The 70944-nt window shown below is 44.2% G+C and overlaps 2 protein-coding genes across 9 annotated transcripts; one reads left to right on the top strand and one right to left on the bottom strand.

The window, feature by feature from the left end:
• The first annotated feature begins 15535 nt into the window (after positions 1–15535).
• Positions 15536–41075, top strand: Nfe2l2 (NFE2 like bZIP transcription factor 2). 6 transcript variants are annotated; one of them, XM_052724322.1, is made up of 6 exons: positions 15540–15765; positions 27289–27379; positions 37392–37658; positions 38282–38371; positions 38884–39072; positions 39398–41075. In XM_052724322.1, the coding sequence occupies exons 3-6, from the start codon at positions 37395–37397 to the stop codon at positions 40619–40621; spliced, it is 1767 nt and encodes a 588-aa protein (XP_052580282.1). In that variant the 5' UTR covers positions 15540–15765; positions 27289–27379; positions 37392–37394; the 3' UTR covers positions 40622–41075. The 6 variants fall into 6 exon arrangements, with proteins under 6 accessions (XP_052580283.1, XP_052580282.1, XP_052580278.1 ...); XM_052724321.1 differs by lacking the exon at positions 15540–15765 and adding an exon at positions 16289–16830; XM_052724318.1 differs by lacking the exon at positions 27289–27379 and having other exon boundaries at positions 15541–15765.
• A 6550-nt stretch (positions 41076–47625) lies between these two features.
• On the bottom strand, positions 47626–58342 carry Hnrnpa3 (heterogeneous nuclear ribonucleoprotein A3). Of its 3 annotated transcripts, none has more exons than XM_052724556.1 (11): positions 58243–58342; positions 55890–56012; positions 55657–55803; positions 55367–55577; positions 54861–54950; positions 54681–54776; positions 54511–54591; positions 53376–53519; positions 51969–52091; positions 51811–51884; positions 47626–51716 (listed from the first exon to the last, which is right to left on the bottom strand). In XM_052724556.1, the coding sequence occupies exons 1-10, from the start codon at positions 58246–58248 to the stop codon at positions 51832–51834; spliced, it is 1074 nt and encodes a 357-aa protein (XP_052580516.1). In that variant the 5' UTR covers positions 58249–58342; the 3' UTR covers positions 47626–51716; positions 51811–51831. The 3 variants fall into 3 exon arrangements, with proteins under 3 accessions (XP_052580516.1, XP_052580514.1, XP_052580515.1); XM_052724554.1 differs by having other exon boundaries at positions 58177–58310; XM_052724555.1 differs by having other exon boundaries at positions 47626–49103; positions 58177–58310.
• Positions 58343–70944: the final 12602 nt, after the last annotated feature.

The following is a 70944-nucleotide window of genomic DNA, read 5'->3' as shown; positions in this document are numbered from 1 at the left end:
GCTATATCTCCACTTACAACAGACTCTTTTTCCTTTTCTGCTCAAACCCTCCAAGAAACAGTCTGTCCTTTTCTCTTTCTTTTTTTTTTCCTCTGTGTTTGTTTATCCATTCATTTTTGAGACAAGGCCTTATTATTTAGGCCAAGGAGGCCTGGAATGTGTCATCCACTCTTGCCTTAGCCCACTGAGCTCTGAGATTACAGGCAAGTGCCACCACACCTAGCCAAGGCATTAGCTCTTTGGTGAATTACCAATTCATAGTACACTCAGAACAGATGTAAATATGATATTTCAGATAAGAAATTGATCCTTAGCAAAAGAGATAGTTGGAGCAAAGTGCCATAATCCAATCTGGTATTGACTGGAGGTTGGCTTTGAGGACTTTGGACCATGGACTCAGACTGTGAAGTTGGAATCAAGTTCCTTTGAGTGATATTCTTCAAATTCACCCATGAACTACTAACAATCAGATACAGGGTTTTAGAGGCCCTTATAATTTCCTTTTATGTGTTTACAGATTTGGTCAATGGCAGAGACTGACAAGCAGCATCAAGGCAGGGGTATAGGAAGCAAGACCCTTAGGCTCTCCCAGGATGGCTTCTTTTGCTTCCCTGATGGAGTTCCCCTTACTATGCCCACTACAAAAATAAATTAATAAATAAATGCCTACAGAGAAAAAGAAAAGGAAATAAAAGTAAATTTATGAGGATCTTAATTTGAATTTCAATATGAAAAACACAGCTATTATAGCTTTATTACACCCAACAGTGTAGAATTATGTTTCACCCTTCAAATTATGCCACGTACTAAAGGGTCAGGGGCAAAATTATGGTATAGATCATGAGCTCTATGGTGTTTAATTATTCACAAAGCATTGGGGAGGTATTTCACGGCCTAGCCTGATCCCATGAAAAGAGCAAAGGCTTTTGGAACAAGCTAACCTAGGATTGCACAGGAGCTGTGCCTTGGAACTTCAGCTGAGTGACTGAATCACAGAACTATGTGGCCTTGGCCAAGTTCCCTGATCAAACCGAACCAGGCTTTATCACCTGGAAACGGTCATTGTGAAGATTACTAAAGGCAGCAGGAAGCAGAGCTTTCTTCACAGTGCTCAAGGGAGCCAAGTCTCCTCGGACCCTTCCCACCATAAACACAACTTGATGGAGTCAAATTGAGTTTGAGAAGATCTGCTGTTTGTATCTGACCTGCCAACTGCAGTGGGCAACCGAAAAGACATATTTACTGCTGCTCATAATTCAAGCTCCTCAATCGCCTGGAGTGGGTGAACTTCAGAAATGCCTCCCTAATGTTCCCTTTTAGAAGAATCAAAAGCAAAGCAAAACAAAAACAGCCGAAGAAAACATCTACCTTATCACTCAATATTGTCACAAGACATAAAGCCTTTCGTTGCTGATTGCTGTGGTCGGAACAGCGTCTCACTTGGTCCCCAGGTGGGCCTCCGACCTGCCATCATCCTGGCTCAGCCTCCCAGGTCCTGAAACACAGATACAGAACAGCAAGCCGGGCTCACAAAACATCTACCCATCTAGTCAACATTTAAAGCCTTTCAAGAAGATACAGCTGGGCCTGCTAGATGGCTCAGCACGTAAAGGTGCTTGCCACCAAGCCTGATGACCTGAGCTCGATCCTCAGAAGGAGAGAAGTGACCCCCGAAAGTTGTCATCTGGTCTCATGCGCTGTCGTGGCATGCATGTGAAAACATGCATGTGAACACACACACACACACACACACACACACACACACACACACACACACACACACTAAATAAATACAAAGTAGAAAGGATAACACTGAAGTGATAGTGCAGGGTACTTAGCAGATAATTTGAACCAATCTGATAAAAATTGTTTACTGTAAGAACGAAGAGTTCAGGAGGGACTAGATAGGAAAGAAATAGATAATAGGAGGAGCTTTTAAAAAAAATACAGTTCAGGGGGCTAGAGAGATGGCTCCGAGGTTATGAGTACTGGCTGCTCTTCCAGAAGAGCCAGGTTTGATTCCCAGCACCCATATGATGGTTAACTACTGTCTGTAACTCCAGTTCCAGGGAATCGACACCCTCTTCTTGGAACTGGAGTTACAGTCAGCTGCGAGCTGCCACATGTATCCTGTGCTGGGAACTGAACCTGGGTCCTCCGGAAGAGCCACAAGTGCTCTAAACTGCTGAGCCATCTCTCCAGCCCCAACAGTGGTTTGTTTGTTTTGCTTTTGAGGCAAGGTCTCACTATGTAGTCCTGGTTGGCTTGTAACTATGTAGACCAGGCTGGTCTTGAACTCATAGAGATCCACCTGTCTTTACCTCCTGAATGCTAGGATCCCTTTAGTTTTTCGAGACAGGGTTTCTCTGTGTACTTTTGGTGCTTGTCCTGGATCTCGCTCTGTAGACCAGGCTGGTCTCGAACTCACAGAGATTTGTCTGCCTCTGCCTCCCAAGTGCTAGCATTAAAGGTGTGCGCCACCACCGCCTAGCCGAGTGCTAGGATTTTTAAAGGCATATACCACCATGCTCAGGTCCCCAACAGCGGTTTTTGATAATGAAATTTATTGTAGGGATATAGCCCTTCCTCTCAGTCAATATACAGAAAACATTACATTATACACTAAAACTGTTGTACCATGAAAAGATAGCCAACATCTTGGGAAATTAAAACCATAATTATGAGTATATATAGATACATGTATAATGTTTGAGTATATATACTTTAAAATGGCTACACCAGGTAGTCTTTTTAAGGGTGGAGAGGACTTTGAACTGCAATACTTTGATGGTAGAAATATAAATTGGGACAGCATGGAAAAATGTCTGATACATTCTTCCAGAGTCAAAAATAGTCATATCATCTAGGTATTTACCCCAATCAAATGTCATGTTTGTTCATGTAAAGACTTGTACATGAATGTTTTATATAGAATCTGAAGCTTTACTCGTAATTTACTCCAAACATATGGAAATAACACAATGTCTGTCAACAGATAAGCAGATAAACACACACGGACACACTCACACAGTGGAGTACATGGAAAAAAGAGTTCACTATTGATATACGTAGTAGCATAGCTGAATCTCCATGATGTGGTCAAAGAACGCTGATTAAAGAGAGGCCATATTAGAGGATGCTGCTTGTGGTATTCTAGAATATCAAGATAAACACAGTCACCTAAAGTAGACCAGTAGATACCTGGGGAGGAAAATAGGCAGGAAGAAGCAGGATTCAAACTGAGCCCAAGGCAAATGTCCTACCCTGGAGGTAGTGCTGTAGTAGAGTTCTTGCCCAGCAGTTATGACACCCTGAGTTCTGTCCCCAGCAATACAAAAAGAGCACACCTCTGGGATGCCGGATGACTTATTGTCTTGATTGTGGTAATGGCCTAATTAGTGTGTGTAGGTGTGTATGTGTACTTACCAAATTATGTTCTTCAAATGGGTGTCATTTATTGTATGTCAGATATCCCTCAATAAAACCTTTTTATTTTGAAAGAAAAGTACCTTGCAATGGTAAGGCCCTGAGTTCAATTCCTAGAACCACCCAAAAAGAAAGGAAGAAAGGAAGGGAGGGAGGGAGGGAGGAAGGAAGAAAGGAAAGAAGGAAATTATATCAGTTTTGTGTAAAATTAAAAAAAAAAAAAGCCCCAGCCCATTGTCACGAGAATGAATATTCATAACTTCCTTACTATAGGCAATTGTGATGTTTTACTTCTGGATTGTTGGGCCTTAAAAGTAAAATCTGTACTTAACTCAAGTCCCTCAAACTCTACCCTGAACCAACCAGCAGGCTACTTACTACTCACTAAATGTTTGACTTGTTTTTTTTTTAATGAATAAAAAATTATCTAGATACCTTTTTGGTAAAACATACAAAAAAAATTAAAACAGTGCTAGACAGTTTTCCACTTTCACCTTGCAATTGTTTGAAATGTCCATGGTTCGGTCATCATGACACTTAAGAACATTAGTGGGACATGTTGTCCCAGGCCTGTAATCCCAGCACCTGGGAGGCAGAGACAGGAGGATCATTGCAAATAGAGGCCAGCCTGGGCTACAAAGTCAGACTCTGTCTCAGAGACAAAAACAGACAAGAAGTGAAAGGCAATGCTAAGCTACTTACTTCCTGAGCATGGGGGGAAAAATACATTTTCTGTAGGCCTCAGTTTCCTTAGTTCTAAAAAAAAAGATGTATTGTGTGTGTGTGTGTGTGTGTGTGTGTGTGTGTGTGTGTGTGCGCGCGTGCGCGTGCCACAGTGCTTGTGTGGAACTTTCAGGAGTTAATTCTTCCAACATGTGAGTCCTGGGAATTGAACTCAGGTTGTCAGGGTTAGCAGCAAGCACCTTCACCCTCTGAGCCCTCTCATTCACCCCTCCTCAATTGTTAAGAGGGGTAATAATATACCATGTCTCTTTTCCTCCCTTTTTGAGTGTCTCAGAATGAACCAATTCATACAAAGCACTTGATCCCCAGTGATCAAGAAATATTTCTTTTTATTTTAGGTTATTATTACTATTCATAGGTCCATAGGTCCAGTGTGGGGTTTTTTTTTTTTTTTTTTTGCTTTTTTGTTTTTTTTTTTGGTTATTTCCTTCCTTCCTCCCTTCCTTCCTTCCTTCCTTCCTTCCTTCCTTCCTTCCTTCCTTCCTTCCTTCCTTCCTTCCTTTCTTTCTCTCTTTCTTTCCTGTTTGTTGTTCAAGACAGGGTTTCTCTGTGTAGCCCTGGCTGTCCTGGAGCTCACTCTGTAGACCAGGCTGGCCTTGAACTCAGAGAGATCCACCTGCCTCTGCCTTCCAAGTGTTGGGACGAAAGGCATGAGTCACCACTGCCCGACAGGTCCAGTATGTTATAAAGAAAGAATCCTTAAAAAAATGTAACTGTTCTAAAAACCTGTCAGCATACACAGCAAACATTCAACGGATGCTAGAAGAGAGAAACCCCTGTCCTCATATTCAGTTGCAAGTGAATTAACACATCTCTAACACAAACATTTTAGTTTATGAACTCTGCAGACAGACATAGCCCGTCTTTCATTAGGAGAGGGAAAACATGAATGACGGTGACCTGAGCCTTCCCCGGAGGAAGGAACCATTCCAAGCTGATATTGAAGTTCATCTGAAGGTTAGGCTTTCCAGAAGCATGCAACTAGAGGAATTTAATTTATTAGAACAATTGCACGAGGCGCCGTAGCTTATGGTCTTGTCAACATATTTTATACCTTGTCCTCAGACCTCTTCATGGGGAGAAAAATGAAAATCCTGCTGTTGACTTTCTCTCTGCCCTCCAGTTTGAAGTTCTTATGTGTGGAAATCCTCTTCTCAGATTTGTTTGCAGGTTTTCTCCGGTGAACAACACTATGTGGTTCTGTCCTCAGAGAACTAATTAAACAGAATGTGGAGAAGTGGAATCTTCAGGGAGCTCTGCTGTGAGTGAGCTCAGTAAATACAGAGTGAGCCAAGAGACTCCAGAGTCCCCACCTCCCGTGGACTAAGCCTGGGCTTTGAAACCAACTGTTTTCAGTATCAATTTTTCTTGAGCTTTCTGAGTTACTTAAAAATAGTCTGTCATTGTCTAATCTGTATTAGGTCCAATCACACCTCCTGAATTTTTAGGGAACATTTATAAAATATATACAATAACTACTATCCTTAGTAAACTAGGTTATTAATCCCCCTCAATATCCAAGATTTGATATGTGAATAGTATTTACATCTGACCATTTAAGTATGGTTCAGTACAGCTCATGTAAGTATGGCCTTCAAACTCAATTTGTTTGTGGGAGATAAATAGAAGACCAGTAGTTGAGAAATGTCATTCTATTTCTGATTCTGTCTGTAGCAGGTGGGTGGTCGCTGGTAACCAGTTGACCCCTCAGTCTCCTCAAATACAAAAGCAAAAACTTGACCAGGATAAATACCTAATAAATGCTACTAGTCCTATCATTTTTATGCCGTTGCAGACATTAATAATCAATCACTGGCCTTTTATACCAGATTAGGAAGCTAGAAAGTAGAGTGCAGTATAGACAGCTAATACAGCTAATATAGATACAGTGAATCTCTGGTGTGTGTGACGCTCTGGATTGATTCTAACACAGGGGTAATGGGGTTGAGAGGGCTTCACAAAAGGAATGTTGGATAGCTAGCTGCTTCCAAACACTCGACAAAGTATTGTAGGCAGCCATTGTGTAACAGACTTGAGCTGACAATCTAAACGAAACCCACTTTCTTTGGTATACTGGTGCCCACCTATCATCCCAGGACCGGTGAGGCTAATGAAGAAGATTATGTGAGTTCAGGGATAGCCTGGGCTACATAGCAAGAGCCTGTCACAAAAATCTAAAAGAAAGAAGAAAGGAAAGAGAAGGAGAGACAGAGGGAAGGGAGACAGGAAAAAGGAACAAAGACCAAAAAAAAAAAAAAAAAAAAAAATACTAGTCATTCCTGAGATGCAAGATGTCTAAGATTTCTTTTAATTTTAATATCCAAAGAGCAAAGCCAGCCAGGCAGTAGTGGCACACACCTTTAATCTCAGCACTTGGGAGGAAGAGGCAGGCAGATCTCTATGATTTTGAGGCCAGACTGATCTACAGAGTAAGTTCAAGGACAGCCAGGGCTACACAGTGAAACCCTGTCTCCAAATAAATAAATAAATAATGAAAAATAAATAAAAAACAAACAAAAAGGGCAAAGCCGAAGTCAAACTCCGTGGGGTAAAACCACTGACAGAGGACAGCTCCCCACAGCTGTGATTTCCCATTACACCTTTGCCCATGCTGAATCCTCTCTGCAGGGCCTGGTCACCCGGACACGCTGCTCTCAGTCCCTGCCTTCCAACTTCTATGTGTCCAAAATGAAAGCCATTTAATTACTTTCCCCTTTGTTCTAAAATTATTTTCTGTAAAAATCTGAACATAGAAAAATATAAAAATCAAGGCCAGCCAGATACCTCGTCCTTTAAAGGTGTTGTCACCATCCCCGAGGACTCGAGTTCTATCCCTGAGTGGAAGGAGAGAACTGGTTCCCACAAGTTGTCCTTTGACCTCCACACATGGCATGTACATGCCTGCACACAAAATAAATAAATGTTGGCTTGAAAAATGTAAGAAGAGAACTATGAAAATGGAAAGTATCTGGTTTTCTACCCCATTACTGATGCCTGCAGAGCATCAAGGCAGACGGAGGTTCGCTTTCTCCACACAGCAGTGTAATACGTGGGATGTTCTGCACCTCGCTCTGAAGATTCAGTCCTTTGTCTCTGCTCATAAACCACCATCTTTGGCTGGGAACTTCTATTCTGCTGCACAAAACTTTGCAAACACAGCAATATATTGAAAGAGGAAAGTCTCTTTAGACCCTCAAAATATAAACACAGTTCAAGAAATAATCCATTCTCTGGGCTCTATGCAAGTAAATACAGATTGAATGCATTTGCAAAGTCTGTGATTTAAATCTAGTTTGAAAATAAAATAGACCCAGCAGCTTGGGAAAAAAGGGAGCATTACCCTTCTCTCCTCTGCGTCTGAGCCCCCAACCACCTCCCCATGCTTCTTTTCTTATGAAAGTAATTTACTCAGGAAACTATAAACAGGCAAAAAAAAAAAAAAAAAAAAAAGAAGAAGAAGAAGAAAAAAATCATGTCTCCAGCCGACACGATTAATCGGTGGACATTTTGGAAAGTATTGATTCAGTCCCTTTTCCGTCCGTGTATATTTTTAGGTCAACAGGCGCAATTCTAAGAACTCTTTCAAACTTCTGCTCCCTTTCATTCCTCACTGCTCCTCCTGCAGGGCTCTGTTTCTACTGGGAACAGGAAACTACACTGGTTGGAACCGGCTTTGTAGACTTACAGCTCTTTGTACCGGCAGTTTGCAGAGTGAAGTGTCTTAAGTCCAAGAACCAAGGTTATGGGTGTGTCTGGAAGCTAACACCCCAATTATTTCGATCCCTGCCATGCCGGAGTTTAGTTTATCTGCTGGGGAGGCGGCTCCTCAAGTTCAGATTTCCTTAGTCGCTGTTCACAAGCATCTTATATAACAGGTATAAATGAGGTCAGGCAGGAACAGTTCCTTGATATACGTTTACATCACCATCTACTTACTAAGCTGATGGAGTCCATGCTCTGTAAGTGCGTTTTAATGAGGGTATCTCGCCAGCATCTGACTATTGGACAGAAACTAATGCCTGGTGTCATGAGGTCGTTTACTCTGTTGGTAGCAGCAGGTATATATTTATGGGGAAAATATTTTCCTCCTTCTCAGAGAGGTTAATTCTTTTCGGAGGGTCTGAGACTCTGTAAAGCAATCGCTAAGATCAGTCCCTATGCATGCTCTCAGTGGCAGTTAATAAACAAGGCACCCAGGAGACAGGCTGCCGCCGAGGTTCACCATATGCTCTTCTAATCACCTACTGTTATGAAGCAAACCGCCTCATACTTAGGAGTGGGAAGTAATTTATGTAATCTGCCACAGGTTGACTGGGCCCAAACAGGTAGGCTTCTGTTACGAGGCAGCAGTCTGATTATGCCTAGGGCTGGAATCCTCCAGGAACTGGAGATAGTAGGCATGGAAGGAGGGCCCAAGGTCCACGGCAATTTCTTCCCTTTTTTTTTTTTTTGTTTGTTTGTTTGTTTTGTTTTTCGAGACAGGGTTTCTCTGTGTAGTTTTGTGCCTCTCCTGGAGCTCACTTGGTAGCCCAGGCTGGCCTCGAACTCACAGAGATCCGCCTGGCTCTGCCTCCCGAGTGCTGGGATTAAAGGCGTGCGCCACCACCGCCCGGCCCCCTTTTTTTTTTTTTAATATAAAAAATACATTCCATTTTATTTAGTGTGTGTGTGTGTGTGTGTGTGTGTGTGTGTGTGTGTGTTTAGCATGCTGCCCACAGAACAAGTGTAGAGGTCAGAGGTCAGAAGACAACTTGCAGGACACCTCTGAGCCATCATCTGCCTCATTTCTTCCTTCCTTCCCCCTCCCCCCACCCCACCCCATTTTTGGGGGGCGGGGTTGGTTTGTTTCTTTTGTTGTTTTTGGGTTTGAGGCAAGGTCTCCTGTGAGGATCTGGCAGGTCAGGACCTTAGATAGACCAGGTTAGCCTCAAACAGACGCCAACACTCCTGCCTCTTGATTGCTGGGATAACCTTCCATGATGCTTTCTTCATTCACATCAAGTCTAGCTGACACAGCCTCCCTACTCAGATTCATCCTTCACGGCTTCTCTTTCCCCCTAGTTAGTCAGACGTCTAACAAGATGGCTGACTTCCAAGAATCTAATACTGAAAGTTATCAAGCCTTTCTCAGGCTTAGGCTGGGATGTGGCATAGTGGTGTTTCTAGCCTTCTTCAGTAAATGAGCCTTCAAAGCCAGCCTTGATTCAACATGTGAGGGATGGGGGCACATGCACCTTGATATTAGGAGGGCTTTTCATTGGCTGTTATTCGCAGACTTGCTACTCAGCATACTGGACCAAAGAGCGTTTCCATTGTAGTTCCAAAAGGGTCTGAAGATTTTCCAGCTCCAACACAACAGAATTGAGAGTAATTCTTCAAGCCTTGAAGCGTTGGCGGAGTATGAACCAGTCCTGACATTCCTCGGGCCTTGAAACTTGGTGGATTAGAGCAAGTGAAGGGGGAACGATGGGCCAGTGCACCGCCAGCATCTGACCTCGGTGTCCTCGGAAGCCTTCTTTGATGACGCTTCCTGGGACCCCATGGACCGAGGTACAGCAGTGCTGGCACATCTGGAGCGTGCCTGGAGACCTGATACTTCAACTCAACAGGGAGTTCAGACATCAGTGTAACGTGCAAGGACCAGCAGAATCAAGCTAACTGGGGCCAGTTTGGTGAGGATGAAACAGTAGGACTAGGGCTATAGTTCAGTGACAGAGCACTTGCCTAGCATGCCCAAGGCCCTGGGCTGGATCCCAGCACTGCACCCGCAAGCCCCTTTAAAAAAAAAAAAAGTAGTGCCAGAACACGGGGTGAAAGCAGCAAATCCTCTTTCCCGTTCCCCTGGTGCTTCCCAATAAGCAGCATTAGTGCTCTCACAGTACAGTGTGCAGCACTGGTACTCCCACAGCACGGTGTGCAGCATTGGTGCTCCCACAGCATGGTGTGCAGCATTGGTGCTCCCACAGCACAGTGAGCAGCATTGGTGCTCCCTCAGCATGGTGTGCAGCCTTGGTGCTCCCGTACACATCTTTGGTGCTCCCACAGCACAGTGTGGAGCACTGGTGCTTCCTCAGCACGGCGTGCAGCGTTGATGTTCCCACAGCATAGCGTGCAGCATTGGTGCTCCCACAGCACAGTGTGCAGCACTGGTGCTTCCTCAGCACGGCGTGCAGCGTTGATGCTCCCACAGCACAGCGTGCAGCATTGGTGCTCCCACAGCACGGTGTGCAGCCTTGGTGCTCCCACAGCACGGTGTGCAGTGTTACAGGACAAGGAGAGAGCCTGGGCTTTCCTGTGAAGATAACTGCATTTCTCTGTTCGCAAAGATTGGGAAGCTCCTTGCCTTGGGTGGTCTGAGACCGAGGTTTCATTTTCTTAAGCTGTGTTTGGCTTTCTTTCTTTAACTTGTTAAGGCTCTCATCACAAGCTCTCCTCTCTTTGAAAGTGTGTACTCTGCAGTTGCCTGAATAATACAAACCCAGTAAATTTATTTTGTGGAAGCAATGGTTATTTCCTTCAGCCCAAGCTCAGTGGAAATACTGCTTAACAAGGAAATGAAAATACCTTGAAAATTCCTTCAGGGCAGTAGCTATGTCACCCATGACTTTGGTAGCCTACCTCCTGGGCTCACTGTCCACCTTTCCACCAGCAGCAGCTTTAATAAGTAACCTGAACCGTTAACATTATGCACTTACCTCTTTCTTTGATGCAGAAACGTCATTTCATTATTACATCGCTCCCTCTTTTGTGTCGCGGTCTTTGCAAACAATTTCTCCCAAGCTTGTTTTCACTGTGCAGAACATGTTGCAGGCTTTTTATCTAACAGATGAAAGGTTTAATTCAAGTCGGAGAAGCTCGCTTCAATTACAAGTAATGAATTTAGGCTCCATTTATCTCAAGGAGTATTTGAACATAAAGTTTACAAAGAAATCGTGGGAGTGCCAAATTATGCAACTAAGAGGAAGTACGTTTGTAGTTTTTTGAGAGTTGATCTGCTACAGTCAGTGTGCATACTCTGTCGGGTTTTTTAATGAGACAGTAAAATGACCAGCTTCAGTTGTTTTTTAATAGTTCCAAGAAGTAAAAAAAACTCTAAGTCACATTAAAGAGTTAGATTGTTAAAACTTATAAGAAAACATGAAACCCATCCTTTTAAAAGAATTTATGAACTCAAATTATGTTTTGAAATTCTTGGTGTTTGCTATAGGCAATGATTTCTTTTCCCTTTTAGACAGGGCCTCACAGTGTAGCCCTGGCTAAAAAGGAACTCATTATATAGACCAGGCTGATTCGAACTCACAGAATCCACCTGCCTCTGCCTTCCAAATTCCAGGTGTTGTGGTATTTACAGGGTGTTTAAGCTCCGGTCCATAGAACTGCCATGTGATTTTTTCCTCCCCACCCCCTAAATCACCCGGGAGTGTTTTGCTCAGATTAAACCTGGTCCTTTACCTTTTAATTTGGCTTGATTTGGCTTACTGTCTCAGTGGAGAAACCTGGTACCAGGGATTCAAAATACTTACCATGCCCCAATGCCTGAACCCTGAACCCTTGGCCTTTGACTAGCATTTCAACCTTCATGGGTCCTGATAATGACATCCTAATCTCAGCTGAAAAGCAGTTACAGAAGAGAATAGGTTACCCCTTATCCTCAACCAAAGGCTGGAATGTTAGGTCTAAAGGAACCTGGGACCACACTGGAAGGGACTATGCCTTGTCATCCTTACCACCCTCACCGCTGTCACAGTAGACCACATCCCAGCACTTGGATACATACATCACTTGCTACAGAAAAGTGGACCATCACCACGGTCCACATCACCATGAGAAGATCCACTAAAGATAAGACTGATGCAGGTTGTAAATTAATAGTGTTTTGTCTGACTATGTTCCACCGGCTCTTTCATGGGGTGTATGTCTAGATGCCCCTTTAAGAGCAAATGCAAACTTTCCATAAAAGTCTCACAGCTCCTGGCCACACCTTGTCAGGTGGACATCCCTTCCTTCACCTCTGCCATTTGCATATGATGATGGATTACATCCCACTTAGCTTTTTGGCATACAGCATCAAGCCCCCCAAATTTTGTATCTTAGTGCTCCTGTTTCCCTGGATGTTTATATATGACAGTGTAGCATGGAGAGAGCACTTGTAGCCACACATCTTTGCAGCCCCCGGGGCAGAAAGAAACATGCAATTCCTCTTCTTACACTCTTCACAACCATTCTTGGGGCAAGAGGCACAGCAATGGCTGATGTCAAGAACAAAAACTTAGGACATCAAATAGCCCAGGATGTATTTGCATTAAGAAAGCCTACTGTAAAATTAGAACAGGTTGACTCAGTAGCTGAGGTAGCCTTAAAACATGGTAGGGTGTTGTGGGATATTTGTACACTGTGTGAAGATGTGTTGCTGTGACTGGTGTAATAAAAGGCTGAGTGGCCAATAGCTAGGCAGGAGAGACTAGGTGAGACTTCCGGGCTGAGAGACAAAATCAGAGGGATGAATGTAGGTTTACATGAGAGGCCAGCAGGATGTGGAACAAGTAGGACATACGGGACCGAGGAAAGGTAACCAAACCATGTTGTAGAGGGTTGATTCATAGAAACAGGTTAATGAAGTTGTAAGAGCTAGTTAGAAAAAAAAGCCACTGCCTCTCTGCAAACCACTCAGGAATTATTGGGATAATTTGGCCAAACTTCAAAAACACCTCACAGAGAGGGAGAAGGCCCTAGGAGGAGGAAGTAAATGGCTCCCATTTTCTTTCTCAGGTTCTTCCTGGCTAGTAACCGCTGTCAGCCATCCCAGGACCCTTAGCTCTGCTGCTCCTACCGATTACAGTTGGCCCCTGTATCATTAATGCTTTAACCAGATATTTAAATTCCCACTTAGGAGCTACTAAGCAGATGGTATTTCTAGTCCTAGTATGAACAGGTACCCACCACAGAGTCAAGGATTTGGCTCAGGGTATAACTTAAGGGGGGGGTGGGATGTGATGGCTAACACTATGTTTACAATTTTAAAATCTCTGTGCTTTCGAGAACTATAAAGCAAAATTAGATCTCCAAATGGAAAGGGCCGATAAGGGTTAAATTTTTTACTGCTATTCTACTTCTGTAAACAAGCTTTTTTTTTTTCAATTAGAGGACCTTCTGTTTGCAGAGAACAAATCATAACTTTGTATTCTTTGCTTTATAAACCCCTGACTGAGGTGGGGGGGCACTGCATTTGAGAATCCCCAGTCCAGGTGTGTAGGGGTGTAGACCTGGCACCACTGGCACCATTATCTGAATAAAAGCCTCTTGTTAAAATCTATTAATGGCCAGACTGGTAAATCTCTGAAGGACTCTAGACCCATAGCAGGGTAATGGTTTTGTTTTATTTATTCATTTGTTTGTTTATGTATTTTTGGTTTTTTGAGACAGAGTTTATGTAGCCCTGGCTGTCCCGGAACTCTGTAGATCAGACTGGCAGAGATCTGAACTCACAGAGATCTACCTGCCTCTGCCTCCCGAGTGCTGGGATCAAAGGCATGGGCCACCACCACCAGGTGGGTAATGGTTTTTAAATTACATTTCGAAAGAAGATATTCATTGTGGATTTCAAACATACTTTTAAACAACAAAGAGAAAGATGAAAATCCGCCGTGGGCTTTCAACTATTAACACACTAGTAAACATCCCTCGATTCTTTTTTCTAGGCCCTTACGAACTGTTTTATAGACTGAATTTTTTCAGGGGCTAGGAAGTATGTTTGTGAATGGACGTTGTAAAAATAATCACCACCGCCACCACCACCGGAACCTGTAGCATAGCCTATAATGGAGTGGTTCTCAACCAGTGGGTCGTGACCCCCGGGTCAACCGACTTTCATAGGGGTCGCATCTCAGATATCCTGCATATAAAATACTTACATTGCCGGGCGATGGTGGCGCAAGCCTTCAATCCCAGCACTCAGGAGGCAAAGGCAGGCGGATCTCTGTGAGTTCGAGGCTACTAGCCTGGTCTACAGAGCTAGTTCCAGGAAAGGCGCAAAGCTACACAGAGAAACCCTGTCTCGAAAAAACAAAACAAAACAAAACAAAAAATAAAAAAATTAATTATATTATGATTAATAACAGCAAAATTACAGTTATAAAGTAGCAACACAAATAATTTTATGGGTGGGAGGTCACAACAAGAGGAGCTATATTAAATGGTTGCAGCATTAGGAAGGGTGAGAACCACTGCTATAATACCAGCCCTTGGGAGGTGGAGGCAAGAGGATAAGGAGTTCCAAGCCACCTGGGCTTCATGAGACTCTCTCTCAAAATTCCAAAATAAAGTAGTAAAAAAGAGGGGAAACTATATCATGAGTACACGGGAAGGAAAGGTGTGGCGAAGGATGCTATTTCTTGCGTGCCTGCTTCGTGTCTGTTCTGGATGGGCGACCGGATGGGTCGCACACTCCTGCAGCCCGGGCCGCTAGCCGAGGGCACGTGGAAGCGCATGGGAGAAGTAGAGGGCGTTCGCTTAAGTGAGCACGAGTTTGCAGCATGGCCGCATCTCCCCGGGGCAGAGCTGTCCCGCACCAGCATGAGCGGGACCGGGGGCCAGAGAGCAGTTGGCTGCCTGCACAGCCCCAGTCCCAGCCCAGAGAGCCCCAACCCCCGCGCTGGCGCCACAGTCAGCCGGTGGGGCGAGATAAAGCGGGCAAGGTTCCGCCGATCCGAATCAGGGAGGCGCAGCTCCGATAGCAGCGCCGGGGCCGGGGCTCCCGGCGTGTTTGCTCCAACTGTTTAAACTGCTTCAAAGCGACAGAGCCCGAACGACCTTCAGCAAACAGCTGCTAATCTCTAGCAAGGGAGAGCTGTCCTAGGGAGGACTCCGGGAGCCGCGGGCCTCTCGCCCGCACTCCGCCCCCGGAGGACCTCAGCCCAATAGACCTCGCCACACCCAGACCGCTAGAGGAGGGTCAACCGCGGAGGCCGAGGGGAAAGCGGGAACTCTGGCCCGAAGCCCTCGGCCCTTGCCCCGCCCCCTGCCCCGCCCCCAGACTCTTGCTCCTCCCTCTGGCCCCGCCTTGTCCCCTCCCCTTACCCTTGCCCCGCCCTAGGCCTTTGCCTGGCCCGCGGGCCCTTGCACTCCAGGCTCTTGCCCCGCCCCCGGACTCTTGCTCCTCCCTCTGGCCCCGCCTTGTCCCCCCCTCATTCTTGCCCCGCCCTGGGCTTTGCCCCGCCCTCGGGCCCTTTGCCCTGCCCCGGGCCCCTTGCACGACTCCAGGCCCTTTGCCCCGCCCTCAGGCCCTTGCCCCGCCCCCAGGCCCTTGCCCCGCCTCTAGCCCTTGCCCCTTGCCCAAGCCCTCACTCCGCCCTTAAGCTCTCGTCCCTTCCCCAGGTCCTTGTTCCGCCCCCAGGGGGCGGGGGGCGGGGAGGAGTGAGGCTGGCCGGACACTCTAGCGAGCCGGCTGTCTGCTGGATCCCGGCAGCTCGGTCGAGTTACTGTCGCCGCCTCACCTCGGCAGCCAACACAGCCTCGCCGTCGAGGATCCCCAGAGCAGCGCCCGCCCTCAGCATGATGGACTTGGAGTTGCCGCCGCCAGGACTACAGTCCCAGCAGGTGCTGCCCCGGCCCTCGGGCCTCTGGGCTGTGCCAGGAGGCGGGCAGGAGCTCGAGGGGACAGTGGCCCCCGGGAGGGAGGGACGGTCTGAACCCGGACAGCGACGGCCGGGCCGGGGAGCTGCTCCGCCGGGTCGGAAGGGCAACGGGGTGGGGGGGCGGTGGGGCAGCGACGAGAGTCGGAACCGAGCCTGAGGTCCCCCACGGGGCGCCGGGGTTGGGGTGTGGAGGAAGCTCGTGCTTCGTGGGGCCAGGGGGCGACACCACCACCTCCGCTGGGTCGGATGCTCGGAGGCGGCGGGAGGGATGGACGCTGGCTGTCTTGGCCGGCGCCGCCCGGCCCTTTCCGGGCCTGCGTGGTTCCCCAGATTCGGTGCCGGTGAAAAAATGTGCCTAGTCACGGGGCCGCGCTCGGGGGAGCTGAGGTCTCCTCGGCGACCGCTCCGGAGCCCGTCCCCGCCCCTGGCCGCGACCTCCGGCGCGGTGCGCTAGCCCACTTGGCCGTCTGTGGCTTTCTCAGCCCGAGAGCTGGTCGTCTGTGGGCTCACCGCCCGTCCGGCTTGATCCAGAAAGTAGAAAAGCCCAGCCCTCCGGGGGCGGAAGAGAAAGTCAGCGGTGGCCCTCGCGCTCCAGCGCCCCGACGGGCGGCCGGCGGGCAGGGCTCCGCGCGCTCTCCCCCGGCCCGGGAGTCCCGGGTTGGCTGAGCTCCCGTCAGGCGAGGGCGTGAGGACCTGGGCGGGCTCAGAGGTCCGAGTCGGCCGCGCGCTGGGCTGCGTGTTCTGAGCGCCGTGACTCGCGGGGCCCCACGCTGCGTGCGTGCGTGCGTGGCGGTGGCCTCCGGGTGGGTGACAAGGGCCGGTTGGCAGTCACAGAGGCCCTCGGTTGGCCCTTTCCTGCTTTATAGCGTGCAAACCTTGCCGCTCTGGGGCCAAGGGACAAGTTGGAGCTGTTGATCTGTTGCGCAATTGTTATTTTCCCCTGGGCGGCTTTGTCTTTGGATTTAGCATTACAGAATTGGAATCCCAAAATGTGTAAAGCAGGATATTCTGTTCCTTGCCGTCAAGGGTAAGAGTTGTAGAGTAGAATTTGCTGCTTTTTATACTGTTGGTGAAGTTTTGCTTTTAGCCATTATCTCTCCCTTGTGTCTTTAATACATTTTCCTTTGCTGTGTGAGATTTTTGCCTCCTCGATTTCTTACGTGTTGCGCACTTTTATGAAGACAGAGAGGATGGGACGCTTGCGTTTCATAACCCTTTGTTGATAAGTTTTGAAGATTGTTATGTAAGGGAAAACCAGTTTCTGGTCATACTTCAGGCACTTTTAAAGAAGCAAATGCTTATGTTGCCAAAAATTGTGTCGTAATTGGATTTTTTAAAAAAGAAAACATTTAGCTCAAGGGACTACGTAACTTGGTACACAGTCAGTTAATTTAAATGTAAAATCTTAGGCTGACCCCGAAGGTCCTAATGTAAGCTTTTAGTTACTGACAATGCATTAATTCTACTCCCTCTCTTGAACTTTCCCCCAGAAATGATTGGGGTTGTAGCCTGGTTTTCATTAGGATGAATAAGTAAACTGTACTTTTTGATCTTCTGTTCTTCATTAGTAATCAAAAGGAATGCTTGTCCGGCCACAGGATACACGATGGAAACGAACTTTGATTTTAAAGTTTTCTTCTCTGCTGTGCAGCGTGTAGCATAACATTTCATGTACAGAAATGGCAGAGATACCCGCTTTCTCTTTCATGTGAAAGTTTTCGTTTGCCAACAACAATTCTTGTTATTTCCAGACATTGATTTAAATACTTGAAGACTTTGAAAAAAAGAACTAAAAATGATAATTTGTCTTAAAGTCATTGTTTGGTAGTCCAGAATGATTTGACTTGAATTGAACAAATGTTTGGGTAGTTGTAGGAGGATATGGTTTTTAACATGATCAATGATTCTTCATCTCAGGGAGAAAACCATCCATTACTCTGTCAGTAATGTCTTGGAAAGATAAAATACTTCTGAAGACAAGAGATGAAGTTGATATTGAACGAGACAGATGAGATTATTTTTAAAAGCCGAACAAAAAGAGAAAGTGGACAGGCCTTTCCTCCAGAGTGAATGTTAAGCAAGAACATCTTGACTTTTTAGATAGTGGAACATCTCTGAGACATTACAGCAGCCGAATGTAGGTTGATAAATGCATGACTACCTCAGTCTTTTCTGCCTTAAAAGTAACAAGGGCCATTTTGAAATTCCATTTGTATTAACTTGGGTCCTTAAAAACAATGCTGGGAACAACCCTCTTTTTTTAGGATTACCAGGGAGAGTTACAGATACATAGTTTTTCTTAATATTTATCTTTATTTAGGATGAGTTATGCTTAGCAAAGCAAGAGAAAGGAGCACTTGAGCAGGTACACTTATTTCTGGATAGTTCCTTCATCGAGATTGAGCGTATTTAAAAGAAGATATTCATAAATCCATCCTTCTTAGTTTTTCCTTGAACCAGGGTTAGCTTGAGGATGCAGGAAGAATTTGGAACTTAGATACTAGATAGTAGGTAAGCAAATAGACACTCCTTTGCAAGCCAAGAAAAATGGTAATTGCCTCGGATGTATAATTCCTCAGTAACCCCATGGGGATAACTTTTTATCTTCAGTTTTCAGGTGAGGAGAGAGGCATGCAGAGAGGCCAAGACTCCTCCAACTGTTTCATGTTAAGATAGAATTCAAGCTCAGCCTGACTCCTGGGGCTCTGAATCTCCACTTCCAAACTGGACCAAAGGGAACTGAAGCAGGACCACAGAGCCTCCCTTTTAAGTGGGTAGATTTAAAAAATAAAATTAAAAAACAAACAAACAGGGAGGAGAGGCTGGAAGAGTAAAGGCTGGTATCTGCACCTTCCCCTCTTACCAAGGAAGTTAATAACCATGTGAGAGCGAGCACATCCTTTCAGTGATCCTCCCAAACAGTGAGTAAACCGTAAACCGGCAGTGGGATAGTGCCTGTGGTCCTGTCCAGGAAGACACAGAAGCAGGCCTAGGCGGCTTTCAGTTGGAGAAGCAGGATGTTTTTTTCCTGTAATTATCATTTTTAAAACAGTGTCCGACAGTCTGCTTCACATTTTCCAATGACCATTTTCCCTTTTTCTTAATTAAATCTTTTAGCTGCCAGGATCTTCGCCTTTGTCTGCCTTGTTTTTGGCACCATCTCCTGTGTTTACTTGGGGATGGTGATCAAAATTACATTTAGTAAGTAAGGGTATGTTGTGCAGTGTGACCGACAAGGTTGAACCTGGTTGATGGAAAGTGGATTTGGGATTGGGGTGGGGTTGAAAACAGCTAACAGAAACCCGTTGGCTCAAACTGAACACGAATCCCCTGTCTTTGGTACCTGTTCATTGAAACCAGCATTAAGAGCTCAAGTCTAGCCAGGCGGTGGTGGCGCACGCCTTTAATCCCAGCACTCGGGAGACAGAGGCAGGCAGATCTCTGTGAGTTCGAGGCCAGCCTGGGCTACTGAGTGAGTTCCAGGAAAGGCACAAAGCTACACAGAGAAACGCTGTCTTGAAAAACAAAAAACAACAACAACAAAAGAGCTCTGGTGTGCCTGCAGCTTTGAGACTAGTACATTTAGAGATTAACTACTTGATTTCCTGGTCTTTATTGTTAAATCTTGTTAGGAATTATTATCTGATTTATCTGAATTAAATATGCTTCGGGACCTTCGGAAGGGTGTAGTTGGATGATTTACCTGAATTTCGTGTAGGTGAGCCCAGATATTTGAACTCTTTGGGTCACCCACTTCAGCACGTGCTGGACACTGGGGTGGAGACGACTTGCTAGAGGTAGTTAGTGGTTACCCTGCTTCACTCCATCTGTGGCTGAAAAAGGAACCGTTTCACTGTGACACGGAAACGAGTTTTTATTTTGACGATGTGATCTCCAGAAGGTACTGAAATTTCATTGCTGTTAGTGCCAACAACATTTTGCACAAAAGGGCTTTAAGGTACCACGCCAAGACTTGGACAAGTTAGCAATGATATGGTTTATAAACAGGAAAGCAAAAATGTGTTTAAATTTATGGAAAATACAAGTGCATTCTTATGAGAGTTTGTCCCTCAGAAAAACCAAAACAAAATCCTAAACTGGAGTCCAAAACCTTAAACAAAATCCTAAATTGGGCTTCTCTGTATATGCCTTGCTATAATAATATTAAGAATTTTGAGGGGCTGGAAAGATGGCTCAGCGGTTAAGAGCACTGGCTGCTCTTCCAGAGGACCCGGGTTCAATACCCAGCACACACATGGTAACTCAACTGTCTGTTACTTCAGTTCCAGGGGATCTGATGATATCTTCACACTAATGCACATAAAGTTAAATAAATTATTTTTAAAAATTTCGATAAATGCATCGGCTGGAAGTAGTACAATGCTAATATATCATTTTTCTAGCATGTGAACAGTAACACTGGCGTCACAAAGCCTTGTGTTAGAATTCTCTGTTCTGAGGGTGGATGGTTGGGGTGTTGGGGATCAGACCCAGGTCCTTGCATGTGCTAGGCACAAACGCCATGATTGAGCTTACCTCTCCAGCTGTGAAAGTCCTTCTGTGCCAGAATGTAAGCATATTTTGCACAGACTATTGTAGTGTGAAGACAAATCCAGGGCCGGGCGTTGGTGGCGCAGGCCTTTAATCCCAGCACTTCCAAACTTTGTTGTTTACTAGACTCACCTCCAGTATTTCAAATATTGATGCCCAGGCTGTCCTCGCTGCAGCTGGAATCCAGTGGGATGGATGCCTTTAAACACAGTACTAATGCCTAAACCCATGCCTAGAGATTTTGTCTGAATAAAGAATTCAGCCTTGGGGACCTAACTCAGTGCCTGGTGCACATTGGAAGTATCCCTGTGTGCAGTGATTTAGAAAAGCTGGTTAGAATGCTTTAGTTGTGAAAAGTTCTTGTGTTTGATCACAGCCTGTGTTTCAAGTCACCTGGAGAATGTTTGAAATGCAGTAAATATGGCCTGAGTTCCTTAATACCCCATGAAGATTTGCATGATGACCTTGTTACCAACAGGCTTTCCCCAAAAGAACCAGTAGGACTTTTCTGTGAGGTTTTCAGGAGCGTAGATAACCTGCAATAAGATCGTTGAAGAATGGCATATTAAAAAGGCTGTGAGGGGGCTAGAAAGATGGCTGAGGAGTTAAGAGTGCTTGCTGCTCTTGAAGAGGATCCGAATTCAGTTCCCAGCACCCTTGTCGGATGGCTCACAACTACCTGTAACTCTAGCTCCGGAGGACCTGAGCCTCCCACCCCCACCCCCACACCTGTATGCATTAGCATATACCCCTACGCAGACGCATTTTATTTGAAAAGGCAGTGAGCCTCCGGAGTGTGGTGGGTCATTCCTGCAATTCCAGCCTCCTAGGGAGGATTGCTGGCCTTGGAGGACAGTCTGGCCTGCAGTGTAGAACCCCGTTTCCAAACAGGAGGAGAATGGAATGCTCATGCTGGGGTGGGTGTTGAGTGTGGATCCCCCACACTTTTCATTCCTGTGCTTTGTTTTCTTTCTCCAAAGAAAACTCTGGAATCTCCAAGCTTTTCACACCTCCACTCTTTGATTGTGCCTGACTGTTATAGGCAGCTTTATAATCCTGACCACAGTGATCAGTACTTACATGGCCGAGCCATTTCTGATTCACACATTTGGAACTAGAGGCTGACTGTCTTTGTGGGTGCATGAGGAGTGGGGTGGGGACTACGGTTGTGCCCTCTGCGGCTGGCCAGTCCACTCCTGGCACACTTCTGCCCTCACAGCTTCTCTTGCTCAGTGCTGCCCAGCAGAGCTGGTTGAGCTCCACCCCAGCCCTTCTCAGAGCCACTTGTTGGGGTATATTTAGTCACCTGTTAGGAAGCTGGTAAAAGTTTGACTCCCATTGCTTTAAAATTTTGAAAAGTGGTATTTTATTTTACTTTCATATTTGTTCTTAAAAGACTTGACATTTGGAGTGGGTTAGTACCTCCCGTATTTGTTGAGAGGAAGGACATGAATGTTGGGACTGTGTTGACTGTGTGTCTTAAGTGACTGGCCCACTGAAAAGGGTAGTTGGAATTTTCCTTTGTCAAGCCTGGCAGTCTTTCTGCTGTTTTAGGGGGAATGTGTAGTACTGCACATGGATGCAGAACCTAACCTCTGCCCAGCCCAAGGCATTGAATCAGAGGGGAAGTGGTTGTGGTTGGCGCCTGCTGAGAGCAGAGCCTTGCAGAGCTGTGACTGCCCCATGGAATTACTCTGCTGCTGTGGTTCTTATGGGTGACCAGGAATTTGGACTTGGTTGGTTTGTTTTGCTGTACTGGAGCCAGGGATTCCTTTGTTTTGTTTTTTCTTGAGACAGGATCTCATACTGTAGCCCACGCTGGCCTTGAACTCACTATGATCCTCCTACTTCAGCTCCCCGTGCTGGGTTTACACCACCTTGTGAACTCACCTTGCCTGGCAAGCCAGAGAATCTTCTTGTTTCTGTGAATAGAGAACGTTGGAGAATCGTGAAATTTGGTTGTTAAACCATTAAAGTCTTGGTAATGAAAATCACCCAGAATAAACAGACCATTTTGTATCTGCAGTAGGACAAACTGCCAAGTTTTGAAGGTTTTATTTTTTGCTGTTGGCAGTTCTCAATGAAACAATGAATATACATTCAAAGACACCCTTAAAGGTCAGCTTTACTTTGTGCTGCTGGCTGGGGGACCTGCACCAACTCTTCTGTTCCTAGTGGTTCCCAGGCTGATAGCAGGCCTTCTCTAGGGACAGTCTCATATGTCACTAGAAAATCTCTACCTGGCTTGAAGCAGTTGGTTCTGACTAATTCAGGGGCCACTCCCTGGAATGTGGGGGGAGGCGACTAGGCACCTTAACACTCTTCTCATTGACCTTCACAAGTACAGCCCCTATCTCCAGAGATGTGGGTCAAAATGGTTTCCTTCTGTCCCAGCCTGCAGGAAGTCCAGAGCTCAAGGTCTGTGTCTTGTGTGATTTAGTTGTTCAAAGTTCATGTGATAAGGCTGTGGCTGTAAAGTGTCGGTGTGCACCGCAAAAGACAATAATGGAGAGGGGGACAGCTGTATCTCTGTTACTAACTCAGCCTCTCCCTGTGAAGATAGCCAATCTCTGGTGTCCCGAGGTGTCTCAGGGCATGTAGTTCTAGAACCTGGGGGTACTAAATTCCTCAGATGCTCAGGTCCTCCTTGTAAAATATGCATGCTCTATACACATCCTTTCTTATTCTGTAAGTTATCTGTAACTCCTGACACTGTCTAATGATATGTAAATGCCCGTAAAGAGTTAAGTTGTTAGGGGACAGTAAAGCATGCACAGTACAGACAGGTGAAAGAATTCTCTCAGTTGAGCATTGCTTGTATCTGCAGTGTGAAAGTTCTGGTTATGGAGGGCCAGCTACCCTGCAGCACTGGCAGTTTCCGGGATGGGGGAGATGAAACTCTTGTTTGTTGAAATCCTGCTAGTACCAGGCCCTAGATGAGTTCTGGTACTTGCCCTTAACAAAAATCTACATAGAAGCTGGCAAGATGGCTCAGTGGGAAAGTAAAGCATTTGCTGTGTGAGCCCGACATCATGAGTTCATTCTCTGGAACCCATGTAAAGGACATGTCAAAGCTGTCCTTGACTTCCACACACACATGATGCACACACACATGTCTACAGACACATGTCATATGACAGTAATAATAAGTCTATGTAGATATCCCGTTACAGTTGACAGAAGCTATTCGGATGGTTAAGCTACTTTCCAGGATCACACTGATGCATGTGACAGATAGGGAATTTGCATGTCCCTAATCCCTGCTTTCTGGCTCCTGGTTTACTGCCTCCCTCCTTTTTCATTCTGTCCTTCTCTAAAGGAGAAAGTATTTTCTTTTGTTAGCGGCCAGAGAATGAAGGACTCTTTACAGAGTACTAGAGAGTTCTGCCAAAGGGGCAGTGTGTGCGCCTGTGCCCAGCTTCTCCATGGAGAACAGACCCATGCTACAGGAGCTACCAGAAGGCCCCACCCTCTGCCTCCTGTACTTAGAAGACTCCTGGCTGCAGAACACTGATGGACATTTACTGTCTTGTTTGTAGGGAAACCCACCATCTCCTCAGAGAGCGAACTGCTTGTGCCTTTTTCTCAAGGAAGAGAGACCATGGGTGGCTCTAGAGACCAGGCACGTTTTCCTGATTCAAGAAGAGTGACGGGCCCCTTTCCTTTCCCACCGAGGACAGTGTTGTCTGATGGGTTTGGACACTGACGCGGGTCTACAGCAAGGAGGCGGCCCTGAAAATAGGATTTCACATTACTGTTTAGTGTATAAGGAGAGAGAAAAAACATGCCATGTTTGTTTTTCCTCGTGTTCTTTTCACCTGAAGAAGTCTGATGCTCAGTGAGGTCAGAGCAAGGAGAGCTGTGAACGGCTGACGAGGTTGCCATAGCAAGTTAATGGCGAGGCCGTGGTAATGGTGAGGCCAAGGCAATAGCTCAGTGTTTTAGAAAAAGCTAGTCTGTGGGTGCAAGCTCCCCTTTCTGACCACTGTGAGGGAAATAGCTGAAAGAAAATTACCTGGTCAGGACTGTAGACTGATGGATTAATTTATTTTCACTGCATCCCTGGATTGCACATGTCTGATGTTTGCTTTTTGGACAGACTCTCTCCATGGTGGCAAAGCTTGGCTTGATTGCTCTGTGAAATCCAGGATGGTCTTAAGCTCACAAAGTCATCAGGCCTCTACCTCCTGAATGCTGAGATTCCAGGTCTACAGCGCATGCTCAGCATCCAGAATTCTTTTAGTGGACATTCCAAGATGCTGTCACAGTTGTTTTCTTTTAAAAACTAGTGCTAAGGCTGGGAATCTAGTTTGGGAATAGTAGAGTACTTGCCTAGCATGCACAAGGCCTGAGGCTGAATCTCTAGCAACATACACTACTCCTCCCAAAAGATAATTGTTTTTATCTTGAAAGGTGTGTGTTGAAAGGGTGTGTAGACTAATATTAAGATACATTAGTTCTTATACTCGATAATGTTCAAGTATTGCTATAGGAATGGAGTTGAATAATTTTCCTGTGACTGGCATTTGGTAATGAATAATATGAAAAATGTGCTTTGTTACTTTGGTAATTTGAACTGTAACCTCAGACTCCTGGTTTACAATGAGAATACTGGATTCAGAGACTAAATAAGGTATACTTATTGCACAAATATTCATGAGGTCTATGTCCGGACTGGCACGGCACGAAGGTTTGCTTTAATCTCTCAAGATAGTACAGCAATTGTTCTTCAGGGACGAGAGTTTCTGAAATTGCCCTTTCTAGTTACTCTTTGGCTCTCTGTACTACTGAATTACAGGGTGTGTTTTATGCGGTGATTAGTGTGATTTCATTAATGGTGTCTGTTCTGCTGGGGTATACATTCTCATGGTGCTTGGTGTTTGTTTAGTAGTTGCTCAGTAAACAGGAGGAGGGAGTCTGAACTACTGTCTATACAAACACTGAGGCCTTGACAACATCACATAAGAAAATGTCACTTCTGCCTTGGTGCTTCGAGTGTCTAGAAGGTGGTAGCATTTTGACAGGTTTTTGGATTTTCTAGCCTGTAGATTTCATGTTTTCAGCTTAGAGGCCCTTTAGTAAAGCTGGAGAACAGAGCAAGTATGAGCTGGACTCCAGCATCTAATGTGCTGAGAAGGTTAACCTGGCGGGGTGGGGGTGGGTGGGATGGCAGGCCCCCAGTTCTCCTGTGTGCTACACCACTCCTGGATCACAGAGCCCTGGCGGCCTTGGGAGGTTTCAGAAAGGACAGAGGACCTGAGTTGGGTTGGTCAAGGAAGCTTTTGTGGTGGGTCAGAAGACGGGCAGGCAGGTTGGAGGCTAGGAGATGGTGAGAGGCCCTGTGCTGTACAGTAGATGTGGATGCTCTTCTAATGGCTTCGTCCATTTGCCAGCCCATGTACTGAGTGAGGATCTGCGGTTGTAGCTAAGTTGCACTTTTTCAGCTTTAAAACCAGAGATAATGGCACTCGCCTGCATTTCCAGTGTGTGGGGGGTGGAGGCAGGAAGACCTGGAATCCAGGGTGAGGCTGTGCTACACATAGTGTTTTGAATCCAGGCTGAACTATGTGAGAGCCTTTCTCAACTCGCTCCCAACTCCCCCCAAAATACTCCCCTCCCCTCAAAGACAGGATTTCTCTGCGTAGCCCTGGCTGTTCGGGAACTCACTCTGTAGCCCAGGCTGACCTCAAACTCAGTGATCCACCTGCCTCTGCCTCCCGAGTGCTGGGATTAAAAGTGTGCATCTGGTCAAAAAATACTTTCTAAAGCGAGTAGATTTTTAGATTGTCTTCACAAGTCACAACATGAAATCAGCTGTCCCTGGCCGGCCTCACAGGGCCCATGGTCGCATGTTCGGGTAGAAACCCACATTCCTCTCTTCCTGAAGTGTGTTGTGGTCTGCCATAAATGTCCTGTTTTCTGAATCCTTCCCTACGTGCTCTCTGGCCTTATTATAGAGCCTGGTTGGAAACTAAGTCTCCGGAGACTGAATGCCAACCCCTGGACAGGCCTTTTGAGTCCAGCAAAGGCCACACACTGGCCTGGCTCCCTTGGGGACCCTCCAACCTGTTGCTGGATTCCTTATCATTAAATGAGTTAATAAGCCACCATATAGGATGCCTTCCGATCCTGTCTCTTCATTTGCACAGAATTTCTTACTCGGGATTCTGGCCTAGGAACCCTGGGTCCTGTCCGAACAAATGGATAGAGAAGTTTGGAGAGCAGCAGTGAGTTTGGAGGAAGGTTAAATCCAAATGCAAAGAGAGCAAACTCATCTCCTCGTCCTCTCCTCACCCCCACCCCTCCTTTAAAGGCTTGAAAGTATTGTTTTGTAATATCTCTTCCAAAATAACTTTGGCCTTTAAAGTCAGCAGAGCCGTAGAGACAAAGAAAACCTCCTGGGATCCCGAAAGAGAGACGGCCCAGCTGAAAGGCATTTGTGTTGCCATAAACAAGTTATGGTCTCACCTTCTATTTTTCATGCAGTAGCTAGACCCAGAAGCCTAAAACGTAGCTGCCTTCAGTCCCTGACATTTGTTACAGGAGATAGACTTATTAATAGTGTTGCGGTCATGCCCTGGCCTTCTTTACAGTTTAAAGACTCATTTACATACTTTTTCATTAAAAAGATGGTTCTGTGAAGACTGGCATTATCTTGGCTTTCTGTTGTGTTAGACCCCACTGTGAGGGTGGGTGGATGGGCACTGCCAACTACAGGGTTAATAGCAAAGCTGCTCCGTTCTTCCAAGCCATAGGGTGCTGTCCATTGTCTGAGCAGCCTCCCCAAGGAAGAGGGCGGGGAGTTCAAGCCTGTGTTCTAGAGTGGGTGAGAGCTCTGCATGATCACTTGCCTGCTTTGGATCTCACTGTCACTGTATGAGATGTTTGCTGGCAAAGTACTAAAGCTCTTTGTGCTTCCATTTCCTTACTCCAGAGTGGCGATGACATACTGCCCGCTTGGTGGATTGCTGTGCATCCAGACGAGGCGGTACACATTTGGAACACGGTTTTTGAGCACGTAGAAAGTATGTGGTCGGTGGTGGCTGTTATTGTTGCAATGTAATGCCTACTTTATTGGGACTATCCACTACTGTAACCCTCCATTTTCAAAGCTCAGTGTGACCAGTGTCTCACGCAACTGTAGAGTGGGTTTAATTAAAAGATGAACATCAAGGAAAGGATGCCTACATTAGTTTTAAGAAAGTGAATCTTACATACTTTAATACTCCTTTTTTAAATTTATTTTTATGTATATGGGTTGGGTGTTTTGCCTGTATGTATGTCTGTGCAGAAAAGAGCATCAGATTCCCTGGGAATGCCGTTACAGCGGTTGTGAGCCACTGTGTGGGTCCTGGAAGAGAACCTGGCCTATCTGGAAGTGCTCCTAACAATTGGTTTAACTGACTCTCCATCCCCTAATAATCCTTTTTAAGAGACCCAAATTGCTTCGTAGCAATCAGTAACAATGGTGAGTACCATAATGCATTTTCAAGCGTACACATCTGAAAGTAGCTGAAATATAATTTCCAAGCTCAGGGTTAGTTTATGTCTTTGTTTGGGACAGAGTGTAGGATACCATCCAGTTAGTCATTAAGAGCCCGCTTTGTGATTCAGATTAACACCGGCTCTTTGAGGTAATTGCTAACAGATACCTGGGGTGTTTGGAGGGGCTGGTGTCCATACTTGTAGCACACAGAAGCATCTGCCTAGATGGAGGACACCTAAGGAGTGCAAGGGCCCATAGTGGGGGCCACCGCAGAGCTGTGCTGCCCAGCATGGCAGTCACTAGCCACTTGGCAGGCTGGAGATGCAGTGGTGAGTGAGACTGAGAAGCTGGAGTTTTCGTTTTAATGAACTTGACATTTACAAAGAGTAGAAACTACTTTTCTGTTACTATACCTTAGGCAGCGCTCCACAGCTCAGGAGTGGGGCTGGGGTCCTGTAGGCACACACACCTTTGTCGTTTGGGTGAGACTGCATTTCGTGCTGGTGTGGGTAAGATGATTGTCTTGTGCTGGAGTGTGTTTGCCACTTCTAATGTCACAGTCATTTTTGTTACATGTTAAAATAATATTTGAGCAATTGGATTAAATACATAGTTCAAATTAAATTTATTGTGTTGTTTTTATTAGTGTGCCTAAGCTGCAAACACCATTACATATTACTCACATTATATTTCTTTTAGAGTTACTTTAGTGCATCCTGTAAGTACTTAAAATTACTGTATTTTTACATTAAAAAATAATTTCAGTTGTATTTGGACATCATAAAATCAGAAACATTTAGAGGAATGTATTTTAGAGGTCTTGCAATCCAACCCCACCCTTATAGGCGCAGAAACCAAGGCCGAAGATTTCTATAAGTCAGTGGCTCCCAGTCCCAGGTAGGGCTGGAACCTGGTCATCTTTACCATGACTAGGCAACAGAGCAGACTGGAGCGTCCCGTTACAAACTGAAAATGGGTCCTTAACCCATTCCTTACCACACACAGCATTGCAGGTGATAAGGAATGCTGCCCCCCTGCCATCCCCATCATCCGTGTCGTGTCCGTCCGTCCGTGTCGTGTGCCCCCCCCCCCCCCCCCCCCCCCCCCGTCAGTGAAAGGATGGTGTGTTCAATAGGTGTTCACCACGTGTATCATTCCTGGGCAGCAACACTCACATGAGGGATGGGGGGGGGACAGTAATGTTCATATTCCCACATTTTGATCATCCACTTTGGAGAACTCCATATTGGTTTTCCTATTCTGACTTCTTAAGTCACAAAGCCAGAGATTTTTGTTTGTTTGCTTGTTTTTGTTTTTGTTTTTGTTTTTGTTTTGAGACAGGGTTTCTCTGAGTAGCCCTGGCTGTCCTGGAACTTGCTTTGCAAACCAGGCTGGCCTCGAACTCAGAAATTTATCTGCCTTTGCCTCCTGAGTGCTGGGATTAAAGGCTTTGAGCCGAGGACAGCACCATGCCTGACTCAAGGCCGTAGATTTTTAACCAGAGCCATAGCTTTAGTCTGTAGGGAAAAGAAAAGATGGGACTTCGGATGCTTCAATGCTGTCCTCACTTAGCAGTGTAGGCCTGGTTTTATGGTGCTGTTTGCAGACTGACTTGAAGAGACCGTCTGCAGCTACATTGAACAAACCTAAGGGCAGATTAGAGTTTTACTTTTTGAGGAGTGAGAGGAAAGAGAACGGATGTTGTCCTGGTTTCCCAGGCCGGACTTGATGTCGCTGACCGGAGCCCTCAGGTGTGGAGATGGGCAGCTTGAGCTGCAGGCACAGCCCGTGTGCATGCTTCTTTTCTGTTTTCTTCCCCTCACCCTCTCACAGGAAGGCAGAGGAATTACAGGACGGAAGATGCAGGTGAATGTTTGTGGCTTTCAAGCTCACGAATGTCAGGGCCAGTGCCCAAGAGCTCTCTTTCTCAAGGAAGACAAGGACTGTGCCTGATCCCCACTTTTGGGGAGCTGCAGTTCGAGCAGTCAACTTTGTATTGCTTTTAGTGAGTAGTGGCTTGCATTGCCTGATTTGGGTCCACACGAGTTTCAGGCAGTTTGTTGGAGGTCAGCTTACTCTTGGGGTAGACAGGCTGTGGCGGGCTGAGGGTTGAGAGACTCTTGCTGAGTTAAGCGTGGTGCAGCCGTGGAAAACCACGTGCTTGCTGTTCAGAACTGCTGGTGGGGAGGACAGGCCTCCTTGGAAGAGTGCAGGGTTCACGGAGGCCTCATCTGATCAGATGTCAGCTGGATTTCTGATAACACCATTTCTCAGGCTGTTAATTTAGCTTCACAGGTAAGTGAACAGCTAGTTTTTGCTTTTTGTTTTCTATTTTTTAATTGTTTTTTGGTTTTGATGTTGTCCTGTTTGAATTGGTTTTTGCTCTGTAGCCCAGGCTGGGCTCCAGTTTACATCAGTACTTCTTTCTGCCTCTGTGTCCTCGAGTGCAGGATGACAAGATGTGTGCCAGTACACCTGGCGACAGTATTGTCAGTATCTTTTCAGAGAGATGCACAGTAGTTGTTGAGTTTCCTTTTTTAATAATTTATTTAGGCCGGGCGGCGGCGGTGGTGCATGCCTTTAATCCTAGCACTTGGGAGGCAGAACCAGGTGGATCTCTGTGAGTTTGAGGCCAGCCCCAGGCTACAGAGTGAGTTCGAGGCCAGCCTGGGCTACAGAGTGAGTTCTAGGAAAGGCGCAAAGCTACACAGAGAAACCCTGTCTCGAAAAACCAAAAAAAAAAACCAAAAAAAAAAACACCCAAAAATATTAAATTTACTCTATGTGCATTGGTGTGAAGGTGTCAGATCCCCTGGAACTGGAGTTACAGACAGTTGTGAGCTGCCATGTGTGTGCTGGGAATTGAACCCAGGTCCTCTGGAAGAACAGCCAGTGTTCTTAACTCCAGCCCCTCCTCCTACATTTTTTGCCTGCTTTGGTGTGAATATCATACCTGCTTTGGTATGAATGTCCAGTTACCAAGGTGCCGGAACATGTGGAGAATCCATCCCCCCTTCCTTCACCCACAGAAGTTCCTGGCTGGAGTCCTAGCTCTGTTGGTTGCTAAACTTGTGATTTGAGAGCTCCACCCCAAAGCCTCAGTGTACTCATTAAGAAATGAAGGTGACAGTGTCATAGAGGAACCCAGGGCTGGAGAGATGGCTCAGTGGTTAAGGGTGATTGCTGCACAGCTACCAGGACCCCAGTTTGGAATCCAGTACTCACAGAACAAACTGGCACGGGCTTGTGCTTGTTTGTAACCCCAGTATCTTGGGGAAGGATTACCAGAGCTTGCTGACTGCTAGCCTGGCCAAAAACCGTGAACTCCAGGTTCAGGGAGGGACCCTGCCTTCGAGTCGTAAGGCCGAGTGATCAGACACCCTCCTCTCACATACACCTGCCTATGCATCCACACACAAAAACACATTAAAGGCTCGGTCGGGCCTTTAATCCCAGCACTCTGGAGGCAGAGGAAGGTGGATCCCTGAGTTCCAGGACAGCTAGAGAAACCCTGTCTTGAAAAACAAAAACAAAACAGAAAGCACAAACCATGGATCTCACTGAAAAGGAATGGTGAAGTAGAGAGAGGTGCATCTTCTTTCTCTGCCAGCTTGATAGGGAGGATAAGATTCGAAAAGTAGACGAGGTAGTTTGGAACATTTTGGTCCTCTGCTCCTGGGCAAGTTATGTCACCCTCTTTGCAAAATGAGAGGGATCATCTAGGTAATTCTGGCAGCCCTTTTGGTGGTAGCTTTTCCGTGACTGTGCGGTGTAAACAGTGGTTCCCATGTGATCTGAGTCACACGTACCAAAAAGTCCAGATGAAAGGAGGAAGTCTCGGGATGAGAATTTTCCTTGAGCTAGAAAACGAGCCTCTTTTGGGGTGTGGGCGGGGAATTGGGGGATGCGCACAGTTGAGAATGAGAGAAAACATTGCCACTGTCAGAAGGGAGACCAAGGACACAAGGGTGGAGCTGTGGTGACCTTTGTATGTTCTTACTGCCTGGAATAGCTTTCTTGTTTTTGTCGTTTCGGGCTCAGGCTAACCTTGAACTCATGATCTTGCTCTGGCCTCCTGAGTACTGTGATTACAGATGTGTGTGACCATGCCTGGCACCTGTTACTTTCAAATACTCACTTGAGTTGGGCCTCGGGAGTCCAGACTTAACCCGTGTTTGTGGTCAAGGTGTTCATGGTCATGACTGCTGTTCGATGACAAGCACCACTTTGGTTGGGTCTCTGCAGACCTAGTGACACTTCTGTGCTGCCCGAGGTCCCTCGTGATGCTCATCATGGCTCATAACTTCAGTCAGAGACTGCTTGTTTCTCTTGGTGTCCCTGGCACCTTAGGTGGGACCTGTGTGTGTGTATCCAGTGGGTACATAGACTAATGTCCACTTGATTCGACTGGACACCAAGCCTGACCACCACTGTCATAACAAGCACTTGTTGACGAGAGTTTTAGCCATTAGTCCGTATTACTTCAGGAAACAGTGCTTGTTCTTGCTGTCTTCAGCATCCCGTGAAGGAAAATTAGACCGACACAGGTTGTGTGCCCTGGTACAGTGACAATGTGCAAATTTGTGAGGTGTTCCTTGTGTTACAGAGTCAAAAAACAACTTATATTTGCTGGGTGGTGGTTGACATATACCCTTAATCTCAGCACTCGAGAGGCAGAGACAGGAAGATCTCTGAGTTTGAGGATAGCCAGGGCTACACAGAGGAAAACTCTCAAAACAAAACAAAAAAATTCATACTCAACAGTTTATAGTTGAAAAAAAAAGTAGACCTTTAGAAAGTACCCTAAAGGTGCCTGCAGTTCATTTAAAAAAGCTTTTGAAGTGTTGTAGTCTAAATATAATTCAGTACATCATATTCATATCTAAAATCCCTCAGCACCACTGACATCACCACAGCCATGTCTTAAGATCCCAGGGTCGCCGGGCGGTGGTGGCGCACGCCTTTAATCCCAGCACTCAGGAGGCAGAGCCAGGCGGATTTCTGTGAGTTCAAGGCCAGCCTGGGCTACCAAGTGAGTTCCAGGAGAGGCGCAAAGCTACACAGAGAAACCCTGTCTCGAAAAACCAAAAAAAAAAAAAAAAAAAGATCCCAGGGTCTCTGTCTCAGTGCAACATTTAGTTCTTACCCATCCCTCAGGCCTCGGTGGACTGATTGTTGCTATTTTTAGCTATTTTAGCTGAAAATGACCTTGAAGGTTAAACTAAATAATTTAGTTTGGGGACCCTAAGAGAAAATAAAGGAAAACCTGAATCATTTAGAAGCATCCAAAGTTTCTGTGAGGAGCCTCTGTGACTTGAAGTCTCCCTTGTTGAGCTGACTCTGTCAGAGAGGTCAAGGGTGGGGACAGCAAGGCCCTCAGCTGCCTGCCTGGTCTAGTGAGCTCATTTCCACTTGATGATGTGAAGCAGGCTAGGAAGGTGGAACCAGTGTACCTGAGGTTCCTTGGGTAGTGGGGTGTGCGTGTCATTCTAACAGTAACTGGAGTGTTCATCAGGTGCTTTCCCTCGCTCTGAAGATTGCTTGTCACATCAAGCTGTTCTCCTGACAGAGTAGCAGCCACCCTTTGGTAACCCCTGTAGACCCCTAACCCTGCTCTGCTCCAGCACAACCACTCTAACTCTCGAGAGCCAAGAGTGGAACTTCTCATGGAAAAGTCAGCTGTGTAGGCGCAACAGCAGTGGGGTTTACCCACTGTTCGGAAGTAACTAAATGTTCCTTGTGATTTCATTTTGACCGCATTACAAATGGACCGCTGGAGAAAGCCCTGGTTCTGACTGCCTTCACTGTCCAGTTTTGCCTCGTCTTGCATCATGCGTTGCAGGCTACCGACAGCGGAATGGGTGAGAGTTCCAGTAAGCTGGCCGGATCACATTTCTTAGGTTGAGTGAGTCATTGCTAAGAACCGTGTTTGAGAACAGGAAGCAGCCCGTGAAAGTGCCTGCACATGGTGACCTGCCAGACTCAGGAAGCAGACCACTCTCTAGCCTGAACAGTCGTGGAGGCTGCTTCACCGCCTAGGGAACGGCACATCCGGGGTCTAGGCATTAACCTTGCAGGGTCATTCATGCTTGGTGTGAATTTGGGGGTTTTATGTGGTTAGAACCTCTACTTGTTGGTTATTGAGGGAGGATTTCTGTAGGAGGAAATCTTGGTCAGTGCTGAGTGTTAAGAGTCTGCCAAGTGTATATGAGTTGCTTAACCAGGTCTTTCTAATGTTGCTGTGGTTACAGACATAAACGTAGCAATATTTGTGCTTGATTTAGATAGCTGTAAGGCCCGCTTTGACCCCACACTATTCTGTATTTTTAACTGTTCTGTGTATTTTAATCACCTATTTCACAGTAGTAACACAATTAAAAATTAGAAAAGTAATCCACTAGAGCCAAAAATGCTTGGGTGTGGGGCTGACTGTTGTGAATGCTTGGTGTTTTCTGCCGCCGCTGAAATGTTGGTTGAGAACAATTGGCATTGTTTTATCTACCGTGTAGTGCAGTGTGGGACAGGAGCCTTGAGAAGTAAATGGGTAAATATAGTTTCTGATAGCCCTCATCTGGATGCCTTTCAGACTGTTGAACAGGAGGCATGTTTCCTATGTGCTTTTATTCAAAAGCATTTGGGGTTTGTCTATGTGGGAGGGGAGCTAAACCAGATTTGCTTTCTAAGTGAATAATATGCTCACCTGGACATCATAATGAGGTATATGAGAAGACAGCATAACGAGTGCTCACTTCGGGAGTTCTAGTAACTAATATTTGGATGAAGGAGAGAATGCGGAGAAACAGGTTTAAACGGAGGTTGTTTTCTTAACGAAAATGCCTGACTTTGAGAATGTGTGTATTTCAGAGTGTGTAAACACCTGTAACCCCAGCATTTGGGAGGTTGAGTCAAGAGGATGAGGAGTTTGAGGTCAGCCAGGGCTTCATAGTGAGATCCTGTCTCAAAGAAGGGGGGGAAAAAAGGAAGGAATAAGAAATTTTCCTTTAAAGTTGGAAGCAAAGATCAGTGTTCACTCTGGGCTAACTGACAGGACAGTTTATGAAGTATTTTCAGCAGTTTATGAAGATGCTGTTCCTGTGGGGCTGCAGAGACCGCATGGTGGGTAAAGGCACCTGCTCCCACGCTGACAGCCTCAGTTCAGTCCTTGGTACCCACATGGTAGAGGGAGAGAAACCCCTCCTAAACTGTCCTCTGACTTCTAGTCATACTCTGTGGCACATGTGCCCCCTCCCCATAAAATGTAACAGAAATCTTGTTTTAAGATATGGTTTAAAATATTTTCAATGATATACCAAAGTCTCAGTTTACTTTAATTTAGAATGAGAATATCATCTTTGCTTATTTTTTTTTTCTCTTTTAAAATTGTCTCAGCATGATAAATGTTCAAAGAACTAAAATTGTCTTGAGACACAGTATGGCTCCAGTGTTCAGGGTCTCTATCCTTATACAGAGATGTTTATTTCAAAACGGCATGAATTTGTTGTCCAACTGAAGAGTTCCCTGAAGCCTGTGATGGATTACCCAGATGGCAAATGATGAGTACACATTCTGAATATAACTTGGTTAGAGCAGATGGCGATTCAACATGAGTTGTCCAACATTTTGTTTCTTACTGTCTTTTGTGTAAGCCAAGTCTGAAGCAGAGTTTGGAACACACTCAGGAATCTATAAAGAACAAACAAAACTTGAAACAGTAAGTGGCAGGCAGCATGTCCCCTGTGCACGAGGCTCACCACCCTGTGCTTGTGTTCCCCTTGGGCAGCTCTTGCCAGTCTAAGGAAATACCCGTTGGAACGCTGTGCCAACTCTTCTGTGCCTTTGATTTCCTCCCCAGACTGTCTTTGCGGCCGTCCCTCCTGGGGGACCCACAAGGTGGGGTAGGCAGCTAGCAGCTCTTCACCCCTTTGGCGTCCAGCAGTTTTAGTTCTCCTTAGGCACTTCCCTTCCCTGCTGTCTGCTGTCATGCTGTCGCTTGTTACGGGCGGGCGGGCGCCACCCTCGTATTTCCTCTTAGATGATGGTCAAGCTTCAGAACAGTGGGTCAGGGATGGGGCTTTGTGGTGTAAGTCATGCGCCAGTCACAGGGTTCCTTACGGGAACTGCTCAGTGCTTATTTGGTCATTACAGAAAACAGCACTTGGGCTGTGGGCCTCCCAGGCAGTGCTTCAGGTTAACAAACTTTTGTTTAATTAATGCTTTTTTCCAGTGTTATGCTTTGAATATTTCATACAGTATCCAATATCTGAAGCCAGGTCATCGTGGCACACACTTTGGGAACCTGGGGCAAGAAGATTGCTGTGTATTCAAAGCCATCTTGGGCTCAATATGAAACCCTGTCTTAAGAGGAAAAAAGAAATCAAATTGCAGACATTTTCCTTCTGAAACTTGTGTGGAAATCTAAAACAACAAAACATACTAGGCACAAGAAGAAACTCACTGCTGCTACATTCTGACCAGGATGTCTGAATTCAGGCCTGTGACCAGTGTCACTGTGAACATGGCCAATCTGTTTTGATGCTAAGCAGGATCAGCCCTGGCTTGTACTCACATATCACGTGCATCCAAGTGCCCACAGAGGCCAGAAGAGGGCATCAGATCCCCTGAACTGAAGTAACAGACAGTTGTGAGCCACCATGTAGATGCTGGGAATTGAACATGGGTCCTCTGGAAGAGCAGCAGGTACTCTTTCCTGATGAACCATCTCTCCAGCCTCATTTTATTGTTTTCAGTATAGGTGATATATTAAATGGAAATGGACTTCGACTTTCTACCTTTTTAGACTTTTCTAAAAACTATAGTTATGTATTTGGGGCTGGAGAGAAGGCTCTAATGTCAGGCATAGTGACACATACCTTAATCCTAGCACTTTGTGGGTGGAGCAGGACTGCTTGGGCTACAGAGTGAGACATTATCTCAGAGTGACAATGCTAATTAAAATGAAATCTTGGCCTCTCTTTGTAAGATTTCCCCATGTCTTAAATGTGATGTCTTCGGTCTTTCTAGAACAGTAGTTGTTCTAGAGAGACTTTGAGGTGTGAGGGTCTGGGTCAGAGGTGTGGTGGGTTAGCACACACTGCCTTGCTACTTCTGTAGGTAGTAGGCAGTCCTCCTTACTAATTTCTTCATGACTTAGAGACTAAAGCTTGAGCAAATCTATTTCTCTGTAAACTGGGTATGTGCTGAACAAGTTAAAGCCAAATCCTCTCTCAAGCCTGAGTGGCTCCGGGTATTTGCTATCATTTCTATTCTAAATATGAGATTTTAAAAAACGCACTAATGTGAAATGTGCATAATTTGTCTATTTTATTGTTACTTAGTCATTAATGATTCAAATTGTGACTAGAATGGGTGGCTGTAGATAGATACTGTTGCTTTTAGTGAATAGATTGAGTGACTAGAATTAACAGTGCTCTTCTAGCTGGCTAGATCTGTATTCTCAGAGTGAGTTTGTATTCTCCCCGTCAGTGATGGCATACAGTGAATGTGGACCACATTAACCATGGTTACTCCTTCCTTTTCTGTCGTAAACACAGGACATGGATTTGATTGACATCCTTTGGAGGCAAGACATAGATCTCGGGGTAAGCCGGGAAGTGTTTGACTTCAGTCAGCGACAGAAGGACTATGAGCTGGAAAAACAGAAAAAACTTGAAAAGGAGAGACAAGAGCAACTCCAGAAGGAACAGGAGAAGGCCTTTTTCGCTCAGTTACAACTGGATGAAGAGACAGGAGAATTCCTTCCAGTTCAGCCAGCCCAACACATCCAGACAGACACCAGTGGATCTGCCAGCTACTCCCAGGTATACTTAGTTCTGAGGAAAAGTGTATGGTGGGATCTAAGGAAAACTCAAAATGGACCACCTGGATTTGAGTTCTTAGTCTGCTGTCTACCATGTCTTTTGTGACCAGGTCAAGTTCCCAAGCTTAGCTTCCTGAGTTCAGTACCTGACTCCTCTTAGGGAATCCTTGTGATGATCAAGACAGGATCGCAGAGAGCACTTTGTGAATTACAGAAACACCCTAGTTTTAGGCTGTACTGTTGGTAGTAAAGCCAGTAGGCATTGCTCACAGGGTTGTGGCAGGCACGGCCCTAGTTGGATGAATAACTAATTTAACTTAACTGTGTTAAGTACTATGATTCTCGTGTTATGTGTCAAAAGAATTAAATCATTTACCTAGACCACTCAGAAAGTTAGGGATGGTTATTGCCTAGCACAAGGCCCTGTGTTCAGTCCCTCAGCACTGTTTATCAAGGGAGTAAGGAGCACTAAGATTTGAACCCAAGTGATCTGGTTGGAACTTGTGCAACAAACTGATTTCTGAAGTATCGTTAGGTTAAGAACAACTCTTGATGTTAGCAGGACTCTTGGCTCAGCAGTCGAACTTGTAATAAATTCTCCTGTGCCTTTCCCTCTTGATCCAGGCGGCCCACATTCCCAAACCAGATGCCCTGTACTTTGAAGACTGCATGCAGCTTTTGGCAGAGACATTCCCATTTGTAGATGACCATGAGGTATAAAAATGTTCGCTTAACAGCAAAACTCCCTTATCTGGTATAAGTCACTTTCATGTATCCCCCCGATTACGGGAACAGAAGAAAATTTTGAGAAGGAAGAATTTGATCAAAGACGTTCTTTATCAAGGGAACTATACAGGACAGGGACAGCTAAAAAACGAATCAGAAGAATTTTCCATAGAAAATGGATATAGATATATAAAATATTTTGGCTAGTAAAGAACAACTATTAGCCAGTACTTCAGTTAACAATCTTAATCTATTGTTTGAAACAGTCTGCTAGATAATATAGATAGAAATTGAGTCCTAATGATTATTTTTATCCATTTTGAAGTCTACCCTTAAATACATGGGTAACACCTAGTAGACTGTAAATGTGGAGTCATGGGGGAAGAAGAAATGTTTTGTTTTATAGAAACAGTGACCAGGAAGCAGGGACCTGCGGACCCCGCTGCTGTAAGCTCCGCATGCCTTGGCTCTCACTCATGTGAATGCCTTGTCGATCTTAGGTGTCTTCACCCACATTTCAGTCGCTCGCCCTGGATATTCCTGGCCACATTGAAAGCCCAGTCTTCGCCACACCGGATCCGGCTCAGTCAGTCAACAGCTCTCTGGAGGCAGCCATGACTGACTTAAACAGCATACAGCAGGACATGGAGCAAGTTTGGCAGGAGCTGCTTTCCATTCCCGAGTTACAGGTAAGTGAGCTCTATGAGTGTGGTGTTTTCTATACGGCCTTTTCAATTAGTCATCCTGGTAATTGATCACTAAAGTGTCACCTACGTAGGGGAAAATTGGGGGTGTGTTTAACTTAACACATACAATTTTTAGTTAAGCAGGCTGAATACTTCAGGATAGAGTCATTCTAAGCCTGAAAGCTAATTTAGAGCTCTGACAATCATACCTACCTATTGAAAATGAGAGTTATTGGAATTACTGAAAAGAACACCTTGGGAATGGGGGTAGAGAATTGATCTAAAAAATACCTAGCTTCTATTCATATCATATGAACTTCTTTTCTAGTGTCTTAATACTGAAAACAAGCCACTGGTTGAGACTACCACTGTGCCCAGCCCAGAAGCCAATCTGACAGAAATCGAAAGCAATTACCATTTTTACTCATCCATCCCCTCCCTGGAGAAAGAAGTGGGCAGCTGCAGTCCACATTTTCTTCATGAATTTGAAGATTCTTTCAGCAGCATCCTCTCCACGGAAGAAGCCAGCCAGCTGAACTCCTTAGATTCCAACTCCGCATTAAGCACAGATTTTGGTGATGAGTTTTACTCTGCTTTCATAGCAGAGCCCAGTGGTGGCAGCAGCATGCCTTCCTCTGCTGCTGTCAATCAGTCACTCTCTGAACTTCTGGGCGGGCCCATTGATGGCTGTGATCTGTCACTCTGTAAAGCTTTCAACCAGAAGCACCCTGAAAACACAGCAGAATTCAATGACTCTGACTCTGGCATTTCACTGAACACTAGTCCCAGCCGAGCATCCCCAGAGCACTCTGTGGAATCTTCCATTTACGGAGACCCACCGCCCGGGTTCAGTGACTCTGAAATGGAAGAGCTCGATAGTGCCCCTGGGAGTGTCAGACAGAATGGTCCTAAAGCACAGCCAGCACATTCTTCTGGGGATACAGAGCAACCCCTGTCACCAGCTCAGGGCCACAGTGCTCCTGTGCATGATGCCCAGTGTGAAAATACAACCAAAAAAGAAATGCCCGTGAGTCCTGGTCATCAAAAAGTCCCATTCACAAAAGACAAACATTCAAGCCGCCTGGAGGCTCATCTCACAAGAGATGAGCTTAGGGCAAAAGCTCTCCACATCCCATTCCCTGTTGAAAAAATCATTAACCTCCCTGTTGATGACTTCAATGAAATGATGTCCAAGGAGCAATTCACTGAAGCTCAACTTGCGTTAATCCGAGATATACGCAGGAGAGGTAAGAATAAAGTCGCCGCTCAGAACTGCAGGAAAAGGAAACTGGAGAACATAGTGGAGCTGGAGCAAGACTTGGGCCACTTAAAAGATGAGAGAGAAAAACTGCTCCGAGAAAGGGGAGAAAACGACAGAAACCTCCATCTCCTCAAGAGGCAGCTCAGCACCTTGTATCTTGAAGTCTTCAGCATGTTACGGGATGAGGATGGGAAACCTTACTCTCCTAGTGAATACTCCCTGCAGCAGACCAGAGATGGCAATGTATTCTTGGTTCCCAAAAGCAAGAAGCCAGATATTAAGAAAAACTAGGTTCGGGAAGATGGAGCCTTTTGTTTTGAGTTAGTGTTTGTTTTGTACTGCTAAAACTTCCTACTGTGATGTGAAATGCAGAAACACACTTTATAAGTAACTATGCAGAATTATAGCCAAAGCTAATGTAGAAATAATATGAAACTTTACAAAGCATTAAAGTCTCAATGTTGAATCAGTTTCATTTTAACTCTGAAGTTAATTTCTTAGGGCACCATTTGGGCTAGTTTCTGTGTAAGTGTAAATACTACAAAACTTATTTATACTGTTCTTATTTGTTACATTCATAGATTTATATGACATCTGGCTAAAAGCAAATTATTGCAAAACTAACCAAACCACTATACTTTTTTATATACTGTATGAGCAAAAAAATGACCTTTTTATATTAAATTGTTTAGCTCTGACAAAAATTAAAGGAGCTGGCACTAATAAAGGAATATCATGACTTAAATTACTCTGGGTTGAGTTTATTCATAACAGTGTTTTCCATAGGAGAATCACCCATTTACCACATTTGATTCTTTTACATTTTCAGAATGGTTTTGAAAATTCAAAAGCATCTTTTAACCAGGCGTGGTAGTACATGCCTATTATTCTCAGCATTCAGGAGGCAGAGGCAGGGAGATCTCTGAACTCTAGGCCAGTGAGGGCTACATAGTGAGAGCCTGTCTCAAAAAAGATGAAAGTAAAACCTTTTTATACTAAATGGTTAACTAGGATTGTCATCTCAAGGAAATGGTATATGTTGCCATGGAAATTTGTTTATTCACAATAGTGGTATGCCTGCTGTGCAGTACTGTGTGTGGCACAAAGACAAAACCAGTAATACCTGTGTTCTTAGAAGTGGCATTCAAAGAGGGGTTAGGAAGCATATTACATTAAGAAAAAGGATTGAGGGCTGGAGAGATGGCTCAGAGGTTAGCACTGGCTATTCTTCCAGAGGGCCTGAGTTCAATTCCCAGCAACAACATGGTGGCTCACAACCATCTATAATGAGATCTGGTGCCCTCTTCTGGCCTATAGGCATATGTGCAGGCAGAACACTGTATACATAATAAATAAATCTTTAAAAAAACATAAAAAGGATTGAGAGAACAGGTTTAAAAAAAAAAAGCTGGGCATAGTGACTCATGTCTTTAATCTTGGCACTCTGGGGCAGGGACTGGCCAGTATCTTCGAGTTCATGGCCAGCCTGGTCTACGTAGAGAGTTCCAGGATAGCCAAAGCTATGTAGAGAGAGACCGTGTCTCAAAAAATCCAAGTAAATGAATGCCAGTAAAAAAAACACGTTGCAACTTTAAGCTTGCAACATCTGAAGGTGCAGGTCAATCCGCTCTCAGCATTGCATGCTAACAGAAACTGCAGACCAAGACTGAGCCACAGGCATGGAAATGATGGGAAGAACAGCTATGAAAAGCGTAGGAGTGGACAGTCTTTAGCAGGGAGAATGTAACACGAATTCAGATGTAATACGAATCTTAAATGGTCTTGTTAATAAAACTCAGAGCCAGATATTGGGGTGAATGCTGAAAGATCAGAGAAGCAGAACAAGCCACAGCCAACCTCACCTTGACAATTCCTCATCCGATTCTGTTTCCACGAATCCTCAGACAAAGCTTCTGAGTCCTTACCCGAATGGATCTCAGCTGAACTGCTGCTAAAAGCCTAAAAGCTTAAAAGCCTCTAGTTCCTGGTCCTCACACCTTATATACTTTTCTGCTTCCTGCCATCACTTCCTGGGATTAAAGGCGTGAGTCACCATGCCTGGCTATTTCCAGTGTGGCCTTGAAGTCACAGAGATCTAGATAGATCTCTGCCTCCCAAGTGATAGGATTAAAGGTGTGTGTGCTACCATTTTCTGGCCTCTATGTCTATCTAGTGGCTATTCTGTTCTCTGATCCCAGATAAGTTTATTAGTGTGCACAATATATTGGGGGACACAATATCACCACAGGAGACACTAAGGTTGAAGTGGGATATGAGCCTATTCCCTCCGGTTTATGCACCTGGGCAATCTAGAAGGCAAGAGTGGGACCAGAGAGACCAGTGTGAGGTTCATAGATGCAACTATTTCTTTTTGTTTTTTATTTCTTTGGGTTTTTCTGTACCCCTGGCTGTCCAGGAACTCTGTAGACCAGGCTGGCTGTGAACTCAAGAGATCTGCCTGCCCTTGTCTCCTCATATCTGGGATTAAAGGTATACACCATCATTTTCTAATAAAATCAAGGAATTGAGTTACCCAAGAATGAAGAAACTCTAACGGTGGGAAAACTGGCTCACATGTGTAGATAAGTTGAGACCTACTAGACATCTGAAGGGTATAAAAACAAAGCTCCTAAAATTTGAAAATGTGCATTCCTTTACAACAAAAACACTTCTAACACCAGTTCAATTTCATCTAATCACTGTAGTTCATGCTTATTTATTCCTTTATAAAAGTTGGAGCAAGGTATGGCTGTGCACCCAAGAGACAGAATTATCCCAAGTTCAAACCCAGCCTGAGCAGTTCCAGGGCTACATAAGGAATTTGAGGAAGGGGTTCCTGGAGATGCACTTGGGAGCTGTGTATGTTCATAAGCATGACTCCTCCAAGAGCAAGAGTCCTACCAGTACACTAGACCAGTCATGTACTTATCAGCCCTGGCACCAGACTCACCCTATTCTGGTCATTTCCAAGAGAAAGGCCTCCATCCACTCACTTTAGCACTCAGCCTTGTCCCATCTGTGATGGAAACATCTGTAAATGGATGGTTTGTTCATCCTCAGACCTTACTGGGGGGGGGGGGGACTGGAGAGATGGCTCAGTGGTTAAGAGCATTGGCTGCTCTTCCTGAGGTCCTGAGTTCAATTCCCAGCAACCACATGGTGGCTCACAACCATCTGTAATGAGATCTGGTGCCCTCTTCTTGCCTGCAGACAGAACATTGTATACATAATAAATAAATCTACAAAAACCAAACAAAATAAAAACCTTGTTTTTGATTGAAAGTGGATCTATGATTCTTAAGATACTTGGTCTTGAGTTCTCTCTTTCATGCTGTCCATCTCCTCTGGAGGACATAGGATTTTACTGTACTTAAATTTACATTGAGTAATTGTGTAATTGTTTAAAATTTCAGATAGAGGGGTTGGAAAGGTGGTTCATTGGTTAAGAGCTCTGACCGCTCTTCTAGAGGAGCTGGATTCAAATTCCAGCACCTGCATGGCAGCTCACAACCATCTGTAACTGCAGTTCCAGGGGACCCAACCCCCTCTTCGGGCCTCTGTGGGCACCAGTTACACAGACAGGCATGCAAATAACCCATACACACAAAGGGTTTTTTTGTGTTTGTTTGGTTTTGTTTTGTTGTTGTTGTTGTTTTTTGAGACAGGGTTTCTCTGTGGAGTTTTGCGCCTTTCCTGGAACTCACTTTGTAGACCAGGCTGGCCTCGAACTCAGAGATCTGCCTGCCTCTGCCTCCCGAGTGCTGGGATTAAAGCCATGCGCTACCACCGGCCTCAAATTTTATTACTTTTTTTTTTTTATAGAACATATTCTTCCCACTTTAAAAGACAGCAGTTTAGGGCATGGTAGCGCATGCCTTTAATCCTGGCACTTGGGAGGCAGAGGCAGGCTGATCTCTGAGTTTGAGGCCAGCCTGGTCCCCTGGACAGCCAGGGCTCTGTCTTGAAAAACAAAAAAGTAAATAAAGACCAGCAGTTTCAGTTGATAGATTTAAAGAAAACTAATGACGCCGGGCGGTGGTGGAACACGCCTTTAATCCCAGCACTGGGAGGCAGAGACAGGATCTCTGTGAGTTCAAGGCCAGCCTGGGCTACAGAGTGAGATCCAGGAAAGGTGCACAGCTACACAGAGAAACCCTGTCTCAAAAAAACAAAAGAAAAAAAAGAAAAAAGAAAACTAATGACTTCAGTTCTTGGCAGAAAAAGAAAAAAGAAAACCAAGATCCTAACTTAACTAGTCTCCATTAGACTTTAGGTATGCTTCCAGATATGTTACAATGATCACCAAAATTACTCTAGATAGGTACCCTTTCAGCCAATTCTCACACTTAACCTCAGGCAGCACGCATAGTTCTTAACATAAATTTGGGTTTTGGAATCTCCTTGTGGTGTATATGCACGTGACCCGAAGACATTGCGTGTACTGCCTTCATCGTTCCATCCCTTGAAACATGGTCTCCTGACTGAACCTGGAGCCAGGCTAGCAGCTAGCAAGCCTCAGTGGGCATTTTGTGACCACACCTGCATTTGACATTGTGCTCGAGATTCAAAGCAAGGTCCTCATGCTTGCACAGCAAGAGCTCTTATGCACTGGACCATCTTCTCAACAGGTCTCAATATTTTAATCAGTCAATTTTGGTAACAATGAAAAGTAACGTTTCCTTTAATATTCTTTTTTTTTTTTTTTTTTTTTTTCCGAGACAGGGTTTCTCTGTGTAGCTTTGCGCCTTTCCTGGAACTCACTCTGTAGACCAGGCTGGCCTTGAACTCACAAAGATCCGCCTGCCTCTGCCTCCCGAGTGCTGGGATTAAAGGCGTGTGCCACCACCGCCCGGCCTCCTTTAATATTCTTGACAACAGCATTGACAATGCTTTTGACTTCAGTTTAGATCACTGGATTATTGGAAACTCAAAAGATCCTCAGGCAACACTCTCAAAGATCTAAGACCTACCAAATGAAATAAAGATATAATATAAAGCACCTAACTATTGTTGAGCCAGAAGATAGTATCAGATCCCATTATAGATCAAACAGTTAGTTGTCCGCCACACTGTGAGTACTGGGAATTGAACTCAGGACCTCTTGAAGAGCAGCCAGGGTTCTTAAACTCTAAGCCATCGCTCCAGCCCGATTAATACTTTATATATTTAAACTGCCCAAGTTTAAGCAGTTTAACGTTGAGTCAAAATTAGATGTTCAAGGCTTTAACTCCAGTTTGGGAATGCTTTGGCCAGAAGATGGAGGCAGACTGAGCTGTCTCTGAACAAACCAAGCCCAATTAAAAAAAAAAAAAAAAAAAAAAATTCTCCCCAAAATGTCATTGTATAATCCTGGCTCTCCTGGAAGTGAGAACTTGTGCGCCCGTCTCCCAACTGTTAGAATTAAAAGGCATGCACCACAACTCCCAAAGCCAACATTCAAAAAAGTCATGTCTATGGGTGTTTCATCTGCCTACCACTCATGTGCCCGATACCAGAAAAGGCACTGGGTCCTCTGGGACTAGAAGTACAGATGGTTGAGATGTGTCCCATGTAGGTGCCGAGAAACAAACCTAAGTCCTCTGGAAAAGCAACAAATACTCTCAGCCACCAAGCCACCTCAATCCCCAAACCCAATTATTTTAAGCTTTTTTTGTTGGCAATATCAAACAGGTAAGGAAAAGCAGAAAACCCAAATAAATTGTCCAAGCCCACATAACTAAGTTCACAATCTAAACTTGATAAGCAAGGCTTAAAGACTAAACAGAACCTAATTGCATCCTAGTAGTTATTAAATGAGGACATAAGACAGCTAAAATTAATTCATAGCAGGTAACCTGATGCTTGAAGGATGTCTCCATTAACCACACAGGGAAACACAGTATCTGTAAGGCTACCCATTATAACTTCCATATAAAGCCAACTATTTTAAGCTATTAAAAATTGCGACGTGCCGGGCGGTGGTGGCGCACACCTTTAATCCCAGCACTTGGGAGGCAGAGCCAGGCGGATCTCTGTGAGTTCAAGGCCAGCCTGGGCTACCAAGTGAGTTCCAGGAGAGGCACAAAACTACACAGAGAAACCGTCTCGAAACTCCCCCCCCCCAAAAAAAAATTGTGATGTAAAGGGGCTAGAGATGGTTCAGTTATTAAAGGCACCTGCTGCTCTTGCAGAGGACAAAGGTTTGGTTCTGCAATGGTTACACAAAAAAAGGAATGTATCGTAAAAATTATCCAATGTATTTGGCATTTCAAGATCCACCTGCCTCTGCCTCCTGCTGATTACAGGTGTGGGCCACCACTGTCCGGCTCTATCCTAAGATTTTAAAGCTCAAAATTCCAGACTTGAACTGTTCACTGGTAGTCTCTAAAGTCTACATAGGATTGACATATGCTCACCTTCTAGTTCCTGGAACTGAGGCTCCAAACAAGCAGTTAACACATCCCTACCACTGCCTGTTTTAATGTGACAGCCAAAATTGGCACTTCCTCCGATATTTAGTAACCTAAAGTTATGCCAACTTACTGCTTAACAGGATCCTGATCTTACTAAAGTGTAATAGGCTTAAGCACACTACGAGTTTCCTGTTTGGCAGGTTTGTGAACAGGGGAAGAGGTTGAACCCAGGACCTTAGGCATGCTAGGCAAGTATCAGAGGTTAACACTCAGTAGTTTGTATCTGGCACTACATAGCTATTTCCATCCCGATTAGTATATATTTTTGGTGAAAATCCAGGCAAGGACTTACTAAGGTAATGTGTGGTTGCTACTTACACAAAATCAGTATGTGAAGCAAGTTTAAAAATAAGAACCCTTACCTGGAATCTATTTACAAAGTAACTCACTTTGGAGCATGTGTGGCTAGGCCTCTTCACAGACCCAGGACTCAGGAAGCTGCAGCAGTGGAATCGGAACCATCAGTGGGCCTGGGTTTAGAACTCAGAACCCAATGTTACCAAATGACTACCCACCTGTCTTGGGGGAATCTGCAGTATAAATGAAGACTACCCTCAGACACTTCTTTACCCTATTTACCTTCAAAGTTGTCACACATGGACACTCACTTTCACCCAGCCTTTGATTTCACTTGCCTAATTATCTCACCCACCATCCAAAATGACCATAAATTCCACATACACCAATTATCCCATGTTGCCCTTGTAGTGTGGCAGTGTATTTGTTTCTATCCCATCTTTCAAAACAAGCTTAAGTGTATCAAGGTTTACCCCAAACCTCATTTTGTTACTGTCCATATTTATATAGGACAAAGGAATATTGCAAGGTGATAAAAACCACACACACGTTTCTAAAAATATTTTAATGAAAAAGTCATTTCTGTAACATTTCATTATACTACAAATGAAACAATTGAATCCAGTACAGACCACCTCTGCTGTCATAAAACACACTTAAAACTGAGTACTTGGATAGACTACCAGTCCTCACATTACCCCATATCCCCATGCTTACCATCTTGCCATGCTAATCACTGATACCTTTTAAGTGTTTTGAATTGTAACAGAATAGAATCCTCAAAAACCAAGCCCATGTCTCTGTAGCCCCACCAGATGACTTTCTTAAACATGTTCTCTTTACACACAAGTGCAAATGCAGCTTTTAGACATGTAAACTGGGAGCAGTAACCTACAGGTCAAACAAAATCAGTCACCCTCAACTGTTTCCTGTTTTGTATGGCCACCTTTTGTATGTAAAATGTTTTTGCAGAAACGACAGTGGAACCACATTAAGTAAAATCATTTTATTTCAGAAAGGAAATGAAATGTAAATGCCTGTTAAAAAATGCATTTCTCCAAATCTGTATGAAGGAATCACCATTGAAAGACTGCTACCTTACTTATTAGTAACTATAGTTTGTGTAAATTCAGTCCTGACTGAAATGCCAAGCAAATGATGTAGGGCATCCCTGTATGGAAAACAAGATCTCTAACTTACTAACCAGTATTTTGCAAACTTGTCCTCTGAGGATATATTAAAAAGTAACCTGAATTAAGCAATTTTCAAAGCCCTTTCAAGGCAGCAAAAATTAGCCCTTATGAACAATCAGCAACCTATTTGAATAGTAACTCAACTGTTCTTTGGATTTTTTTTTTTTTAAGGAGCATGAGTGACAATTAGGCACCACCCTTTAATCATCCCAGCATTTGGGAGACAGGCAGGTGGACTGAGTTCCAGGTCAGGACAATAGTGAGACCTTGTGTGTATTTAGGGGATGGAAGAAATGGACAGACAACTAAAAACTGACTGTTCCTACTGATTCATAGTCATGAACTGATATGCAAGATAACTTTGAGGAAGACTATTATGCTGGTAATTGTAAAAGATCCCCATTTTCCCAAGGGTGGGAACTAGCAGCTTACCGGAAGTCAATACTTCAAAACTGTTCTGAAAAGCCAATGACTTTCTTTCCCTTACAGAAAGCGGATTTTACCACAGATGCTAACAGTGAGTGAGTTTGTACACACATGAAAAGGCTACATCTGGCTCATGATAAATATCCATGGCTACTGCAGAATGTGACCACCTGAAGTCTTAGAACTTGTTCAACAGGGTACCCAAAATAAAACTGAGCTTGACAATTCTGCCAGTGTACCTACTAATGGGGGTAATGTTTCAAACTGTGGCATCGATTTGTAGGGAAACCAATGATGTCATCACGCTTTACTGTGAGCTACAAACCTTACCCAGCCAGAAACCTTCGTATTTAAGATGGTAGGAAAGACATTCCTCATTTAGGCAAGTAGGGTTTTCTCATTCACCTGCAAATCAAAAAGATTACTCTTACCTTGCTTTACAAAAAAGCACTCTTTAATTAGTGAAAAAATTCAAATTCAAGCCTTACCTAATGCTTATTGCCCTTCCTTGCAGGTCTAAATGCTAGACCTAGTGACTGTGGCAACTATCTCATTGATGTTCCAAAAGGCGGAGCTCCTTCCTGCTACTTTCTTCGACATTTCAGTTGCAATAAGCAGATTTAACTAGCTTTTGGAACGCTGCTCACTATCATCACCACAGAATCTTATGCCTCCACTTGTCTGTAGTTGAAGCTCTTGCTGGGGCTGCCTTCTCATTCTTTATTTATGCTGACTTGTCCATACACAAAGGCTGCTGAAGTCCTGTCTTAGTGGGTTTCCTTTGATCCAGTAGTGCTTAAACAGCACAACTTAGGTCCTTTTAAAGCTGGTTAAATCGCTCATGGCTTACTTTTCCACACTGTTCACAAAAGCTAACCCAGTACAACTTATAAACAGGTCACATACAGATTTCACCTGATTATAGGTTGTAAACATCAACTTACTGAAAAATGTTTTGCTATTATACTATTCCAGAACATAAAAAGTTGGTTAACAATACAATTGACCTCATGACATTAAAGGATACTGTCAAGGTTGTGTCCAACAATTTTACAAACAAAACCAGAAATGTTACCTCCCCAATTCTTTCAATCTTTATTATATGAATAAAAGGACTTGAGACAATTTAGCTCAGTTTTAATATTTCCTAAGCATTTTGACCAGGTACCCAGGTTTAAATTATGAACATTGACAGTGTCCATTTATATAACCACACTTTAGTTATGAAAGATGTAACCATTTTCTAACATGAGCCTATTTTCTACACTGCTTATTCACATATGCCCATTAACAAATGGAATGTTGTCTGTTACATTTATTGGTTTGTGAGTGTTTTCTGGAAAAACTGCAGTATTTGTGAAGACCAAAGTTCCATGCTAGCATTGCATGCATCCAAATATTAATAATGCACAGAGGCACAGAATTAGAGCAACAAGAGAGCATATTCAAACACTAGCACGTCCCATTCCCCTTTTTATTGCTTGTTTTGCTTGTACTTCAAAAACCAAATAAAAATTTGAATTCAATGTTCAATTGCCAAAGAAAGCAACAGCAGAGCACACACTTAGGGCTTGAATGAAGTTGTTAAGCACTAGCTGGCGGGCGCAACAGTACATTTTTCATATATATGACCTTAGTATCTAGAACTCTCCTCAACCAAGGTCTCTGAACAAACACCAACATGTTTTAGGATGAAATATATACAAAGAATAACCGTGTGTTCTTTGGGGATTTAAGCATTCAGGGCTATCCAAATTCGAATTCAGACCTTTGGGAAGTGAGGTGCTTATCTAAGCAATTGTGCTACATTTTCCGCTCCTTTGTTTTGGACAGTGACACCGTAACTATCCTTGGCTTCATCATCCAGCAAAATGTACAGGGTATAAACAGAAAAGCATGCCAGCCAGTGAGGGGTTCAAATGAGTGACTTTTATTCCTGTGCCCTGAAAAGCTGTGTGTAGGGGGAGACTAAACCAAGGAAGTGACTAGGTCAATGTGCTTGGGACTTGGAATTTTAAAAGCAGAACAGACCAGGTATCCACCAGTTTGCTCAGACACAGCAGACTTAGTGGTCCTGTATTAAAAAGACTGTTAAACTGGGAGATGAAATATATCCACCACCCTTTAGTAGAGAGCAGTATAAACACTTTATACCCCAAACTATTGGCAGCAGTTTCAATGTGATCAAGGTAAATGTGGAATGGAGATGTTCTTAACACGGCTAGGACTCAATAAGTCTAACATACTAAAATCATGATTACATTTCGAAAGAAAATGCACAAAAACCAAATAGGAACTTTTGAGATCTTTTTCATTGGAAAGTAATCTTAATGCTATTGAATTCACAAATATGCTAATTTTTATTACCCAATCCTAATTATCTAAAACACACATTGCAAACATACAGATATCTATTCTCTCCACATATCAGTGCCCATTCATCATGGTTTTGGAAATGGGGAGAATAGATTCCCCTTAAATTGCAAGTCAGTAGGTGTTTCTTTACAGTTAACTTTAGCAAAATTCATACAAAATAGTAATTAACAATGATCTTCTTTACTTGTTAACTCACAAGGAAACACCTTCAAAACTGCATTTTTGTTAAAGTTTCTGTACTAAAATGTAGAAAAACTGAACTACACAAATATTGAAAAGTTAAAAATTCCTTAATTTTTTATTCCTGGTACCACTACCACAATTTACAGGGCAATATACCTGATGTAATGAAAAGAAAAAGAAAAAGACAAAGCTACAACAGATAAAAGACCTCAGGAATGTACATCTAATTGACACTACATTGCATGAATCAATAGCTGCACTTTTTGCAAACTGTGGCTATGACAGTCCTGAACAAGAAGGGTTTCCTGTTTAAGCTGCAGTAACTTTTCTGACTATGGATCATCGCTCCTTCTGTGGCAGATTTTTACAGTTCCTCTAATGCATTTAGGACGACTGTCTCAAAGTAACCTGCAGCTTTCCTGACAACTCCTCGCTCTCTCTCCTGCTAAGAACTGTAGCCTGTTGAATAATACAGGATAAAAAAATTATTACACTCAGTGAACAGTTCCATATATTCTTTTATCATCATTTAAAAAAATTTAAAGATACTTACCCTTTTCTGCTTTTTTTTTTTTTAAAACCTTCTGCTACCATATCCACCACTTCCACCACCAGATCCATAGCCACCTGGAAAATAACACAGACAGTTCTAAATACATGTACCATGTTAACCAGGATGGCACTAAAGAATTCTGACTAAAAAGGACTTACCACCATAGGGACTGCCTGAGCTTCTTCCACCAAAACTGCCCCCTTTCATGGGCCCATAATTTGATTGCTGTTGTCCACTATAATTTCCAAAGTCATTATAGTTCCCACCACCACCATAGTTACCTGAAATCACAAAGATTTTATTTGTAGTTTACCAGAACAATTATTTACTCCTTTAATTGGACAACCACAGAAGCATAATTATTTTTATTCAAGCATTAACTGCAACCTTGGGCACTAACTCCATTTACCAGAAGCCTAAGTAATCTAATAAACAGATTTAAAAAAGGGCACAGTAAGTGGATCATGTCCAGAAGAATACATTTCTAAGAAGCTTATCAATTTCAGCATGAGGAATTCTCATTTTTTTCTTTGATATTGTATCATAGCTACACATTGCTACCATATCATCATTTAGAGCACCAAAATTGTTGGTATTCAATGTGATTCTGATGCAATGCAGTTTTTAAAGCAGCAACAGAAGGTATTCTAAAAAGTTAATTATCAGCCACTCACATTTATGAGTAAGGTTCAACAGTTTCCTAACAAAGCTCTACATTACCTGTAATAATTGTGCATGTTACAGTATGTAGTGTGTTAGTACATAACAAACACATTATTAATATATAATATAGTACCACCCAAATTATTCCAAGAGCTGATATGGCACCCTATTTGCTTAAAAGTATTCAAACAATTTGCATATCCCATTTACCTAGTTTAAAAGTACCCCAAGAAAACTCAGCAATAAGCCACATTTTAAAACTTCCCTACCATTTGGGATTGGGGATTTAGCTCAGCGGTAGAGCGCTTGCCTAGCAAGTGCAAGGCCCTGGGTTCGGTCCTCAACTCCAGGAAAAAAAAATTCCCTTGTAATTTACTAATTACTAGTTGTCTGTTTTACTACTAAAGTTCCTTTTACCAATTTAGACTATCCACTAACACTGTAAAAAAATTTTAAAGAATCAAACTGCCTGGTGTGGTTGGGAGGTGGATGCAAGAAGGTTCAAAGCCAGAGTCCAATACATATTTGAGGGTAGCTGGGTCCTACTTGGAACGATGAAAATGTTTTGGGAACAGTGATGAAGATTGTAAAATACTGTAAATATGCATTAAATTGTACACTAGAAACCTTTATTTTCTGTATTATTCACACTGATCTGGAACTCAACATCCCCCTGAATACATTTAAAAATTGTATTTTAATAGTGAAATGTATGCAGTGCTCATTTTTTCCACAACTTAGAAATAATGGACATGGCCAGTAAGTTTACATGGATGAGCTGCGTTTTAATATAGCTATTCACTTAAAGCTTCTTTTCCAGTCTATCTTTTTAAGCATTTCTGGGTATTGCTGAGAATTAATTTAAATGCTAGTTTGCATAAATCTGAACATCTGTAACTTACCTCCACCAAAATTGCCTCCTTCATTGTAACCATCGTATCCTCCTCCACCACCACCATATCCACCACCTTGGTTTCCATATCCTGGTCCACCACCACCATAGCCTCCTCTACTACTGTAACCAGGACCACCACCATAGTTGCCGCCTGAAAAGAAAGCCACACAGAAACAAAAGTACAGGGCAGGCCCAAATACTTCTGGTTTATACTGCACTGTCACTGGCAATGAACCAGTGAACTGATTTAACACTCTCAAATCTAATCAGAGCCAAGCAATCTTGGTATCTAAAATCCCCCCGCCCCCAGAGCTGAGGAACGAACCCAGAGCAAGCGCTCTACCACTGAGCTAAATCCCCAGCCCCGATAACTAAAATCTTAAGATGAATATTTTTTATTCAAACAAGTCAGTTTTCATTTAAAAAAAAAATTCAGCCAGGTGGTGGCAGCGCATGCCTTTAATCCCAGCACTAGGGAGGCAGAGGCAAACAGATCTCTGTGAGTTCAAGGCCACCCTGGGCTACAGAGTGAGTTCCAGGAAAGGAACTAAGTTACACAGAGAAACCCTGTCCCAACCACCGCAAAAAAAAAAAAAAAAAAAAAAAAAATCCCACCCCCACCCCATTTTTCACCAAGGACAATATAGCCTTACACAAAGCAATTTTTTTCTTTTTCTTTTTGGCTTCTTCTGAGACAGGGTTTCTCTGTGTAGCATTGGAGCCTGTCCTGGAACCCACTCTGTAGATTAGGCTGGCCTCACACAAGAAATCTGCCTGTCTCTGCCTTGAAAGTGCTGGGATTAAAGGCATGCGCCACTACCTGCCCAACTACACAAAGCAATTTTAGCTCAGCTGCTGGTACAAATAAATCCTACTGACTGAAGAGGTCTAGTTAATATTTTACTTCCATCCTTGGGAAGAGGATTTGTATTATGTAGCACTAGTTAGGAACTATTATTTCATCAATCCATTCAAAGTTTTAGGATTGGAAGATTTGACACTTTTAATATGGTTGTTTAAACAATCAAATGTCACCTACCATATCTGTATTTAAGTTTTACTGCCTAGTATGAGGTCATGTGTCTGATTTCTAGCAATGCAGAAAGAAATTAAAAACCAAAATTCGGTATTTAAATACTTACCATCACCTCCAAATCCATTATATCCACCATCACCACCTCCATAACTACCTCTGCTGCCACCACCTCCACCACCATAGCCTCCTGAGGAAAACCAAAGTTTGAATTAAAACTTACTAGTACTTCAACTTGCTAGTAAATTTATGAATTAATACTTAAAATGAGCACCTTACCTCTTCCACCAAAGTTTCCACCACGACCAAAATTACCTCCACCACCTCCAAAGTTTCCTCCACGACCCATAAAGTTTCCAGATCCACCTCCACGACCTGTAACACAGGTTGAAGTGAAAGTTTCCTTATCTTTCAACTACTGTTCATGCCTATTATTTATGTCTATCTGCTCCTACTTACCTCTCTGTGATCCAGCAGACTGCATCTCTTGTTTAGAAAGGGCCTTTTTCACTTCACAATTATGCCCATTAATAGTGTGGTATTTCTGAACTATAAAATTTTAAGTAAAAAACTGAAGTTATTTTTTGTTTGGAAAACCATGTAAGTGCAACCCTTTGTTACTATGCAATTAATTAAAATACTGTTAAAATGATAGACTGAGAAGGGAAGTATACTTGGAGAAGCTAATGTTTCTTAATCTAGATGGCTTGTGACCTCCACAGGGATCACATATTAGATATTTACATTATGATTCGTAACTCACAAAATAGTTATGAAGTAGCTACAAAAATAATTTTACGTTTGGGGTCACCACAACATAAGGACATGGCAGGTATTAAAGGGTCACAGAATTAGGAAGGGTGAGAAGCACTGATCTATATTTATGAAAACACCTTTCACAAAGTATAGTTAGTGAATTCAGCTGAACACAGAAATCATGCATGTTCCAACGAACGGTTACTTACCAACAATTTTATCAACTGTGTCATGATCATCAAAAGTTACAAAAGCGAATCCTCTCTTTTTTCCACTCTGCCTGTCTTCCATAACTTCTATGGTTTCAATTTTGCCATACTTTTCAAAGTAGTCTCTCAGATTATATTCTTCTGTATCTTCTTTAATACCACCAACAAAAATTTTCTTCACGGTTAAATGGGCACCAGGCTTTACAGAATCCTGTAAATAAAATAATTTTTAAGTCAAAAAAAACAAACTCTCACAGTTCCATGCATTATACAACATGTTATTAAAATACCTCTCTAGAAACAGCTCTCTTTGGTTCTACCACACGCCCATCAACCTTGTGTGGCCGAGCACACATTGCAGCATCCACCTCTTCAACACAAGAGTAGGTCACAAAACCAAAGCCCCTGGAACGTTTTGTTTGGGGATCTCTCATTACCTACAAAATAAAGGAACAAAAGTATTTAAATAGTCCTATATAGGTCCCCATCCCTTCCTAAGACCATCCTTATCCCAAGGACTCACCACACAGTCTGTAAGTGTGCCCCATTTCTCAAAATGTTCTCTTAAGCTATCATCTGTGGTTTCAAAGCTCAGACCACCAATAAACAGCTTCCTCAACTGTTCTGGTTCCTTTGGATCATGGCCCTGAGAAAAAACATCAATATAGTTTTTTTTTTCTTGGAGAAAATGAATTAAGTCACATAAATCTCGAATTTTGTAACATGAATACTCCAATTAAAAAATCTGCTCTACGCTGGGCATGATAGTACATACCAGTTAATTTTAGCGTTTGAGGCAGAGGCTAGTCTGGACTACTTATCCAGTTCAAAGCCAATATGTACAGTATCAAGTACATAGCGGGTGAGTTGTCTTAAAAAACTCACTAAAATGGTACCCGAAGTCACTTTAAACATTATGTAACTAAACTGACCCCAAAACAATCCCAGATTTTAAAAAAAAAAACCACAACTTTTTGAAAGCTACAACTGAAAATATATTTCAGACGTTTGTAACAAGTCATTCACTAGAAAAAACCCGAAGTCAGCATCATTCATCCCATGCCATCTCCACTATCAGTCTGCAACACCAACAAACCCATAATTTTAAAACACCATCTATGAAATGCAACTTAAAAGTTTAGAGTGGCAAATTGAGAGAAATTCAGATTTCCTGCAAATCAGTTATTTAAAACATTCCTAGGCAAAAAAAAAAAAAAAAAAACCAGGCATATCCCACAAAGAATGAAACAAAATACGGCTAAGACTTAAATCCGTAGTGCTTGGGGGTTGGGGTGGGGGTGGTCCTGTTGAGGCAGGGTCTCAAGGACAGGCTAGGCTAGACTGGAACTTGAGGCAGTACTACCTCAGCTTTTCATGTGTTAGGATCACAGGTGTGCATCATCACACCTGGATGCACCACTTAGCTTTCTGTAGTCAATTTAACTTGGTGTATGCCCATTTACATCATATAGTTAAATGACTGCGAACACTACTCCTACATTCACAAGTATATAATTTGAATTTATGACACGTATAGCATATACTGTCTGCCAGAGGAATTACAACACAAAACCGCAATTGACTTAGAAAATAAATATCTAGTATGAATTTTTCATTTAAGGTTTAACATTCAAGTGAACCGCTTTTAATGAACGCATTAATACAATTCAACACAAATGGTTAAAGGAGACTCATTCACATTTAAAAACGTCTTCAATCTTCTAGAAGTAGAGGTGTTAAAGCATTCAATATGAAGACTGTCACATACTAAAAACACGTTAAATGATCAACTGCCCAAAGCATTAATTCACTTAGTCCCATGTATTCAAGCCTCGGATAAATGCATGACAATACACAAAAACAACATCCCTGTACACACAAAATTCTCGTAGTCGTGAAATTTTCAACTGTGGTCGCAGTTCTCTAAAACCAAAATCCAGAAAACCACAACCCGTACCAATCCAAAGAATGAGAAATTAGATCAGTAAAGGTATTAAGCTCCAAAAAAAAAACCACTTATCTACACGCAAACCCTGAAACTGTTAATACTTCAACCACAAGACGCTATAAGCACTTTCATTCCGAATACTTGAGCGAATGTAGCGGGTTAGGAAGCACCTTAAAGCAGCAAGCTTTTTTCAGTAATGTATCCCCAAATGAGCGCTGAGAAAATCCGGCCACAGAACTGCACGGATTGTCGTCACCGAGGAGGCCCGAAGGCCCGGATACGCGCCGGCAGCACCCCAGCGAAAAGCACCGCGCCCGAGCCTCGAGGCCATCTGCGGCATTTGCTGCCCGGCCGCCTCTCCGCCGCTCCCTCCAATCCCACGCACTCCTTGGCGGCGTAACCAGGCGGCGGCCATTGCGGGCCAATGCGCCATTTCGTAACGCGGCAGCGGATCAATGTCAATGTGGCCGCCGCCCGCCTGCTCGCTCGCCCGGATGTGCTCCTCCCCTCCCCCACCGCCTCCTCCCAACCGCTCCCGCGGAGGCCCGCCATGCCGCCCGCGGCCTCGCCAGGCAGGCCGCGCAGGCCGCGGGCTCCTCGCCCGCCCGCCGACCTCCTCCGCGGCCGCGCCGCGTCTCCGAGGGCTGCTGGTGCGGCCGACCGAGAGGGCCAGGCCGACGGAGGGCCTCGATGAGGCCGCCCGGCCCGCTCCCCTCCCCCTCCCGCCGCCCTCTCAGCGCAGAGCGCGGGACGATCGTCCCGGTTCTCCCCCCCCCCCCTCCCCGGCCTCCCCGCTCCCATCGAGCCAAAGCCCCCCCCACGCCGGCATCTACCCAGCAACCCCCCGCTCTCCCCCTAATACCTCCTCCCCCCGGCGGCGGCGGCGACGGCCGGAGTCAGGCTGGGGGCGACCGGGCGGCGGTTTTACCTCCATTTTGAGACCGGACTCGCCTCTTCCAACTCGAGTTCAATATGGGACCGAGAGGAAGAGGCGGGGCTAGTCATCACGTGACGCGCTTTCCGCGCGCCGCCCGCCCACCGGGGGCGGGGCCACGCCGAAGCAGAGCGCGATTGGACGAGCGGGTTGGCGGGCCCAGCGCGGAAGGCGGGGATTGGTCGAGCCGCGGGAGCGCGCGCGCCTCGCCAACTTCCAACGCAGCGCCGCTCTCGCCGCGGTTCGCGCCGGGCAACTGCTGCACGTCAGTGGCAGCTCGGCCAATGGCAAGCGCCCACGTCGGGAGAAAGCCGCGTGACCGCGCGTCAGCCCCGAGAAAGGCCTTTCCCTTTCTTTTGGCGCCTCTCGCCCCTCCCCCGCGCGCCTTGGGGGCTCCGTTTCCGAGTTCGCCCTACTCCTGTGCCTGAAGGAAAACCACGCTTTTCTGGCTTGCGACTTACCGCTGCGAGCAAGCCCGCTGACCCCTTGGCCTCCCTCGCGGGAGTCCAAGTGTCGCGGCCCGAGGTGCGAAAAGTGTGACTCGGCTCCTCCTAGGGAGGCCCAGGCTGCAAGCCCTGCGGCACTGACCTTCCTGAATCGGGCACGGCGCACGGGCGGGAAAACGCGGCTGACTTAATGAGATGTTCCCTTTAGGCGACTCCAAGATTTAAGACTTTATCAATCTGAGGGGAAGGAACAGAATCATTTGTTTAGGGCACAGAAGTTTAGAGAATGGAGCGATTTCCAAAGTTTCTTAAAAGGCTTTGTGGCCAGAGAGGCTACCTGTTGGCTAGTGATTTGTGTCTTTTTAAATGACATGCTTCCAGTTTTATTGTGAAGCACATGGATGAAATGGAAATCGAATCCTTTCTCTGCCTGGCAAAGGGATTTGAAATTATTCGGACTTTATAGTTTTTCAAATAAAAGTGAACATAGGGTTAGATGATCTCCCAACACCCATAAATCAATCATCGATGCATGGATTTGCTAGATGTAGTATGGCACTCCTCTCGCCCACTCTGAAGGCAGAGGCAGGTGGGTCTCTGACCTACATGGAGTTCCAGGGCAGCCAGTGCTATACAGTGAGACCCTGTCTCAAAAGAAAAAAAAAAACCTGCAGATCTCTATTTAAATAAAATTACTAGAGGAAAGAAAAACAATTTGACAAGCCTTCTTTTCCTGCAACAAATCGTCTATTTAACATTCTGCATAACAAACTCCTCTGTAATTATCTGTCTCTCCCTGTGAAAGATTACAAATGGATTCGGGGTGGCCCGTGCCTAGGGAGGCAGAGGCCAGTGGATCTCCAAGTTTGAGACGAACCTGGTCTACAGAGTGAGTTGTAGGACAGCTAGGGCTACACAGAGAAACCCTATCTCGAAGAAAGACAGAGAGACAGAGAGAGAGATTCAGTTATGTAGTAACTTGCTTGCATGAGGCCTGGATGCTCATCTCCTCAAATTGGGCAAGGTGACCCAGCCCCTAATCCCAGCATTTGTGGGATGGAAGTGGGAGATTGTCAGTTGGGGACAGCCAGGTGTGGTGCCTGAGACCTTTAATCCCAGCACTCAAGAGGCAGATGCAAAAGGACCTCTGAGTCCCGGCCCAGCCTGGCCTACACAGCTAGTTCCAGGACAGACAGCTACACAATTAGACCCTGACTCAAAAAGAAAAAAATTCAAGGACATCCACAGCTACGAAGGGGGATGTGAGGCCACCCTGGGCTACAAGACACCCGGCTTCTAGTTTGCTTTCCATTGCTGTGGTACCATGACCAAACGCAACTTAGAAGAGGAAACGGTTAATTCACTTTATACTTCCAGGTCATGGGCCGCCATTGAAGGAAATCAGGGCAGGAACTGAAGAAGAAACCGTGGATGATTTTTGCTCAGTTACTGACTTTGTTCTCCGGCTCATGCTCAGCTAGCTAACTTCCTTTTTCTTCTTTCTTTCCTTTTTTTTTTTTGTTTTGTTTTGTTTTGTTTTGTTTTTCAAGACAGGGTTTCTCTGTGTAGTTTTGGTACCTGTCCTGGATCTCTCTCTATAGACCAGGCTGGCCTTGAACTCACAGAGATCTTCCTGCCTCTGCCTCCAAAATGCTTGGATTAAGATGTGGGCCACAATGCCCATCTTTAGCTGGCTTTCTTTTTTTTTTTTTAAATAATTTATTTATTTGTATTTTATGTACATTGGTGTTTTGCCTGCCTATATGTTTGTAGGAGCATCCCCTAGAACTGGAGTTACAGACAGTTGTGAGCTGCCATGTGGGTGCTGGGAATTGAACCTGGGTTCTCGGGAAGAGCAGCCAGTGTTCTTAACCACTAAGCCATCTCTCCAGCCCCTAGCTGGCTTTCTTATACACCCCAGGCTCACAGTGGGCCTAGCCCTCCCAGATCAATCATCAATCAAGTTAATTCCTCTCAGACATGACTACAGGACAATCTGATAGAAGCAATTCCACAATTGAGGTGATTCTAGTTTATACCAAGTTGATAATAAAACTTAATAAACTGGGCAGTGGTGGCGCACGCCTTTAATCCCAGCACTCGGGAGGCAGAGACAGGCAGGTCTCTGTAAGTTTGAGGCCAATCTGGTCTACAAAGTGAGTTCCAGGACAGGCTCCAAAGCTACAGAGAAACCCTGTCTCAAAAAAACCAAAAAACCAAAAAAAAAAAAACAAAAACCAAACAACTTAATACACCCTGTCTTAATAAACAAAAACCCCACAGGATTTTTTATATATATAATTTATTTATTTTTATTTTATGTGCATTGGTGTTTTATCTGCATGTATGTCTGTGTGAGGGTCCCCTGGAACTGGAGTTACAGACAGTTGTGAGCCACCATGTGGTTGCTGGGAATTGAACCTGGGTCCTCTAGAAGAGCAGTCAGTGCTCTTAACCACTGAGCCATCTCGCCAGCCCCCCAGGATTTGTTTTAACAAGGAGTAATAGGCTTATGGTTTGGAAAAAGGATGTGAAGAGAGTAAGAACTTGATGACTCTCAGAGTTGTCCATAAAGGATAGATATATTTGGGAAACAGGAACAAATAAATACTCTTGGCTAGAAACCAGTCACTAAGCCTTAATGTAACTGGGGTGAAATAAGTGATCTCTACTTTTTTCTCTGATTCCATTACCACAAACAAACCTGTATTCTGCTTTTCAGGTTCTCCTGAGAGCCACCAACAGACTTGAAACATTAGAAAAAAGGTTTACACTTGGTGGCAGGTTACTACTAGTGTTCTGTGAGTCTGATTACTGTGAAGTATTCCTTATATACTGACCAATGCTGCGTTCACAGGAGGACAATCTTTTTTGTTTTGTTTTATTTTGTGTTTCCCGAGTCAGAGTTTCTCTGTGTAACAGCTCTGACTGTCCTGGAACTGGCTTTTGTAGACCCAGGCTGGCCTCGAACTCAAAGAGATCTGCTTCTGCCTCCTCTGCTGGGATTATAAATGTGTGCCACCCCCCATCTGGTTAAGGAACGACAATCTTTTTTTTTTTTTTTTTCCGTTTTTCGAGACAGGGTTTCTCTGTGTAGCTTTGCGCCTTTCCTGGGACTCGCTTAGTAGCCCAGGCTGGCCTCGAACTCACAGAGATCCACCTGGCTCTGCCTCCCGAGTGCTGGGATTAAAGGCATGTGCCACCACCGCCCGGCCAAGGAACGACAATCTTAAAGACCTTCAAAATATGATATTCAGACTGTACTTCCCTAAGAAATACTGCAGACTTACCTGGCTTCAGAATAGGGCATTTTATGTTGTCTAGGATTTTTTCCTTCTTTCTTTTCGAAGTTTGACCATTTTAATAGAGTTTGGGAGAAAAAGTATGAGTAGGCAAGCTGTAAGCAGAGAAGAGGAACACTCCTTTGGAGTAGGGCGTGGAGGTGGGCAAGCATCTGTAGAAAATTGGGCGTGGGGGTATGTTCTTCATAGAAGCAGGAGGTCCAGTGTGTCTGGGAAAGCATGGTTACAGGCTCTGGCCAGTATCCAAAGAAAGAGAAAAGAAGATAAACTCTTGAGTGAGAACTCAGGGAACGGGACAGGCTTAGCAGTGAAGATCTGCAGTCTGTCTGTCTGCACGTTGTCTGATCAAATCATTTCTAATCAATATTTTTTTGTTCTCAATCTTTGAGTTGTATTATATTTTTATGTTATCTTGAGAAACAGGGTGAATTGAAATACTAAATTCTTCTATCAGGGAAGAAGGTATGTCATCTTTTGCATTGTCCCCTGATTGTAAATAGTTTTTAGATACCACTTTTTTTTTTTTAAGACAGGCTCTCATTGTAGTCGAGGTTGGTGTGGAATTCATTATGAAGTCCAGGCTGGCCTCAAACTTGAAGAGATCCTCCTGGTTCGGCCTATCAAATAGATTACAGACATTAGCTACCATCCCAGCCATACTATTTTCTATTCTTGATTTGTTTTGCTTTGTTTTTTAGAGTTTTGTAGTTTGGTGGGGTATTTTTCGGTTGTTGTTTTTTATAGGGGGTGGGGCAGGGAGTTCAAGACAGAGTTTCCTGTATAGCCCTGGCTGTCCTGGAACTCACTCAGTAGACCTGGCTGGCCTTGAACTCAGAGATACCTCTGCCTCTGCCTTCCAAGTGCTGGAATTAAAGGCTTTGCCACCACCCTCCTGTGGGTTTTGTGTGGTTTATTTTGTTTTTTGTTTTTGTTTGGTTTTGGTTTTGGTTTTTCAAGACAGGATTTCTCCATGTAGTTTTTGGTGCCTGTCCTGGATCTTGCTCTGTATACCAGCCTGGCCTTGAACTCACAGAGATCTGCCTGACTCTACCTCCCCGAGTGCTGCGATTAAAGGCGTGTGCCACTGCCAACCTGTGGGTTTTGTGTTTTTTTTTTTTTTTTTTTTTTTTGGTTTTTCGAGACAGGGTTTCTCTGTGTAGCTTTGCGCCTTTCCTGGAACTCACTTGGTAGCCCAGGCTGGCCTCGAACTCACAGAGATCCGCCTGGCTCTGCCTCCCAAGTGCTGGGATTAAAGGTGTGCGCCACCACCGCCCGGCGGGTTTTGTGTTTTAAGACTGGGTCTTACCGGGCGGCACTGGCACTTTAATCCCAGCATTCAGGAGGCAGAGGCAGGTGGATCTCTGAGTTCAAGGCCAGCCTGTTCTACAGAGTGAGTTCCAGGACAGCCAAGACGACACAGAGAAACCCTGTCTCAAAAACAAACAAAAGACTGGGTCTTGCTATGTAGTGGTGGCCTGGAGTTCACGCTGCAGATTAACCTGGCAAAGCTCCCACTATGGGTGAGCAACCATGCCTAGCTATTTTTCTATGCTTCCCCGCCCCCCTAAAAGTACCTCCAGTTCTCAGGCCCAATAGATCTCAGATATGATACCCCGATCTAGCTGTGGACCCTATAAAATGCACATTCAAACCTGTTGAACCTTGTCTTTTGTCCATCCTTGTAGCCCTAACTTTCTTTGAAATGAGGGAGTGTAGCATGAAGTGGGGAACAAGGAAATGGGGTGCCAGTGTAAAAGGATGGCCCACAGACTTTATAGGAGGGTCTTTCCACTTTCACTTCCCAAGGTACATTTTTTTTTTTTTTTTTGAGGCAGCCTCATTATGTAGTCCTGACTTCCTTGAAATTCACTCTGTAGACCAGGTTGGCCTAGAACTCACAGAGATCCGCCTGCCTCGGCCTCCCGAGTACTAGGATCAAAGGCATTTACTACCAAGCCTAGAAAATAAGAAAAACATTTTGAGATGGGATTTTATGCAGTTGGAGCTGGCTTTGAACTCAATGTGTAACTGAGGGTGACCCTGAACTTAGAAAATCATCTTTAAAAAGCACAGTAGGGTAAGAGGCAAACGATTTGGAGCCATCTAAGTAATGGCTGATTTAAAACTTTCATAACATTTTCTTTATATAATTGTGATTAAAAAATAAGATGCAAATTATTAGGGGAGATATTGCAAATGGAATTTGCATAAAACTTTCAAATAAAAATTTCCATTTTTTAATGATCACTTTGAACTTGGTCCTGTAACTATATTTTAGTATTAAATTTTATGGTTGAAGTGGCTTTATGCAGTTTTTGATTCAGGCTTTTTAATGATGAGTTCCTCATATTCTGAATCCTCATTATCATTGCGGGACTCTGATCACATAAGTGGGTGATAAAATACTTAAAACCACTTTTCACTGCCATTCAAAATTTACAATTATAATTTTATCTAAAGAATCAAACAACTTCTCTCTTTACTGACAAATGTAATGTCATTTCATGTGAAAACGCAAATGGATTTCAAACCCAATAGGACAATTTTATATGAATATTTCTACCCTGAGCCAGACATAGTAGCAGCATACCTGTAATCCCTGTCCTTGTGAGGCAAAGATAGGGAGATAAGAAGTTCAAGGTCAGCCGGGCAGTGGTGGCGCACGCCTTTAATCCCAGCACTTGGGAGGCAGAGCCAGGCAGATCTCTGTGAGTTCGAGGACAACCTGGTCTACAGAGTGAGATCCAGGACAGGCACCAAAACTACACAGAGAAACCCTGTCTCGAAAAACCAAAAAAAGAAAAAGAAAGAAAGAAAGAAAGAAAGAAAAAGAAAAACCACTGACTTCTCTAAAGGAATAGAAATTGTCACTACATAGTCTGTTCGCTACTAAGAGCATTTTATGGAGTTAAGCCCATCAGAAACTTTACCTACTCAGCCCTTGTCTTCCTATGTACATAATCTTGGGAACCTGGTTTACAAACTCTTGCATTGGTGCTAGAGTCTGATCTGCAGCAGTCACTAGGAGGCCTCAGTCATAGTCAATCAGAGCTTTGTGTACACCAAACAAGCACTCCATCATACCAACTGAGCTACTGCATCCCCAGTCCTAATTCCCGTAACCACCTTAAGAGGTGAGTCCTGTTATTATTCTCATTCTTTTTAGGTAAAGCTAAGTTAGTAATAAGCTATTCTTTTTAGGTAAGTAAGCTAAGGGAAATGTAGTGATTTGGCCAGATGGACCCGACTCACTCTGTTAGCTGCTCATGATCTTGAACTCCTGAGACTTTTGTCTCCACCTAAGTGTTGGGATCACAGGCCTCTGCCACCCCATCCAGCCCCTTTATGTTTTGTTCATAATCAAACATAGATCCTGAATTTCTCATTCTAGTCTTCCATCTGCTAGAGACACCTCTGATGAGCAATTTGGCTCATGTCTGTACTCCAAGCCTTCAGGAGGTTAAGACGTACATATTGCCACGAGTTCAAGGCCAAATGGATTACATAGTAAGTTCCAGTCTAGCCTGGCTACAGAACAGGACTGTGTCTCACATAAATACCTCTGGGAGTGGTGGTGACCACCTTTAATCTCAGTGTTTAGGAAACAGAGGAAGGCAGATTTCTGGGGATCTGAAGGCAGCCTGTCCTACAAAGTGAGTTCCAGGCTTACCTAGGCTGCAAAGTGAAACTTTGTCTCAAACAATAAAAACCTTTTGAAGATATTTAGAATTTTCAAAAGAATCAAACCTTTATTAAGGACAATGAGAATATTTTATGGCTGCAATGAGTTTTACAGGACTTTTTTTTTTTTTTCATTTGACCTAGATGGGTAGGGTAGCTTTATTTTTCTTTTAAATTAATTTATTTATTTTTCTGTTATCAGCTTGATACAGTATAAATTCTTATCCTAATAGTGAAATGTTTCATTGAGGCTTGCCCAGTAATTGAGTAAGACCAAAACTTATTATAAGCCACAGTCAACCTAGGATCCCCCCTGCTATATAGTCTCCCTGGTTCTGTGGGTTGTGGTCTGATTGTTCTTTGCTTGGGTTTACAGGACTTTTAATTAAATTCTGAAGAAGAGTAAAACAGAGGCTGACAAGGGAAATGAGTGCTCTGGGTCCTCCAGTGGGCCTGGATCTGAGCTTTGCGTCTTGTGTCTGGGCTCCTGAATTCATAGAGACCTCAAACATTCTAGCAGATAGTGCCCGTGAATGGAAGAAACAGGGCTGGGGCCTTCAGTTGGTAGAATATTTGCCTACCAGGCATGAAGCCCTGGGTTTCATCTCCAGGACTTCATAAAGCCTGGTGTGGTGGCACATGCTTGTGACCTCAGACTAGGTGGTCAGAAGTTCAAAGTTATCCTTGCTACATGGCTAGTTCTGGGCCAGCCTGGGATGCATGAAATCCTGTCTTATAAAATTAAACCAGAGACCAAATCTAATGTGCTTATTTAGAGTTTTTCCTTCCTTGTCATTCGAGTATTTTAACAAATGTCTATAAAATTGACATTTAACATTGAGCATGTCACTTACTCCCCAGGGACCTCAGTTCTTTTGAGTGACTATAATTCCTTTTAGAATGATGAAGTTTCATGTAAATTTAAGCCTATCAAATAATTGCCTAGTTGGACAACTGGAAGGAATTCCGCGCCTAGTGTGTTTCCTTAGTTCACTGCTTCTCTGATTATGTTTTTCCTCTTCATTGTCTATGAAATTTTATGATAGAAATTAAATATGGAAGAAACTTTAGAAATTATATAGCCCAAATCCTTTAATTGACACATCATTTTAGTCTTCCAATGCACTAAAAGCATTCATTCATTAATTGTCTGTCTGATCTTGACTGTGGATATGACTTCAAGTCCCTGCCTTGATTTCCCAGTAATGATGGGTTGTAACCAGGAATTGTAAGCTAAATAAACTCTTTCTTACCTAAGTTGCTTTACGTCGACATATTTTATCACAGCAACAGTAACCACACTAAGACACAGCATAATTGTCTCCTGAACACTTGGGTAAGATACATTTTCATTTTAATTTGTGCTATCCAGAATCAAAATATTCATATACGGAATGGGTGGCCATTACTATGATTTCTGTCACAGCAAACAGAACCAACTTTGAACTGATTCTTTGACCTTTATCATCAGCAAAGCATTATGTAGTAAATTTAATAGCTATTAAATATAGCATTGGTGTTGAAAAAAATTTTTTGTTTGTTTGTTTTTGTTTTTTTGAGATAGGGTTTCCCTGTTTAGCCCCGACTGTTCTGGAACTCACTCTGTAGACCAGGCTGGCCTAGAACTCAGAGATCCACCTGCCTCTGCCTCCTGAGTGCTGAATTAAGGTGTTCACCACTATTGGCCAGCTGAAATTTTTATTTTGTAGAAAAGCCTGGTGGTGGCGCCGGTGGTGCACACCTTTAATCCCAGCACTTGGGAGGTAGAACCAGGTGGATCTCTGTGAGTTCGAGGCCAGCCTGGTCTACAGAGCGAGACCCAGGACAAGTTCCAAAACTACATAGAGAAACCTTGTCTCAAGAAAAAAAAAAAAAAAAAAAAAAAAAAGTAATCTTTGGCCAGGCAGTGGTGGCTCTTGCCTTTAATCCCAGCACTGGGGAGGCAGAGCCAGGTGAAATCTCTGTGAGTTCGAGTCCAGCCTGGGCTACAAAGTGAGTTCCAGGAGAGGCTCCAAAGCTACACAGAGAAACACTGTCTCAAAAAAAAAAAAAAAAGCCTTAGTTTTTATGTTTTATTCTTCTTGGTATTCGATAACAAATGATTTATTTCTACAATATGATCATTATATATTGATGTGCTCTCTTGAATAAGGTATCTCAACTATTAAGAATAAGTAGTATAAATTGGGTGTGTGGCATGTGCCTTTTTTTTGTTGTTGTTGTTTTTTTTGTTTTTTGAAACAGGTTTCTCTGTGTGGCTTTGGTACCTGTCCTGGAACTCACTCTGTTGCCCAGGCTGGCCTCGAACTCACAGAGATCCTCCTGCCTCTGCCTCCCAAGTGCTGGGATTAAAGGTGTGCGCCACCACCACCACCACCACCACCACCACCACCCGGCGGCACGTGCCTTTAATCCCAGAACTTGGGAGACATAGAGAGCAGGATCTCTGTGAGAGCAAAACCAGCCTAGTCTATATAGTAAGTTCCAGGATAGCCAGGGCTGCATAGACAGACCCTGTTTGTTTGTTTGTTTGTTTTTTTTTTTTTTGGTTTTTTTGAAACAGGGTTTCTCTGTGTAGTTTTGGTGGTGCCTGTCCTGGATCTCACTCTGTAGACCAGGCTGGCCTTGAACTCCCAGAGATCCACCTGGCTCTACCTCCCGAGAGCTGGGATTAAAGGCTGTGCCACCAACCGCCCAGCTAGGCAACCTTTGTTTTTAAAAACAGAACAAAACAACAATAAAATCCTAAAGCATACCAAACCAAACTAAACAAAAACAAACAAAGGAATTATGTGCTGAAATCCACAAGCTAAATTCTGTGACAAACCCTTCATTCTTGTTCCTACTTTCATGGCCACACGCCTTTCACAGGCGAAAGGAGCTTTTTAGCATCTCGATGGAAAGGACAGCCACCAGACTAGTTCCAGGTGCCAAAAATATCACATTCTTTCCGAGGCGTTTTTTACACCATAGTAGAAACGAAGAGGATGATATTAAAGTTTTCCTTACTCTGTGGAACAGAGACTGTTTCTAAAAACTTTCAAAATGTCAAATTCCTACATAGTGAAATATATTTTAAAAACATAACTAAAATTAGCCGGGCACTGGTGGCGCACGCCTTTAATCCCAGCACTCGGGAGGCAGAGGCAGGTGGATCTCTATGAGTTCGAGGCCAGCCTGGGCTACCGAATGAGTTCCAGGAAAGGCGCAAAGCTACACAGAGAAACCCTATCTCGGGGAAAAAAAAATAATAACTAAAATTAATTTGTTGTTGTTGTTGTTGTTGTTGCTCCTTTGAGAACTTGTTTGTCTGGAGTTGAGCAGTTCCCAGGGCAGCTAAGGCAGCCATCTTGCCTTCCTGGCTCTCAGTCAGTTCCAGCATTAGAGTCTGTACTTTTGTTTCCTGTGTTGTGTGCTTGAATTTCTAAGCAACAAAGATAACAAAGTAGGAACAGTGTGGTTTCCTATTTCCACTTCTATTTAAAAGACGAGGTGGGTGGAAACTTTGATAAAGAGCCCACCCCTTGTCAAAAGTGTTTATATACATTGCTGTAAATTAATCCTGTGGTTGACCATAGGGAGGTTTATTATTTCCATGGAAGATATCAAGTTACTGTGAGTCAGAGAAGCTAAGTAATTGTTTATAATCATATAGCTGATGAAAGACTGGACGTGAATTTGAGGTCCAGTTAGGAACAGAGAGCAGGGTTCACTCTGTCAGTAACTCCCTGTTCTTGACCCTGCCATACTGACCAGCTGTGGAGGCATCCCTGGGCCTTTGTGCAGGAGGAAAATGATGGCTACCAAGCAGAAGCTTCACTTCTGCTCAAGGACAGCCACAGCTGACCCAATAGACTGGGGGAAATATCATAAATAAATGTAAGTTTCTAGGTGTGGTGACATACACCTGATTCCAGTGGTCAGGAGGCTAAGGTGGGAGGACCATGAATCCAAGTCCAGCCTGGGCTACATGGTGAGATCTTATATCCAGAAGAAAAATAAGGTATAATATTGAATATATTGAATCCCTCTTTTACTTTTACCTTTTTTTTTTTTTTCTTTTTTTTGGTTTTTCGAGACAGGGCTTCTCTGTAGTTTTGGTGACTATCCTGGATCTCGCTCTGTAGTCCAGGCTGGCCTTGAACTCCCAGAGATCTGCCTGGCTCTGCCTCCCGAGTGCTGGGATTAAAGGCGTGCGCCACCACCGCCCGGCAAGATGCACAAGTTTTTAATTTTTCGTCTAAATAGTTCTCTGGCTTTCTGGGACTCCTAAATTCTTTGACTAAATAGCCTTGAAGACCTTAAGATGCCTGTCATGTCTCTTCTCTGTGTCTGTTCTTCCTGAGTGTGTTACTTTTGTGTATATGACCCCTTATAATCTTGAAAGGTGTAGAGGGGCCCTAAAATGGCTTGACCACACAGCAGCCATGACAGGCTTAGAGGCCCAGACACAGCTTCTGTGACAGGCTTACTGGCAGGCAACACCCAGACCCAGGAAAAGCCATAAGCTGACCCCACCCAGGGAGGGACTACATCTAAGGGGAAGTATCTGACATCCCAAACATTCCAACCATTAGATAAGGTGGCCAGATGTCCCTGAGTCTATTTTACAGATACCCCTAGACAAATGTCAGCCAATCAGGATCCTGAACCCTGGAAATTCCCTCACCCCTACCACTGCTATGATAAAAACTCTACCAACCTGGGCTCAGGGCTCTCTGCTCTCACTGCTGCGTCGGACAGAATCGGACAGAGACACCAAGCCCCGGGAGCCTGAAGGTAATAAAGGCTCTTTGATTTTACATATGGGATTGGGTCTCCGTGGTGGTCTTTTGGGGGTCCCAGAGATCTGGGCATAACAAAAGGACTCCTCCTGGGGGGGGACCTTAGTGGGAAGAAGAAAGAGGTGGGAACAGCCTGTGAACACAGAAGGAACAGGCTGGCAGTGAGTAGTTGTCATGAGCAGAGAAGTTGGGATGAGTTGCTTTCTTCTGTTGTGCCCAGATCGTGACCCCCCAGAGAGACCACCAAAGACGAGCATGCCGGAATGCAAAAGCAAGGTTTAATTCTGGATATCCAAAAGCAATACAAGCCTAGGCAGGGACTTCGTCCAATACATCCAACGCAGTGGAGGCTGGAGGAAGTGCCTACCTATCTGCAAGCTCAGTTTTTAAAGGGAAAAATCACAAGGTTACATCGTTTAGGGGTACTAGTACGGGTACAATTCTGATTGGCTCGCTTCTAGGGGCTTTCTAGAAATCATGGCT

Source organism: Peromyscus californicus, unplaced genomic scaffold (genome assembly GCF_007827085.1).
Source record: "Peromyscus californicus insignis strain IS unplaced genomic scaffold, ASM782708v3 Scaffold_7__1_contigs__length_154581171, whole genome shotgun sequence".
Lineage (NCBI taxonomy): Eukaryota > Metazoa > Chordata > Mammalia > Rodentia > Cricetidae > Peromyscus > Peromyscus californicus.
This window is presented reverse-complemented; position numbering and strand designations above follow the sequence as displayed.

Coding starts and splice junctions, on each gene's coding strand:
- Nfe2l2 (XM_052724318.1), top strand. CDS start 15,721: ATGATGGACTTGGAGTTGCCGCCGCCAGGACTACAGTCCCAGCAG. Junction 15,766..37,391: donor CAGGACTACAGTCCCAGCAG/GTGCTGCCCCGG, acceptor TCGTAAACACAG/GACATGGATTTGATTGACAT. Junction 38,372..38,883: donor CATTTGTAGATGACCATGAG/GTATAAAAATGT, acceptor TGTCGATCTTAG/GTGTCTTCACCCACATTTCA.
- Hnrnpa3 (XM_052724554.1), bottom strand. CDS start 58,248: ATGGAGGTAAAACCGCCGCCCGGTCGCCCCCAGCCTGACTCCGGCCGT. Junction 54,592..54,680: donor TGGAAACTTTGGTGGAAGAG/GTAAGGTGCTCA, acceptor GGTTTTCCTCAG/GAGGCTATGGTGGTGGAGGT. Junction 53,520..54,510: donor TAATGGATTTGGAGGTGATG/GTAAGTATTTAA, acceptor CTTTCTTTTCAG/GCGGCAACTATGGTGGTGGT.